The following is a 72,089-nucleotide window of genomic DNA, read 5'->3' on the forward strand; positions in this document are numbered from 1 at the left end:
GATTGGCTGACGTGTCCACCAACCAGAATGCGCCTGGCGGTCGGGACTAGGAACTAGCTCCTGATTGGCCCGCAGCGGGAAGCCCTACTTTTACATATATACCGGCTAGACGTGGTCCCACGTCACTTCGTCCCTGAAGAAGATGGCAGAGCTAGCCGTCGAAAGCTTGGAAGCTAATCTCCAACTCACCTGGCTGAGAACCCGAGAAGAGTTATTCTACATCAAACGCCGGGAAAGCCTCAAGTCATACTCGAAGTAGATGTTGAACAAGGTAGGTGATAAACGGCATCCTTGTTGTACTGCTCTGATTATTCGACTTCCCTCAGATATTCATGTATACTATTACATTTTTCTGGATATCAAATACCCTCTGACTTCCTTCATTTCCATAAGAGTTTTTAAATTGCTAATAGTTGAGCCTAGTTTTTGTAATACAATAAAACTTATATTTCAGTTAGTATAATTTTTTTTATAAACAATACCGCTTCTAAGACAATGGTGGTTTCGATTTACTGCCTTTAATTTGAAACTACACAAGGTGAAATATATGAATGAAACAGCCAAAACCGAATCCTGCTGGTGAGACAGTGTTCATAGATCAAGGAATTCTTAAGATTAATAATAGCAATAGTGATATTACTTACTTACAAATGGTTTTTAGAGAAGTTTTAAGTTTTTAAAATTGTTTTATTCAACCACGTTCGCAACTGCAGAGCTTTTATCAGCGTCGTTGGTGCGCCAAATTTTGTCCGCAATCTCGGGCACAGAAGGCCAGCGCTATACCGACTGCGCCACACAGGGCGACAGTTTTTAGAGAACTTGGAGGTTCACTGCTGTCCTCACATAAGCCCGCCATTGATCCCTATCCTGAGCAAGATTAATCTAGTTCTTACCATCATATTCCACCTCTCTCAAATACATTTTAATAATGAGGCGAAGCTTCAGGGTAGGTAGGGTAAGCTGAAGAAGGGACGAAATTAAGTTAGAATTTAATTAATTAAAAATAGGAGTGTTTCCGCGTTTCGTTTACGTTTTAGTGACGTAAAGCACGGCCTAGATCACCATGCCTTCAGCCTAGCTTAACCAAAAATTTTGTCACACTTCGCTACTGAATTTATCTTCCCATCTAAGTCTCGACCTCCCCAAAGGTCTTTTTCCCTCTGCCTCCCAACTAACTCTATATGCATTTCTGGATTCGCCCGTACGTGCTACATGGCCTGCCCATCTCAAACGTCTGGATTTAATTTTCCTAATTATGTCAGGTGAAGAATACAATGCGTGCAGTTCTATGTTGTGTAACTTTCTCCATTCTCCTGTAACTTCATCCCTCTTAGCCCCAAATATTTTCCTAAGCACCTTATTCTCAAACACCCTTAGCCTCTGTTCCTCTCTCAAAGTGAGAACAATAGTAATATAATATAAATAATGCTAATAAACTAAGAAATATAATATAAATAATATTAATAAACTGAGAAGTGGAAATCTAAAAGGCAAACGTGGTAAAACCAACAGGAAGGATGGATATGAATATGCTGACGCAGTGATGTAAAATTGTAGTTGGCTGTTAAGAAAGAAAAGGAACAGGAATATGAGTATGTTAAGATGATAAATTCAAGGAAAGATAGGACAAGAGGCACTATTGCATTCACCAGATTACAGTAAGTCCACAAACAGTGTGTTTATCACATAATTAATGAATTGCAAGATGTTTTATTGTTGGACATAAAATTAAATCAAGACCGTCATTTTTTACAACTTCTTCAGAATACATTAATTTGACTCGAGACAATTTTGTAAATTACACGGTACATTAATTTTTTCACATTCTAGCAATCTTCATGATTTACATATCTGTAACATATTTATAATCACCTCTGTTGCGTACCTGCAACATTAACAGAAACATAATTCTTTCTAGCAGCTTATTACTCCCATTCACTTCGTCCTGGCCAGTATGACAATTTTTTTTTTTTTAAATTTTAGTAGGTGATAATGCTGGTGAAATGAGTCTGGGGTCCAGCACCGAAAGTTACCCAGCATTTGGTCATATTGGGTTGAGGAAAAACCCCGGAAAAAACCTCAACCAGATAACTTGCCCCGACTGGGAATCGAACCCGGGCCACCTGATTTCGCGGCCAGACGCGCTAACCATTACTCCACAGGTGTGGACGTATGGCAATTAAATATTTAGAAATGTTATTCAGTATCACACAATGAAACACGTCTACACGTAAATTGATTTATTCCATTTTTGTGACAGTAAAAAATGGAAGACTTTCTTTAAACTAACCAAACTAAAGTAGATAAGCTTTCAGCTCTTATGCAATCTTCCTCAGGGTAATTCTTTTGGTCTGTATAGTCTTATAGAGAAATAAAAATAACAGTTCGTAATAATGCAATATTTTATTGAAGACGAAATCAACTGCAAAGGTTATTCATAATCGAAATATGACGAAAATGGTAATTACTACTGTAGCACTGTGTTTAACATTATAGTTTTACATTTTGCTACAGGGTGAGTCGAAAATGACTACACATTTAAATGCTTCATGTGATGCCAGTATTATGGCTACGGAAAATGAGACTTTATCGTTGGAGAGGCAATTTATCAAATTAAAGAGCACTACACAACACCAAGCAGAGCCACTTGTGGGTTGTCATCTGCATGCGTACGTAAATGGCCTTTAAGATGTCCCGACTGATGGAAAAATCTTCCACAGATATCACATTTGAATGATTTTTCGCCTGTGTGCGTATACTTTATTTTTTTTCATGGAGTGCAGTTTCATAGAAAGGACTTTGCCGACAGACCTTCTACTGCCCCCTACTAATTGATTGTCATAAATAAATGTCTTCCTTCCTGTGACGGAAATCCTGTCTTCTCTTGTTAGTAACCAATCACAACCCTCGTTCAGAAGAATTGACAGGTGCCCGTCAAATCCACGTGGAGGCAGAGTTGCCGCATCTTTTCCGAATTTCAAGAATCCCGTCAGTTTCACTGCATAATTTCGAAGGTCACCAGGATTGTGGCAAGTGTGCAATGTTGGGACGAGGGGACAGGATGGAATTGTCAGAGTTGTTTGTGTAGGAAGTCATAAATCTGTAAGTGGGTGTTCAAAGGAGCCACCGAACTGCACTCCTTGAAATAAAATAAGGTATACGTAGATGGTCATTTAAATGTCCTAATTGGAAATAACATTTGCCACAGACATCGCACTTAACGGTTTTTTGCTCGTGTGGGAACGTGAATGGATTTTGAGTATCCCCATTCGTGAGAAGAATTTTCCACAGGTATCACATTTAAACGGTTTCTCGCCTGTGTGTGTACGTAAATGGTCGATTAGATGTCCTGATTGGAAGTAACATTCGCCACAGACATCGCACTTAAACGGTTTTTTGGATGTGTGAGAACGTGAATGGATTTTGAGTGTTCCCATTCGAGAGAAATATTTTCCACAGACATCGCATTTAAACGGTTTCTCGCCCGTGTGCGTACGTGCATGGATATTGAACGTTCCAGACTTTGAGAAACTTTTTTCACAGACATCGCATTTGAATGGCTTCTCGGTCGTGTGTGTACTAACATGGTCTCTAAGATGACATAACTTATAGAAATGTGTCCCACATAAATGACAGTTGAATGGCTTGTCCCCTGTGTGCGTCCGTAAATGATCTTTAAGATGTCCTGACTGATAGAAACATTTCTCACAGTTATCACATTTGAATGGTTTGTCGCCAGTGTGCGTACGTACGTGGTAAATTAGATGTCCTGAATGTACGAAACATTTGCCACAGACATCACATTCAAACGGTTTTTCGGACGTGTGCGTACGTGAATGCATTTTCAGTATTCCCTTTCGTGAGAAGGATCTCCCACAGGTATCACATTTAAATGGCCTCTCGCCCGTATGAGTGCGTAAGTGTGTATTGAGTGTTCCCGATTGTGAGAAACATCTCCCACAGATATCGCATTTGAATGGCTTTTCGCCGGTGTGCGTACGTAAATGGTATTTAAGATCTCCTGATTGTATGAAAAATTTCCCACATATATTGCATTTGAATCTCCTTTCTCCGGCGTGGGTGCGAAAATGCATTTTGTGACTGTGTAGAGTCTGTAATAACATGCCACATAAACTGCACTCAAATGAACCGTTGTTGGTAAGTGACTGAAAACTGTTCTGTCTTTCATGCAACTGAGCGTAAATCTTGGGATCGTCGGCACTTTCACTTACAGCATTCTCTGAGGAGACACGATTTTCAGGTGTTATGCACTTCACATGTGACACATTACTCCCATCAGTTTTCCAAGAGCTGTAATAAAAATACTTCATTATTGAATATTAAGATGATCATGACAAAAGAATTTAACCTCATCTTAATAAAGTGCACTGTCATAATATGAAAGCATAGCTAGTTAAGAATTTTGAACTTATACCACGTGTTGACATTCCACAGGTTTCATGATAAACATCTGAATGGCGAATTAAAGAAAATTCAGCCAGTAGAATGTTATTAGAGAAGCCATATCAAACAACTTGTAGTCACAATGAAACAAGATGCAAATGGTGACACTAATACATGATACTTACTGGCTTTTAAGGAACCTGGAGGTTCATTGCCACCCTCACATAAGCCCGCCATTGGTCCCTATCCTGAGCAAGATTAATCCAGTCTCTATCATCATATACCACCTCCCTCAAATCCATTTTAATATTATCTTCTCATCTACGTCTCGGCCTCCCTACAGGTCTTTTTCCCTCCGGCCTCCCAACTAACACTCTATATGCATTTCTGGATTCGCCCATACGTGCTACATGCCCTGCCCATCTCAAACGTCTGGATTTAATGTTCCTAATTATGTCAGGTGAAGAATACAATGCGTGCAGTTCTGTGTTGTGTAACTTTCTCCATTCTCCTGTAACTCCATCCCTCTTAGTCCCAAATATTTTCCTAAGCACCTTATTCTCAAACACCCTTAACCTATGTTCCTCTCTCAAAGTGAGAGTCCAAGTTTCACAACCATAAAGAACAACCAGTAATATCTTTTATAAATTCTAACTTTCAGATTTTTTGACAGCAGACTGGATGATAAAAGCTTGTCAACCGAATAATAACACGAATTTCCCATATTTATTCTGTGTTTAATTTCCTCCCGAGTGTCATTTATATTTGTTACTGTTGCTCCAAGATATTTGAGCTTCTCCACCTCTTCAAAAGATAAATTTCCAATTTTTATATTTCCATTTCGTACAATATTCCCGTCACGAGTCATAATCACATACTTTGTCTTTTCGGGATTTACTTTCAAACCTATCTCTTTACTTGCTTCTAGTAAAATTCCCGTGTTTTCCCTAATTGTTTGTGGATTTTCTCCTAACATATTCACGTCATCCGCATAGACAAGAAGCTGATGTAACCCGTTCAATTCCAAACCCTGCCTGTTATCCTGAACTTTCCTAATGGCATATTCTAGAGCGAAGTTAAAAAGTAAAGGTGATAGTGCATCTCCCTGCTTTAGCCCGCAGTGAATTGGAAAAGCATCAGATAGAAACTGACCTATACGGACTCTGCTGTACATTTCACTGAGACACATTTTAATTAATCGAACTAGTTTCTTGGGAATACCAAATTCAATAAGAATATCATATAAAACTTCTCTCTTAACCGAGTCATATGCCTTTTTGAAATCTATGAATAACTGATGCACTGTACCCTTGTACTCCCATTTTTTCTTCATTATCTGTCGAATACAAAATATCTGGTCTATAGTTGATCTATTATGCCTAAAACCACATTGATGATCCCCAATAATTTCATCTACATATTGAGTTAATCTTCTCAAAAGAATATTGGACAAAATTTTGTACGACGTCAACAAAAGTGATATTCCTCGAAAGTTACTACAGTTAGTCTTGTCCCCCTTCTTAAAGATAGGTACGATTATGAACTCCTTCCATTGTTCTGGTACAATTTCCTTTTCCCAAATAGCAAGTACAAGTTTATAAATTTCATTTGATAATGCGCTTCCACCCTCTTGTATTAATTCTGCTGGAATTTGATCGATACCTGGAGACTTATAATTTTTCAGATTTTCTATCACAATTTCGACTTCAGAAAGTGTGGGTTCGGGTACAAATGGCTCAGCAGTTTGTATTTCAATTTCGTCTCGATCATTTCTATTTGGCCTATGTATATTTAGGAGTTGTCCAAAATAGTTTTTCCATCTGTTCAGGATTGAATGAGCGTCTGCAAGCAAGTCACCATTCTCATCCTTGATCACGTTTACCCTTGCCTGATATCCATTCTTGAATTCCTTTATGCCCTTATATAAATCTCTAATGTTTTTATTTTTACTATTTGTTTCTACTATATGATAGCTTTTTTTTTTATTAGAATTCTATCAAATGTCACATACAGAATACTGACTCTATTGAAATCATAATTTGTAGCATCTGCCTTGAAGCACTATGAATTATGTATCTTCCTTTCTTTTTGAGTTCAAAAGTAAGAATTAGTAGAGAAAGCACAAGAAAAACTTTCCACAGATAGCTGCACAGACTGTCGGATGTACTTGGTTCTGCTTCGTTAGACTTCCCGCTGACAGTTCTCAACTGTCTGGATTCAGGACTATTACGTTTCCAGTGAGATTTATCGAATTATCTCAGACTTTCATGGTTCATTACTTATATGCTATAAATCTATGTTTCTGTAGGTGATGATAGGAGGAAAGTTTTCGAAAATCTAAAGCAGGTTAAGTACAAAGAAATCTCAAAGAATCTACCAACAGGAAATCTAGCATAATTGTAAACCTTGAAAGGAGATAACGCATTAACATCGAATTTATTACAATCCTTTTTGAAAATTACATGCCACCACTGATAGACCTTTGATGGCCAGAGAATGTAAACAACTCTACGCGGAAGTCGATCATCCCCAATAGAAGTGGAGGCTGACGTCGTATTTCCCCTACTTACGAATTCTGCAGGCCTGATCTAGAGGTTTAATAGCCACTACAGGATTGCTTTCTGATGCTCAAGGTAGATTAGTACATGCAGGGTTCTAACTATAACAGCAATGCAGATACTTATATTACTTAATACAACCCTATAGAGGGGTGATATTAAAAACAAATTGGCCATGTTGCAGTATGAAAAATTGTTAACGATACCTCATTAAGATTACTGGTGAAGATATGAAACAACACAAAGAAATCTCAAAACTTACACGCCTTTTTCTAAAATATAATAAAGATGAGACCAATTTTATTCAAAACACACACAGACTGAATGAATATATTAACCAATTACCACTTGAATATAAATATATTGACTTCAGAGAAACCCTGTTAAATAATATTAAGAAAAATGAAGCCACATTCGAAGAATTGAAAGCCAGTAACACTTGAAACTATTTACATTTTATATCAAGAAAATGACTGGCTATACATATATGTACATATATGATAAAGAAGCATAAAATGTTAGAAATCCAAAAACCTATCGAAAAAAAAAATACAATTACTGTGGTCTGTAAAGGAACAGGCAGATGTAACTTGTTTGATTCATTACACATAAATAAATCAGGAGTAAAGCAAACTGATCAATCTACGTAATGTACCTTCGAAATTTAAAATGTGAATTACTTGTTAACATTCTACTCTGCTGTACTGTAGGTTACATTTTTTTTACAATTCTGAGAAAATCATAACATCAAACATTATATCATTCCATTTAAAATTCTAAAGTTTACTTCCATGCCTCAGAATGGAGACAAACTGAAAATTTATTGTCATTTTCTAGAAGGGCTCTTTCTATCAAAATTTGGAAATATCATCACTTTTTTTTTTGTCCATTTAAGAGATATTGGTTTCTAACAGTTTATGTTCATGTATGTATCAAATATGAATGAGGTCTCGCCCACCTCATTATATTTTGCTCGACTAGTATGACTAGTCAGTTTGTTTTTATACCATTAAGTACGAGAAAAATTCGTACCGGCACCGGGAATCGAACCCAGGACCTCTCAGCTGTGCGCGCTGAGTGCTCTCTAACCAACTGAGCTATGCCGGGACCCGATTCACGACGCCGGCCGAACTCCTCTCGTAGTATCGTGTTACGGCCTTACTGCCTGCACTTGAGACGATACACGTCATATATGTACAGGAGCGCATATTACATGGCTTTATGGCCAAAATATAATGAGGTGGGCGAGACCTCATTCATATTTGATACATATATGATGTTAACAGTTTAAAGAAACTGTTGTTGAATATGGCCATAAAGTCATGTAATATGCGCTCCTGTACATATATGACGTGTATCGTCTCAAGTGCAGGCAGTAAGGCCGTAACACGATACTACGAGAGGAGTTCGGCCGGTGTCGTGAATCGGGTCCCGGCATAGCTCAGTTGGTTAGAGAGCACTCAGCGCGCACAGCTGAGAGGTTCTGGGTTCGATTCCCGGTGCCGGTACGAATTTTTCTCGTACTTAATGGTATAAAAACAAACTGACTAGTCATACTAGTCGAGCAAAATATAATGAGGTGGGCGAGACCTCATTCATATTTGATACATATATGATGTTAACAGTTTAAAGAAACTGTTGTTGAATATGGCCATAAAGTCATGTAATATGCGCTCCTGTACATATATGACGTGTATCGTCTCAAGTGCAGGCAGTAAGGCCGTAACACGATACTACGAGAGGAGTTCGGCTGGCGTCGTGAATCGGGTCCTGGCATAGCTCAGTTGGTTAGAGAGCACTCAGCGCACACAGCTGAGAGGTCCTGGGTTCGATTCCCGGTGCCGGTACGAATTTTTCTCGTACTTAATGGTATAAAAAGTTTATGTTCAGCCATCTTAAAAACGTGCATAAAATCCATACATGCTGATGTCAATAAAAGTCCTTAATAAACTGATGACATAGAACGAAGTGTTAAAAATCATTGTTTTCATTTAAGATGTCAATGAATTTAATACAAACAAATGTGGAAAAGTTTCAAAATACTGACACTTTTCTTTGTATGTGTAACAGTAACACGCAACAATTTATATGCTCTGTCATAATTTGCTTAAACTAGGAAAACCAATTACTAACTGACACTTACATAATACACTCACCTCTCAGTAAAGACTTCAGATTCATCTCTTGTTACATCCAGAATAATCTCCTCTTTTACTATATCAACATCAAATGTTTCTTCCTGAAAATAATAAATATACCTAAGGGATATAAACATGTATATATACAATATACTGACCTATACTGATTAGTGCAGTGAGTAACAAACGTGCTGTGAACAGTGTAAGCTAGAGTATCACTGGGTTTCCGATGTTAACCATTTGAGTGGGACTATCTGTTCCTGCATACTAGACACCACACTGCACACGTACAGCAAAGAGTGCTTTCGCACAAAAAGCACGAGTTGGTCATCACTGATCTAAATAATGTTTCTTGACTCATAAGATATTTCTTCACAGGAAAACTCGTGCATGAATTACAGTAGTGCTAATAATTACATCAAAGTTATGAACGTTTATAACTACAGAAAATAAATATCAAATCACATTCCATCTAACAGTAAAAGAAATTAATTATGTGCTGACAATGTTCAAAGTTCAATTACGCACTATAAAGCAATGTGACGGAAGTTCTACGGAGATGTAGTTTGCGACAAAGCAAAAGACAAACTCAACATGAAAAGCACTGACATTATAAAAATCAATACACTTCACTTACCTCTGTCTCACATTTCATCACAACAAATGTAGAAGGCAGTGTAGGTTCTTCCTTTTTCATTTGACATTTAAGATCATATATGTCTGTGGTTGTCAATGTTTCCTCTTCCTGTGGAATACAAAAAAAATAATGAATTTGTAACTCTCTATTGTTTGTTGGAAGATGAATTCATTTATTGCAGTCTTTAACTCTGGGTCTGCATGCTAATACTTGGTGGCTAATTCTCTTAATAGTAAGCACAGCCCAGATTTGCATGCAAATGCACACTGCATCCAAATTAATTTAACATTTGGAAAAGTTTTCTTCGATTGGCATGACAATAGTAATCACTTAATACATATTTGTTAGTGCATATGTTGCACATTTTAAGATTTATTTACATTGCATGCATATTTTCCTAATTTATTATAAAAATATATATATTCTGATGTATATTTTCTTATATAATACAAAAAATTACATAATCAGCAATTCTCCGAAGCTTAATAAATGAGGAATAATTCAAGCTCTATGGAAATGTAGCATTTTGCTTAGCTCATTTGTTTTAGTATCACCACAGTCTAGTACATACAGTCACGAAGCTTGAAGTGCTTTTTTGCATGTCTCGCAATACAATGCTCCAACTGATTAGCAACTGAGAGTTCTAGGAACAATAGACTGTGCGATAGTAATGATCCTAATAGCTAGCAACTAAATTTCAACTGTCATTGGATGCATATTCCCTTCGTATTGAGCTAGACTGTGGTATCAAGTGAGTCTATCTGAAACAATAACAATGGAAGCAGTGTTCTCCACTGCAAAAGTCTTTGTCCTTAATTAAAAATGTTATTGATGCCCTGACCTCTGAAACACATGGAATTGCAAAAACTTCAATCAGTGTTTGCAAAAAATTCTGGATCCAATTTGTTTGTAAGACATTAAAATTGTAACAAGGTGAAGCAGCAGTATTAAGGTACATTCACAATGAAAATTAAACATAACTGTAACATAAACACAGAAGTTTGCGCCCAGGCTACCAAATGGGATCATTCACAATGATTTACTTAAGCACAGACAGCTGCAAAAGGGTATCTGTCGGATACAGGGGGGAGAACCATTAATCCTTCCCATTGAAGGCTTTAAGGAGCCAACCTGGACAAATACCCAATGTCCCATCCCTACCTTCCCGTGGTGCAGCTGTTAGTAAGCATAATTTTACAAGCTGAACTAAAGGGAGGGGCTACTCATCAATTAGCACTGGTCAGATTGATGAGTTAATGACTGAATTTGGTATAATTTTCCTCTAACCAATACCTAATTCCCTCTTTACCCTTTCCTATCCAGTCCTCTGACTGAACTCTTACTTTCTTCGATCCCGACGGCATTAGAGCATTCGAGGCCTAGGGGTTCATTTCCCTTTCCTTCCTCCTTTTTCTACTTTTCTGTTCCTAGTGCTGACCTGCTATGACACTAAAATCGTCCTCCAGTGGCTTAAGGAGGGAAAGCTGGTGATCAACAAGATCTCCCAGCTAGGTCCAATGGACCCGTCGACCAACAGCAGGTGTAGTCCTCCAGACATTCTGGGGGTTGTGTGTGAATGAAGTAGCCACCAAAACGTTAAAATATGGTGTTCACTTAAATCGGCTACAACTTGCCATTTTTCACCGAGAAATGGATTCGGAACATCTCAAAATCTGTGCTTCAGTGGCTGGTCATGATAATATCTTTGAAAAATATTGGAGTGCAAGAGGTCAAATGACTTCATTGTCAAATGCCTGGCATTAGAAAACAACAACAACAACATAAGCACAGAGACAAATATTACCGTAAGATGTTAACATGAAAGTTTGCAAACTCCAAACTTTCATGCTTTTGCTTACGTGATTTGCAAACAGAACACAATCGTGGAGCGCTGAAGTATACGACAGAATCTAAGAAAATGGCGTCGTTGTTATGTTTCCATGGTTACCAAGTATGTTTGCGGTTATGTTTATGTTCCCATCGTGAATGATGGTATGACTTCTTGATTTTAATGTAACGTTTATATTATTAAGTTAACGCTTACGTTATGTTTAATTTTCATTGTGAATGAGCCTTTAGAGGAGGAGTTGACAAAATAAGAAAATTTGGACTTTTATCCCAAGCACCTTTGACTTCTTGTAATATGAAGAGATTGTTGTCAATGTACAAAAATCTGTTTTCTGATAGGCAAAGGAGCTTCAGCATAGAAAACATGAAAATGACGTACATCGTTTCCTGCAATGGCTATATGCTAACCATACTCTCTAATCATGTCACTTAACTCGGGGCTAAGCTAAGCCAAGATAACCTAATCGTTTGTACAAGAGATAAACAGTGTGCACAAATGTAGGTCATTGCAAGCAATAAAAGCTCAATCTTATACAGATTCAAGACTACTGTTAGTGTCTGACAATTGTCTGCAGAAGATACGGCGACAAGAAAAAACAAAAAGACTACAGACTAGGGTGATTCAACAGATACCCTAGTATAGGATGAAAATTACATTTCTTACTTTACTGTATACAGTTCATATAAGATAGAGATCACATATGAATATTTCGTTTAAAATGACCGAACTATCATCTTCCAGAATACGGGCCTTTCCATGTGAGACAGCCTGTATTATTACTAGAATTTAAGACTGTTCAAAACTCAGTTTAACTATACTGAAGCACATGCACAAATATTCTGAACTGAGAATAGGCGATACCCATCAACAGCTGAAATGTAAACATCTTTTCTTCCCCTGTTCCCACATAGGTCAGACCCCTCTACAATGACTAGTGCTACCGGACACCAACAAACCCCGAAAGTGTGAATTACGCAATAAAAATAATTGTACACCTACATAAAAAAGTTCTAAACATGGAGATCTTCAAGGAAGTCTCTCTTCATACTTACATCTGGTAAATGATTTGCATCTTCTGTATCTGCGTCTTCATTTGATTGTAGAGCAATTGGGTCTAAATGGGGTTCTGTCTTGATCACATCCATTGCAACTGAAAGAACAATGTTACATAATCATTTATTATTTCTGAGGTGAGTAAAGGCTCGCAATACACCTGTACTGTGCCCTGCTTGAATAAAATAGCAAACGCGTACGGTATGTTTTCAAAAGATATAAAACACATAAATGTTAATCCTGCATTTCAGTATCACAAATTATCTAAATCACAACCTTGTGAAGCACAGCTGGTGATAATAAACAATCGAAAACGAGACAAATCCCCGGCTGTACGTCTGAAGAACATAATAGAAATCAAAACATGTACATGCCGTATGTCCAATGATGATACAATAAGCTTACAGTAAAGGTACAGCTTTGTTAGGATCATACATTAAATGTAAAATGTTTATTGAAGACGAAGTTACTTAAGTTATATCTTTTTGTAGTTGGCACTAGTTAACAAAGAAGTACTAACTTTGCACATTGAATTTTGTACTACTACCAAGTTGAAAAAATTGTAGACCTAGACATAAAGATGAAAGCTTACGTGAAACAAAATGTCTTCAATATACCCAACCAATATTTTAAAAGTAGCAGCAGTACTAATTTCTCGATGCTTTATATATAAATACTGCTATCAAGTATGCCGTGATAAGTTCTTTGGAATACGTCAAATAGTCTTCCTATACTGTTGTAACATATTATACACGTGTCATTTGATTTTGTGCTATCAATTGAAACGATAATCTTTGTTGAATTTCTGTAAAAGGAATGCAAATAGTTTGTTACCAACCTCCTCCTTTCATACAAGCCCGCTGTCAAAAATACGAGAATTTTTCCTGACCAAAAATAAAAAACTTACTGGCAGTTATATCACTATTTTATATTGCCGGCTTGTTATTTTACTTATCTCAACCTTTCGCATACGCAGTGTCGTATCAGAGGACAGAAAAATTCATGAGGGGCAAATGAGGAAGTTTATCCTATGGGAGGGGGAGTATTGACCTAGAACAGTGGTCATCGGCACAGAGCACCCTGGGGCTAGCGTCTTTTACTCGCAGAGAACACATTGCACTATGGTGCATTCGTAGCTGCTAGAGAGTATGCTCTCTACCTCTTCCTGCTGCATGATGGGGCACACGGGACGGCTCCGTTTACCCTTTACCCATTTCAGCAAGTGCTGGCGACCACTGACCTAGAAAATCTATTATGCTTCTTTTTTTTGTACGAAGGAGGAGCCTGAAGGCTTGCACTGCAGTATGAGGCTGTTCTGTGAATGATTTTGTAACTGAATGGCTGTGCTTTTGTACATACTGGGTATACAGCAAGCTGCACTTAAACTTACCTCGGGAGTCGGGTTATAGAAATCATGACAATGACATTTGAATTAATAATGGCAAAATGAGACCGAAGTCCAACGCCGAAAGTTGCCCAGCAATTATTCTCTTTCACTTGGCTGAGGGGAAACATCGGAAAAAGCTCCAGCTAGGATTTGAACCTGGACCCATTGTTTCATGGTGAGACATGCCAACCGTTACTTCACAGCGTTGAACTTCTATTAAGCTTATCCTCAAGCTAGGCATGTTCCCAACCCACACCATCTAACTACACTTAGGTTCGCTGCATATAAAATAAAAACGTTTTATGCTCGACCATGCCGAAATGTAGTAATTATACACCTGGTAGCAGTCCTTTTAATGCATGTCATTAAAGTACACCTATTCATTAAAGTTCAGGTTTTCGATTATTCTTGGATATGCAATCGAAAGACGAGGGAAACGTCACGGAGGCTGGAAATCCAATACTGTCGCGAAGGTTATGTTCTATTACTATAATAATTAGCGTTAATTGTAAATCATATTCAAATAAATTCAATTTGTCATCTCGTTTTTCAATTCTAAATCAATTTCCAGGTTATATCAAAATTAGTTCATGTTATTCTCTACATTACATCGAGGTCAATAACATTATTGTTCCTCGGAAAAAATCAATACTTTCGCGTCTGCGCACATCTCACAATTCACGAGCTATGCACAAGGTCACTTCCGATCTTCAGTCAGATACAAATAAAATGAATACTTCTGAATAATTTCAAATTAGAAATATGGTCGAGCATAAAAAGTCGCATGAAACTTGACTATAATGGTAATTAAGACGCTCGTATGAAAATTATGAAACTCGCTTGCGCTCATTTCATAAACAAACATACTCGCGTCTTAATTACTATCATTATAGGCTCGTTGCATAATGTACTATTATTTAACGACCCTTGTAACTGCCGAGGTTATATCAGCATCGCTGGTGTGCCGGAATTTTGTTCCGCTTGAGTTCTTTTATATGCTAGTACATCTACTGACATGAGCCTGTCGCATTTAAAGCTGCATATACAGATTTCAAGGAGGCAACCTCACTCATCCCTAGTCCAGCCCCCCTGCATGTGTCGCAAGTTTGCATTACTGTTCTGTATGGTTGTGAAACTTGCCATAAGTATTTATCTAATCATAATATTGCTGGCTGTAATATACGGAATGTCTCTTAACATTGAAATTATTTCAGTAATTTAAAGTCTTTGTATATATTAAAATATTTTACACTTCCTTCAAATTGAATAAAGAACATTTCTTTCCAACCACACTTAAAAATAGGTGTAGTAGACCTCCGCTTATCATTGGGTTTGGTTCAGACAAGTTATTCCTCTGTACACTTGTAGGCTACTGATACAGAGGTTATTGCTGTAACTCCACTGGTCTTATGGGCGCTGACATCACACGAAGCAGCCCGGCAGCTTGCCACAAGGGCTTTCTTGCTGCTCTTTGCCAGTAGAACACTAATATGCATAGGTCTGTTCTAGACCAACTTTTCGAGATGCTGCAACTATTCAATATAAACCAGCGAATAGGGATTATAAAGAATGGACACTGAGCGAATTTTTCTGTGTTTTGTTTCTCTGTGCACCAGCGTTTAGTTCTACTTTCAAGTGCTAGAGGTTAGTGTAATCGAGCATAGGCTAAGATAATAATTGACAATAGAGTTGAGACACAGGATTCAAACATCACCTACATTATTGCATAATCCAGTAGCGCTTTGCTTCAATATATTCAAGTTAACAGCTTTTCCTTATTTCTCAGCGACGGACTAGTTGTAATAATAATTTTTTATATTTCAGATATAATAAATTATATTATAAAATAATATAATGCATTATAAAATTAAGTATCAAATTCGTTTAATATTTGTATATAATATAATATAGGTATATGTTTTACTTCTCATAAGAGTTTTGTTTTTCCATTTTCAGTGCTATCAAATCATTACATATTTTAATTGTTGTTGGGGTCAACGTCTCAACTCTCATTATAAAGGAACTCTAGAGTCTAGACATCACAGTTAATGACGGATTTATTATTTTATGGATACAATTAATTTTATTTGAGTACATAATGTACCTAGATGTATTAATTATATGTTATATTTCCGCTGTGTCGACTGCTAGCTGGTGTGATGTCAACGCCAACTCTAGGGAGAAAGCAGAATCTCACGCTCTAGCTGGCTTGAAGGTCAATGAAATCAGTCCAGCTACATCAAAGGTACCGACGCGAAGTGTCCATTCTTTATAATCCCTATTCGCTATATAAACCATATCATAGTTGAGAAACATATGCAACAGATATATAATCTAACTTATTTCTCTCTTTGCTCTAGAGAGCAAGTTCAAGATTGTAAATGTAAATGTATGAACATTTAATAGTCTAATTCTAAACGTTTATCTATATGTTGTAATGTGGATGGTTGTGCAAATGAAATAATAGTAAGATGTTACATTTGAATACCTTTTATTCTGTATTATCCCTTCTTCTTTCAGGTGTTACTAAAACCAACAAACAGATGTACTCGAAGTGCCTTCCACATATGTGGAAGAACAGTAGTTTCAAATACTGAGAAACATTCTTCACAGATATAGTTTTTAATGGATTCTTGCCGTGTGCTTACGTACATGGCTTTTGAAATTTCCTAATTGGGAAAAACAATTTCCACAGGTATGGCACTTGAAAGGCTTCTCCCCCGTGTGTGTACGTACATGGATTTTCAGAGTTCCCAATTTTGAAAAACATTTTCCACACATGTCACACTTAAAAGGTTTCTCACCCGTATGCATTCGTATATGGACTCTCAGAGCATCAGAATTTGAGAACGATTTCCCACAGGTAACACATTCGAACGGTTTCTCGCCTGTATGTGTACGTATATGAACAGTCAAATTTCCTGAACGAGAAAAAAATTTTCCACAGAGGTCGCATTTATATGGCTTTTCTCCAGTATGCATACGTGTGTGGATTCTGAGGTAGCTTGAATCCGAAAAACCTTTTCTGCAGATATGGCATTTAAATGGTTTTTCGCCAGTATGAGTACGTAAATGGAGTCTGAGTGATCCAGACTGAGAAAAACATTTTCCACAGCTTTCGCATTTCAGTGGCTTTTCTCCTGTGTGCGTACGGATATGTTCTCTCAGAAACCATGGTCTCGAGAAACATTTTTCACAAATATCACATTTGAATGGTTTGTGTCCGTTGTGCTCTCGTGTGTGAACTTTCAAGTGTCGCTTTCCTATGAAACACATTCCACATACATCGCATTTAAATACACTCCCTTCTGTTTTTGTACGTGATTGAGTTCTGCAATTGTGAAGAGTTTGTGACAACTTGTGACTAATATTATATGCGCTTGGAACTTTTTCTGCACGTCTGGAAAACTCTGACTCAAAGTTGTTCTTTCTTGTGAACAATTGGTCGTGTATCAGGGGGCCAAGTGTACTTTCATATGTAGGAATATCTGGCGTCACATAATTTTCAGCACATGAATGCTTCACCTGCGATGTTTCATTCTCGTCAGTATTATAAATGCTGCAATCAAAAGATTCCATTATTTTAAATTGCGACTCTTCAGCAAAAAGAGTCAACACCACGGAATGGTACAATATAGTTATTTCTAACATATGGAAAAGTAAACAAAGAATTTTACATACAATATCAATAAAGAGTTTGAAGCACCTACAATGCACTGGCATTATATATCTCCGATATTGTAAATGATATGAGCATACGAAATAAAAATCAACAATTTGGATATAATAATCAGAGAGATCAGTTTATATCACATGATGTAAAGCTGAAAAACGGGAAGTGTTTTATATACACGAGTCATGGAAGGTGCATTAGCAGACAGGATTAAACATCGAAAAGCAAATGACTAGACACATCGCAAAATGTCCAACACAGGAAACATATTAATAAACAAATATATAGCATTTGCTTTCTATACCTACACCAAAAACTGGGTTCTATGACACGATAGGTTTGCAACATGATCAGTAAGGTGACTAAATAAGTAAGAGACATCTGAATCATTGGCGATGCTAAACTTCAAGAAGCAGAAAATAATAAAAGTTCATTCAAATCGAGAATTTGCCATATGAAAATCTGTTTAGCATAACGACTAACCTATTGCATTCAAATATGAAAGAGTACTGGGTAAAACTGTTAAAACCAAGGCCATACATACGTCACTTTTGCTTCAAAGTAACTGTGGAAACAAGACCTGCAAAAAAAAAAAAACGAAGAAGAAAAGGAAGAATTTACGAACTTATGTCTTACATGTCTCTTCAATTTCCTATTCTTTCTTCTCTCTTTGCTCTGTTCTCCTTCACTCATCTTATTCATATCACTTTAACCATACATTCATCCATATTTAATTACTTTAATACATTTACATTTGCTGATGGATAGACTTGAAGCGCTGATGTTGACCTTTGTAACACAATGCCTTAATGTTCTTATCCAAAGAGGCACTTGTTGGAATATGAGATCTTCCTAACATCTGAACAACGGTATATATGTGACATAAATTAAGCATAAAATGAGAGTAATTATTTTATTTTAACTGTAATTAAATAAAAAGCTTGAAAATGAAAATTTTTAATCGTAAAACATATCTTCATGATAAGATATGATAAAGTAGTAAATTAAAAATGTTTAGACATTTATAACAGTCAAAATAGGCATGCAAAAAAAGGCAATAAAAACGTAAAAAAGGCACAATAATCTTTGAAAAAGGCATTATAAATTAAAAAAAAGAAATATATTTTATCAATAAATTTAAATTATATCAACCTAACTCACATATTTACTTCGTAGGTGACACACTTGACTTATAAAATACTACCCCCCCCCCCCTGTGATTAACTGTCTTTTCACAAACCTTACATAACGAAACTGTTCCATCGGTTGAAAACACATGGGCACCAAATTCACTAACATAAGCATGAAGTTTACTTTTCAATGGTTTACTGAATTTAAGCATTCTACCTAAGCGATCTTATACCTTCAGGCACCCGACAATAAATGACTGTTCCTGACTCAAATTCCTTTCTCCTACAATAATAAACACGTGTAGCACAAAAATGTAACAGTAAGATTTGAAAATATGAACGCAAACAATTGAAAATGTTACGTGACAACTTCTACAGGGACATAATTTTCTTTTTACTTCAATTTTTATTGTACCTGAGTTTTGGAATGTACTTCACTCCCACCCCTTCTACTAGTAAACTTCCAAGCGTTCACGACACAGAGCCGAGTGCGCGTAAGCAGTACTGAGTTACTGAATATAGTACGTTTCAGAAATATGTCCGCGTTTTCCAGTGACGAAAGAGCTTTCAATATTGAATCATATTTTCGTACGAGTACTGTCGTCCGTTTCCCTATGTCGCATCCCGGTTTTCCCCACCTGCTTCTGTTCGCCCCTTTGTAAAGTCTAGTAGCTGGGCTATCTTAGCTCTTTTCTGAAAACATTAATTTCTGTTAGGAATTGGACGTCTACGTAATATTATTCAAGTGTTTAAAATAACTTAAATAAAAGGGCCTCCTTAAGTAATTAACTGTCACGTGATTTCCCCCCCCCCTTTCTACAACCCTGCGACAAAACCACTTGAACGGACAGTAGATAGCATTTCTGAGTGATTTTATCTTTTCGGATCAGGCAGAAGTGAAGATTGAATTTACAGTACGTAAGGTACTCTTTTATAGAGTAGGTACAAAATTATTTCAACATGAGTTACTCGTACGAAGGACGAAACTGGTAATTGGAATTAGGTACAATAGTCTATAGTGCGATAATATGCACAAAAGAACTGAAGCCTGTATCGAAATGAACGGCCACCATTTTCTAAAATGTGTTTAAATATCCATATTATAATTATTTTTCAATTTAATTTCATTCTCTATATAGTACGCTAATGTGCTGTAACAGTACAATATACACTGCATAATTAATACTTCCGAATGGATAGCTCAATTCGTGTGTAAAACACTAAGTGTTAATACAGCACTGTATTTTGATTAAACAAAAACCTAATGAAAATTATCAAACTCAAAATTGCGATATTTCCTAGTTTACATAAATGGATGAACCACTTTTCTTCCCTCCTATACTTAGTAAAGTGATTTGTATTTTACGCCAGTATCATCGAACTCCGTCGTGGAAAGGGTAGCAAACGGTGTTTCCTGTTTCAATCGTTAATAGAAAGGTATAGCCAGGTTAATATTAAAAATGTTAGTAAAAATAAAATGATGTCCCTTTATGTAAACGAGCTTAGTATTTAAAATTATAAAGCTGATTTTTGGTATCGTGAAGACATGACAATATTATATTTGTAACTGTGGATTGTCGATCATTATTCATGTTACACCAATAGTATTAAAGCAGATTAAGCACCGAAATAAATTACTTTTATTTACTATTGTTAGTAAAGTTAGTCATTGTTCCAAATATTTAAATTTCATACACATTACATTACAATTAGAAAATTGCAAATATACAAGAAATATTAATTTAAAATTACAAAAAAAGGCACTTATTAGTAAGAAACACCTTAAAAAGGTAAAATAGGCAAAATAAAAATTGGCCCTACCACTTTGATTTACTCCAAATCATATTTATATCTATGCAAATAATGATTTACTTTCCACCCAGTAAACAAGGCATTTTGCCAAACATCACACTGTTACCTGCATGACAGCCTCCAGAATCATACATGCTGCTAATTATATCGAGGGATGATACTCCTTTTCATTATTACAGTGGATGGCAAAATAGTGATTTTTACTTCATTTGTACTGTACTTTTTATTATGGGAAACACTTTTTTATTCACTGATTTGAAGTACCATTTTTTGACCTGGGGAAAGTACGTACTCTCCTTTTATTTGCTGATTTCTCATCGGGAGGGGGGGGGATTTTTTCAGATGTTTGTAGCTATGTTCCAAGGAAACATTAAAGCAAAGAAGTCCCAAGTATTGCCTAGATCAGACGTGGGCATTTAAAGAGATGCGCCGTACTACTCTGATTGCTGCAACACGCATCACCTGTTAACGTAATACTCAGCGGTGGATCGCGTGAAGTATTGAAACACGAAACGTTAAGTAATTACGCAGCACAAGAAGATGCAGTTTTCTGCAAATGTTATTTTTATAAATAATGACAATGAAAGAAAACAAATTTTCCAAAACAAGTACAAACTATTTTACAAAAAGCTGAAACATAACTTTACTTCTAATTTAAACAATTACTGTAAAAACCTTATAAAATGATAAAACGTACAATTCCACAACAGTTAAAAAGTAATGCCATAATCTGAACCTATTTGTTTTGAAAGGGCATCAGTCACTAATTTGCATCCTTTGAAAATAAAATTAAGAAACTAAGGAAAAATAGATTCTTAACAAAATATCAAGCAGATTACCAAGAAACAGAAAAGCAACAATTAGGCTATTTTTTAAACTTCTTACTGTAGTTCTTTGTTGTTTTTGTCAACTTACGTCAATTGACTCATGTCCTTAAAAGAAAGGATTCGTTTATTCTTCTTCGTCACGTAAATCAGCAAGTGTTTCAAAATTTGGAGTTATGTCAGACATTGCAATTGTGAGCTGATAGAATAAATTTTCGTCCGAAATGCGTGATCTTGATTTGGATTTTACAATGGCCAATTGAGAAAGAAACTGTTCACAAATAAAGGTTGAGCCAAACATAGAAGCAATTTTGATAACAAAACTCCGAAGGTGTGAATATTTTACTTTGCAAAGTTGTTTAAGCTTATATACATCTAAACCAGCCATATTTGTGCACTTGCACTTGGGGTTTAGCGGCCAGACGCGCTAACCGTTACTCCACAGGTGTGGACTACTATTATTATAAAAATAAAATAAAAAAAAAATTTGTTCCATTAAAACGAGTCTTTTCATAATGTCGCTCAACGTGCCTATAAAATTTTGTAGCATAATAAGCACCTAACGCTTTCCCCTTCTTTGCAACAAAAGAATTCATTTTCCCATTCTTTGTAGAAATTATATTTTTGGACTTTTTTACTTCAGGAGCTTCCTTAGAGAGCGACTTTTTTTTTAGTGAAATCCACCGCTGACTGCCAGTATAGTGCTTCAACCGGTCGGACAGGTACCCCAGCTAGGGGTGTGGAGGGAGGGAGATCACGTCCTTGCGTTCGACTCCGTTCGACATGTACTACTGATGCCCACGTCTGGCCTAGATAGTGTTTTCCAAAGTTTTTTAACATGTGACACATTAAAGTTGTAATTAAAACCCTGCAGCACACTCATATAATCTAAACCAGCGATTCCTAAGTAGGCGGGAATTTTTTTCATAAAAACAAGTAAAATACGATATTTTTTAAGAGTGGTCCATAGTGACACTTGTGACAGAAAAGGTTGCAGTTGGAGTTTTTTTCCATTTCCCCATATTAGGCATGAAGATTATTTTGTCAAAATTTCTCCATTCCATCATATTTCCATAACATTCCCCGAATGCTGAATGGCGACACACAGAGGGAGCTGGCCTAGTGACGACTGGGGTTGCCTGCTAGGAACTTGGGTACACAGCAAACCTTAGTGTGGTCAGCCGGTGTAGGTTGGGAATGTGCCAAGCTTGAGAGTGAGCGCAATAGATCTACCGTATTGGCCCGAGTGTAAGCTGCACCCGAGTATAAGCCGCACCCTTAATTTTAGGGGGAAAGGAGAGAAAAAAAAAAAAAAAAAGAAAAATTGAGTGCAGAATGAGAAAAAAAGGAAAATTGAGTGCAATGAAATTTACCTGTCACATTATCCAGTTACAAAACTGTTTACACTATTTAAACACTTCTTCTTCAATTACGGTATTACGTGGGTAAATCACCAAAAATACCGGTACAACTAATCACCGTCTTCTCCAATGTCACTGCTGACTTCACTACTACTGGTACCGGTATTTGTTTCATCACTGTCACTTTGTTCATCACTCTCCGCCCAAAGTACGTCATCCTCACTGCCATCCAGAGCATTAGACACGCAGCATTTCTTGAAGCCTTTGATGATTGAATCTGGTGATATCGTGTGCCATGAAGAGAGAATCCACTCACACATAAGGCTGACAGATGGCTTCTTGATCTTCCCAGATGGAGTGAATGCATGACCCCCTTCTAGAAGCTAATCCGAATACTGTTTTCGGAGATGGTCTTTAAAAGGCTTGTTCACGACGACATCAAGCACCTGCAATTTTGATGTCATACCTCCAGGTATGACGACTAGGTCTGTCTTCAATGCAGTAATTTTCTTCTTTACTTCGGGTGTAAGGTGACCTTTAAAGGCATCCAATACTAACATAGCCCTCTTACAGAGCAGCGCACCTGGTCTGCGATTCCAAACCGTAGCTAGCCAGTCCACCATTAGTTCGGTTGTCATCCATCCTTTCTCTTGGCAACGAATCACTAATCCCTTAGGTAAATTCTCCTTGGGCATAGTTTTACGCTTCAGAATAACGTACGGAGGCAGTTTTCCTCCATCTGCCGTAACCGCCAGCATCACAGTGATTCTTTGTTTTTCATTTCCAGTTGTCCTCAATGATATGCTTTTCGCCCCTTTATTGTCAACTGTCATATTGCTCGGCATGTCCCAAAATACGGGCGTCTCGTCAGCATTGCTGATCTGGTGTAATGGGTAAGAGTGGCGCTGACGCAATTCAATGACATGCCTCTGGAAGTTGATGAGTTTCTCAGTAAAATCCTCTGGCAGTCTCTGTGCTAATGAAGTGCTTCGTCGGAGAACAAGGCCACTTCTACGCATAAACCTGCAGCACCAACCTATACTCCCATGGAATTCTGTCTGTGGAATGTTTAGGGTCTTCGCTATTTCCAACGATTTTACCTGGATTACTTGTCGAGAGATAGGCATCCCTTCTTTCCTTTTGTCTTGTACAAAGGAAAGGACCCTACGTTCTAGTTCAGGGTATTTCCCAGCCTTGGGTCCTCTGAAAGATTTTCTGGTTGTATTGGCATTTTTCAGTTTATCCTCCGAGGCGATCCAGCGCCGCACATTAGACTCATCCACACTAAACTTTTTGCCGGCTTCTCTATTAGACGTACTCCTAGCATGACGAATAACTGCAAGTTTGAAACTAGCGTCATAACTGCGCCGAATTCCCAAGCTTGTTGAAGCTTTTCTTTGTACGTTTCCGCTCATGGCTGAACCCGTAGCTACGTACAAACCGTTTTAATCTGTCCTATCATACAAAAGAGTACGATCACTGTAATATGAAGACTGGTACATTGTTGCGTCATATACCATACGACTGCTGACAATTTCAACCACTAGCGCGTGGCATTGTTGCTCCATTTCAAAATGATAAAATTACCGGTAGCAACATGCGCCACATTTCAAGTTTAAATTTATCGGCCGCGCAAATAAGCCGCACCCCAACTTTTCGAGTTTGAAATTTGAATAAAAAGTGCAGCTTATATTCGGACCAATACGGTAATATGGTTGGATTCAAATTCAATTCAAGGTTGGTACAATATTTTAAATTTACTTATTTGACAACCCTGGCTGCGCATCAGTCATTCTCTTCTTTGCCAATCACACATATACACAATGTTTACTAAATGAGCCATTCAGAGCAGAAGTGGTGTAAGTCAAAAATGGGTAATGAGGGTTACAGTAAATATTCTGTAAAATACAGTGCAAAGTAGCAATTAATATTCAATTTATTTAAACTATTAATAGTCAGTGGATAGCAAGAAGGACATATTAATTGCTACTTTGCACTGTATTTTACAGAATTTTTACTTTAAACCTCATTACCTAATTTTGACTTTGACTACTTTTGCTCTGAATGACTCAAATGTTGATTTGTGCCGCTTTTGCTGAAAGATGACTCTTGTGAACTCATTTTTTAACTACTCTTTTCACTTTTATTTTTCCAATTCTTGCTACAACAACCTTCATTTTCTCGCGACACACTAGCGAATCACTGACTGCACACTGGTTGAAAATGGTTGGTCTAGAGTCTACACTTAACCGAGTACTGAAAACCTTTAGTATGCTTTTCAAGGAAAAAGTAAGTACTGTAAGGTGTTATGATACAGAGACAAACTGTACCCTCTCATATTTTCTCCAATAAGGTGATAGAATAAAGCAGAGTATGATTTTGAATTCAATCGTACTTAACAATGCCGAATCAACTGCAAGGTTATCTAGCATAAGTAGAATTGGTGACAACAAAAAGATACTTTAGTGAAACGAGTCTGAGGATATGTTACCACACATTCACTTTAAAATTGGTGAAAACTCAGGAAAAACCCAATCAGAGAATCAGGCAAAGCAGGATTTCAACTCAAGCCCTAATCCACTTTAAAAAGTGTTAGTTAGCAATTCATTACAATTTTGTGTGAAATAACAATGTTCCTAGTTCATCAATATAGAAAGAAAGAGGTCGCATACTTCCTACACCCTTAAACTGGCAATATCTGCAAACGTCGTTATTTTAAGCATTTATTATAAATTATAACATATATTTTAAAATCTGTAGTGCTCGGGAAAAGTGGCACAAATCAAAAATGTAAATTTTACAGAAGGAAAAAACTGTCTTCACACTGGTTTATGTCGATTTGATTTACTTATGTATGAATTATTCTAATGGGAGAAATACTAGTCTCTTTTCCCAAGTGAACAGATGTTCTGTAAATTGTCAATAAAACAATTTTTTTTTTGTGGAAATTGACTTATGCCATTTTTCCCAAGCATTGCAGAAATGTTGTAAAGGCGAATATCCATTCATAAAATGACAAGAATCCTGTTTTATAGTTGTTATTATACAGTAGATTACTGATTCTAACTAGTGAACAAAATTAACAGTAGGGCAATCCAGGGTAATTTTGCAGTATTAAGTTTTTTTTTTCTCAAAATGTTCAGAAGTGGTTATAGAAATAATTTTTTGTTGTTAAAAGTTTTATTTGTTACCTTTATAACATCAACATAGTCATTATTTTTCCTTGCACCGTTCATTCACAACAGAAATTTAAAAATCTATTTTTAACACTATACATTTTGAGAACTCGGCCAAATTTTGTAGTAAAACAGAGTTAATTTCGCAATAATATTTAGAAATAAATATTTGTACAAAATAATTACAAAAAACTCTTATTTTATTGAAATATAAATAAATTTGTAAATTAGAAATTACATTTTGAACATTCTTCTAATCATAATCTTCCTCAGTGCAAGACTGGTATATGAAGTTCTTACAGTATGATAAAAGCCCTCGACACTTCTCATGGTACCACTGTTTGACCTCAAACACTGAATCCATGTCTCTCCATTAACATCATTCTCATTGCGTTTTGAGGCATCCGGCACAAAGTGTTTTCACCAGTTCTGATCACTTTATTTCTTTTTTTCCTCTTTCCTTCTTGTCTGGGAACAATGTGATGTTCCAGAAGTCAATGGTCTATCCTCTTTATTCTTTAAGTCTCCTGTCGGCACATTTTCTCTTCATGAGCTAGCACTGGGTGTATCTTCAGAATCATAAAAAACTCTGACAGAACTAGAGGCATGCTTCCGTTTCCTCCTTGTCATTGTTGGGATTGGGAGAGGTAGAAGAGTCTGATTTAGGGATGGTTCTGAACTCTGGTTGGGATTGGTTGAATTTTGAAGGACAGTTGTGGCTGGAGTTTCAGAGATCTGATTTGAAGTTTCTTGGACACTGTTGGACGTTCCATCTGATGCTTCATGCAATGAAGAAACCTTCAGGACGTTGTCAGGAACAGGATTTCTATTGAGAGGGTAGATCCCAGATTTAAAAAATCCACTAACAATGTTTCTTTCCGTCACTGATTCTTTCATTGCAGACTGGAAAACCTCAAAGAAGTCTTTCCTAGTAGGCTTGTATTCACAAGTTTTGAGATGACCTCTAAGTATCCGCTTCCAACTCTCTTTAAGGGGGCCAAAGATGGAAACATCCAGATGTTGAAGGAGATGTGTGCAATGGGATGGAAAAGGAACAAATATAAGATCATTTTCCTTCCTGAATTGTAAGGCCTCTGGGGAAATGTGACTACTGTGCAAATCCATAAGAATCAACACGGGCCTAACTGGAGGTATGGTCTCGACAAAGTGCCTCAAGAAGTCCAAGAAGATGTCAGAATTGATCCACCCATCCTTTGAGACAGACACTTTGCTCTGAAGTGGTGCATTTTCACGAAGGTTATCCGTCATCCTCACTCCTTTAAAGATAAAAAATGGGGGAACATGCTGGCCTGAAGCACTTACAGCCAGTAACACTGTCGTAGTTTCGTCTTTTTCTGCTGCAGTCTGTGTCTGCACTCTTTTGGAGCCTTTGAACAAAACAATTTTATTTGGTTTCGTCACCATGGTAAACCTTGACTCGTCGAGATTCCAGATTCTATTCGGCTTGTTTTTCAGTCCCGATTTCTCCAAAATGTTTTCTAGAGCATCGTAAAATGCATCCAGATTGGGATGTGTAGCTACTTGATTAAATGACAAATTCTCAGGCTGACGCAGACTTATGCCGTATCTTCTCTTGAAAGAACTCCACCAGTCCCAGCCAGCTTTCTCATGTCCATTTCTGAAAGGATTTTCACCTTTTTCTGATGCTATCTGAAAAGCATATCTCCGTATTTCATTGGCACTAAGTCCAAAATCTAATTCCTGCATTTCTATGACGTAGGATAGCAACCTTAATTCTTGCTCGGTTGACAAAAAAAAAGGCCGACCTTTCTTGACCAGGGGCATATTACATGGATCAGGAGTGACTTTTAAACGGGCTTTCAATGTGTTGTAGGGGATGTTAAATTTCTTGCTGCTCTGATAGACTGTCCACCCACAATTGGAAATTTTCTCCAGAGCTCCCTTTAAATCACTTTCATTATATTTTTTCCCGTATTTCCCCCTTGGTTGTGACATTCTGAAACATACGAAATATTTAAACTGAGTTACATTAAGTATCCTTGTACTTCAATATTTTTATTTCTGCAAAACTAAACTTTTTGCAAAAGTAAAACTAAAAAAAAAAAAAATATAGTAACTTCTTTATAGCAGACGAGGCTCGAACCCGGGATATTTTAATTATTTGTTCAATAATTCTAATATTTTTTCAACTTTAGTGTCGCATTTAATATTTATTTTCTTTCCACTAACGCAACTATGTAACAGGAAAATTTATTCTGACGCAGAGAATTTCAAACCCAGCAGTCTTCAATTTGATCTTGGTAATGTTATTTACCATAATGCTACTAGTAATTAAATTTGTATTGATAATAATTTACTGTTATATTGTAACTTACACTGATTAAACTATTTTTTATTTTCACACTTGTACTCCTTGCGGGAGAATGCTAAAGCTCTGTGCCATTAAAGTTGCTAAAATAGGTAAGAAAACCTAGATGGCAAAAGCAGATTTTAAAGCAAAAAATGGTCAGAATTTAATAAACTAACATTCAAACTGTTCAATACAATAGGATGCGTATTTTCTGGGCTAGAGGGCCGTGGTCTGTCGGTGTTACAACCAAACGTTTCGTCCACTGCTCTGGTGGACATCTTCAGTGGCGTGGTACACGTGTGCGGAGAGATCTGCTGTGTGTATCAGGAACTGGCATTGAGACTGGTAGCACGTCAATATTTAAAGTGTGGGACTGTTGTTGCTTGTCGTTGTCGCCGCAGTCCGTACTAGTGGCTTCGGTGTTCTGATTGTTTGTCGTAGTGTCTAATTGTTGGAGAAAGGGTTTGATGTGTGTGCTTCTGAGGGCCGGATACCAAGCTTTGTTGACCTTGAGTCCTTCCTCCTTACGGTTAAAGATGTTTTTGTGTTTATGAATCTCAATAGCTTCCCGATGTAACCTGGCATAGAAGTGTGGCGTACTGCTTAGGATGTCTGTGTCCTGGAACCTGATGTTGTGATCCCCATCATTATAAGCATGCTTGGCTACGGCCGACTAGCCTGGAAAATACGCATCCTATCAACGCCAGCCGTGAAAGCCTACATTCTAAGATTGTTCAATGCAATGTTAAGAATAACATTATCATGCAGTAGTACTTACATTGTTACACTTTTCAGCAATATTACAAGAACAATTTAATCACTGCTTCACAAGCACTCACTATGCACAAATTTTCTCCAACATCTAACAAATATAGTTGTAAATCTTGCCATAGTGTGTTGTGGTCGCAAACAATGGTGAAAGAGGGTTGCAGGTAGTGCTGCCATCCACGACAAAAATGTAGACTTCCTTATTAACTCGGATAATTTCGCAATATGAATTTATTTGAAGTACTGCGAAATAAGCCGTGCTGCAAAATTACCCTGGTTTAGCTTACATGCAGATCGACTTGTGATGGATGAAAAAAAAAAAAAGAGACGAAGATTCGTGCAAGGACAGTTTCTCATATTTTTCTAAACATTCCCAAATATCTTACAACAACACAATATCTTGAAAATCTCCTTCATTAAGACAGAACGAACTACTCAAAGAAAGAGAAGGAAAGAGAGAGAGAGAGAATACAAGGAATGTTCAAAACTCTATGCAAACACTGGATCTCAAAGACATAGAAATGAACAAAAATTCTGCTGTTGTACAAATATGGAAAATGCTTCTGTTGTTAATGGTAAGAACTTAAGAAGATAACTGTTCCTTCAAGGGAAAAGAAGAGAATGAAAAATGCAGTGTCATTGCGCAACAAATTCAACGAGATCAAAAATGGACTAAATCTACTTGAATATTATTTAACACAATATGTGAAAAAAAAAATTGCTACTTACACACTAACAGAATATGTTACAATTCTACGGGAAAATTAGATCACTGATTGATTACACAATTTTAGAAGAAATGTCAATTCAAATCGAGGAAATAATCCTGAATGTATTGTAGTTAGAGTAGTCAGACATATGTCATAAAAATGCAACCTACACTACAGTTCCGAACATTGGAAGTGGTACAGTTCTAGAGCAATGTGGAACACCCAAAGTTTCTTTCTAGTTATGAAATGTCTTTAATGTCTAAATTCTCATGTTGTCAATGCTATTAAGATCTTCTTATGAAGTGAAGGAATATGAACGAGTTGCAATGTTAATATTTGATAACATGTTTAGAGAAGTAGTTCAATTTAAAATCTAAAGAACTAATTGCACAAAAATATATACATTTTACTAATGCCGCATATATTGACATGTAGTCATCTGCGCCTCTGCCTACTTTTTGGCGATTATGATAAAGAATCTGATGCTGGGGCACCTAATAGGTCGGATTCTGTTAGCCTCGTATGATAGGATGATGTGAGTATGGAACTAGGCAGGATGGCTGGAGATCAAGGTGGTGATGATAATGACAGCGAAATGAACCCAGGGTTTGTTGCCGAAAGTTACACAGCATTTGTTTTTAATGGGTTGAGGGAAAGCCCCAGAAAAAAATCTCAACCAGGCAATTTGTTCCAACCAGAATTTGATCCTGGACCTGCTAGTTTCGAAGTCAGACATACTAACCACTATCCCAAAGCAGCAGATTTAATGAAAACGTATGACTTTGTAAATTTAGGTAACAATATAACAGAAGAGCAAGAATCATCTTGCAAATAAAGTTATGCTTCTTAGGCATCTTCTAGAGCAAATAACAAGATTCCACATATACAGAGGGAACCGTAAGTACAGCATTTCGTCTGCGGATGGACTGAGCACTTTTTGATTCGACGCTTCTCAATTATCCTATCATAATATCATCGAGGCAGCGTAACTCCGCCTTCCAGGCGCTCCAACCTCAGAAGTGGGTTACAAATAAGCCATTACCAGGAGATCAGAAATGTCAAATGTCAACCTGGTAACATTGGGCGGGGGGAGGGAATGTGTCATTCAGTCTTTGAAGTCCACACCTGTGGAGTAACGGTTAGCGCGTCTAGCTGCGAAACCAGGTGGCCCGGGTTCGATTCCCGGTCGGGGCAAGTTATCTGGTTGAGGTTTCTTCCTCAAGCCAATATGAGCAAATGCTGGAAACTTATCAATAAATTTAAAAATGCAGTTATATTGTCAGACTCCAAAGCAGCTATTCTATCAATAGTCTCTAAACACACACCTTCATATCAAACAGCAGAAATAACTAAAACGCTCTCTCAATTAATATCACTCAATAAAAGAATTGTATTCCAATGGATACCATCCCATTGTGGAATCCTGGGAAACGAGAATGCGGATGCTTTAGCAAAGAAGGGGCAGCACTGCTACTTACAGACCTGTTACTAAATCTATGTATTACTCTGTGAAGAGATTTATTAAATCTACATACTTAGACTTCAACAAACAAAATTTGATAACACAATCCCAAGGGAAAAAATGGAACTATCTGCATCAAAATCCACAGTTAATTCCCGATTTACCACGAAAATCGTCTGTAGCTGCATTTAGATTGGCAACAGGCCATGATTGTTTGGCCAAACACCTGCATAGAATTGGAATATATCAGTCCCCTAACTGCCCATTGTGCAACTCAAACCAAGAAATGGATTCGGAACACCTCGAAATCTGTGCTTCAGTGGCTGGCCATGATAATATCTTTGAAAAATATTGGAGTGCAAGAGGTCAAATGACTTTATTGTCAAATGCCTGGCATTAGAAAACAACAACAACAACTTTTGGTGTTGGGCCCCGGCATTATCACCTTCATCTCATTCAGATGCTAAATAACTTAAGATGTTGACAAAGCATCGTAAAATAACCCACTAAAATAAATAAAAAATCTATGAATTCTTGGTAAGTACATAAAGTACCGAAAAATAATTATTCTAATAATACAATAAACTATACTTACTTACCAGTACTTACAAATGGTTTTTAAGGAACCCGGAGGTTCATTGCCGCCCTCACATAAGCCCACCATTGGTCCCTATCCTGAGCAAGATTAATCCAGTCTCTACCGTCATATCCCACTTCCCTCAAATCCATTTTAATATTATCCTCCCATCTATGTATCAATGAAGTGAAGAAAACTGAATAATGCTGAAAATTTGAATTTTTGGACTTGTCCAGTTTTTGTTACCAACCCTTCAATTTTTATGTCGAAAAGGAAGCAAAAACGAGCAAAACTGTATTAAACTTTTTTGTTTCAAATATCTCAAAGAATAACTCCCTGAAATTAATGACATTACTTACGGTTCACCCTGTATACATACTTGTATGAATGTCACTGTCACAAGTAGTAATGTCAACAACAATACTAATTCGTCTAAAGATATAGGACAAAGTTTTAAAATAATTGCTTTGACTTTAATTAGGAAAACCAACCAAGCACAAATTGAAGACATGCATAATTCACTTACCTCTCAGTCAAGACTTCATAATCATCTTTGATTACTTCCAGCTTAATTTCCTCTTTTATTTTAACCACACCAAATGACTCTTCCTGAAAATAATAAAATATGTAATACAGAAAACTGATACAGACAGATTGAATAGCAAAGGGGCACTGAAAAACAATGAAACATAAAGGTAAGGTCACATGTCGCTACTTTTGCAGCGCTACTTTTATACTGCAGCTGCAAAAGTTGTGTGTCGTGTTCACACGTCAGCCAAAAGTAGTGCGCTGCATGCTACTTTTCGTGCTGCGCAACCCGAGTGCTGCAAAAGTTGCAACTGGAGGTTGCGAGTCTGTTCACACGCAAGGCGCTACTTTTGCAGCCACAGTCATGCTACAGGTTCCCATCTCCGTGTTGACTTCTCAATATACATTTTGTGGTTATGTTCGCATTATTAAGAAACTCATGCGAAAGCTTCCTTATCTATTATTTGCTTTTCTGTCGTATCTAGTATTCAGAAATTGACATTATTTTTACTATAAAGCTTTTAAAAACGCCTATATACTTAAATGATAACCAACAGTATATTCACGTAATCAATGTTGGCAACCCTCCTGTTTGGAACTACGCTATGGAAAATTGTAAAAATGAATTGCATCGTCACCAATTATGCTCAGACTGTGTTGTGTATTTAATAACTGTCACAAATAATTTATTTTCATCACATTTAACATTACAATATATCTAAACAATAAAAGTATCATTGGCACATTTGGGTGGTAACACTGGTTGCAACCGCAGCAAAAGTTTCAACAAAACTGATATCAAAAATGCTGCGGCTGCAACCCTGAGAACCCTGTTCACACATCGCTACTTTTAAGTTGCGCGCAGCATGGAAAAGTAGCGGGCAGCAGGTTCGGCAGCCGCTACTTTTCGGGTTGCACCGTTGTTCACACGTCGCAGTACAAGAGTTGCGCAGTTTTTTGTACTGCAGCACTGCAAAAGTAGCGACGTGTGATCGTACCTTAAGAAAACTTGAAAGCAACTAACATATATGAGGGCTTTTCAAAAAGTTTCTGCACTGTGAATCCTGCAGTGGAGACAGAAGAACCGAGAAGGGTGAGGGTGGCGGATGTGGTAGGGTATATTAAGACGAGTCAACATAGCAAGTCTGTTGCCATAGCAGTTAGTCTGACGGTTGCTATGTGAGGCTGAACATGGCAGCAAAATTTGAAAATTGCACCAAAGTCGAACAACGTTCAGTGATACATTTTTTATGGGCAAAAGGTGTACCAGGTTCACAGATCCATCAAAGAATGTGTGCTCAGTATGGTGACAATGCTCTCTTGCATAGAGTCGTATGTGAGTGGATAGAAAACTTTGAAAACAGCAAAACTAGTGTGACTGATTCCGAGCGCTCGGGTCATCTAGTGACAGCCTCAACTGTTGAAAATGAAGAACAAGATAGGGATATGATCCTGGAAGACCGAAGGGTGATGATAGAGGAAATTGCACAAAAACTGGATATCAGCATTGGATCTGCGTATCCTCTGATCTACGATAATCTTGGATTCCGATAAGTTTCTGCCAGGTGGATTCTAAAGCAACTGACAGATGTGCATATGCGCAACCGCATAGCCATGTGTTCCCACCATTTGACACGTTATCGTGAAGAAGGTGACAACTTTCTGCAGAGGACTGTAACAGGTGATCAATCAAATCAATCTTCTTAATGTATCCAGCTGTTTGCTGACAACATAAAGTCCGCTATAGTCCACTGTAGTCTATTCAGTTGTTGTTTTTCACGAGAAATGAGGGGTATTTTGATCGGTGTTCATTATAGATGCCTGTTGCTAGTAGCCAGAGTTGGGGTGTAGTCAATATATACTGCAGGGCTGTGTCTTCTGCAACCGGTATTGATGAGTTTAATTTAATTCTTTTGTGGTTTATGGATGGACAGTATAGAAGAATGTGTTCCAGACCTTCATCATGATTATTACACCACAGACAAGTAGGATTATCAGAAATTTGAAATCGGTGTAGGTACAATTGAGTGACAATGTGACCTGTTCTGGCTCTTGTTAAAAATGTTTGAACATGTCTGGGCAAGTTTTTATACATGTCCAGGTCATTTGGTTTCTTTTGTACAGACTAAAATTTTTCCTTTGTCAGAAGAGAGTCAATTGTTGATCCATAGGTTTGTAAAATGAGACTTTACTGAAGCAAAAGCACTGGATAGAGATATCACTTGAAGAGGTCTTGGTTGCAAATATGTTGCCAGTTTTGCAATATTATCGACTTTCTCGCTTCCAGGTATACCGCAATGACTAGGTATCCATTGAAATGTTATATCCTTTTTGAGTTCTTTTAGTTTACTTAGTTGTTTCTGAAGTGGAATAATTCTATGTGCATGTAGGTTTGGTACATATTTAATTATATTAAATATAGCCCCCTTGGAGTTGGTAAGTATGCAAATAGATTTTTCAGAAATTTGAGTAACACACTGAAGAGCAGCTTCAATAGCTAGCTATTCAGTGTCAAGACTGGAGGAGGATGAACATGGTATGAAATAACTTTCTTGATATTTTGGAATATAATACCCTGGTCCTGATGTCCCATTATTAGGATTTAGAGATCCAGCTGTATAAATTTGAAGATGATCCTTATATGTGCTGCAGAGTAGTTCCATGGCATCTAACTTAAGAATGTATGGAGGATCATTTTTGGAATGATTTCCTGGAATTTGTATGCTATGTTCTGGAATCACCCATTTCCATGGAGGAATTTCGTTCACAACTGGAGTTTTAGCAATGAGTGTGTCTGTGATATAGATTGGTAGGTGATGAAACGTGGGTTCACCATTATCAACCCGAGAGCAAGAGGAATAGCATGCAGTGGAAGCATCGAGGATCTCCTGTCTCCAAAAAATTCAAGACACAACCATTAGCATACAAGGTGATGTTGACTGCCTTCAGCGATTCTCTAGGCCTATTCTTGAGACATACCAGGAACGGGAAGTAACCATCACAAGTGCATCCTATTCTCACATGCTTAGGACGAAACTGAAACCTGCAGTTCGCTCTAAAAGAAGAGGGAGACTGTCAGATGGCGTTCTGTTGTTGCATGACAATGCAACTGGTTGAATTGTTTATGCCTTAAATTTAATTAAATTGTTTTGTATTATAATATAGCTCAACTTATGAATGATCGTTTGCGTTTGTAAATTTAATAATCTGATTGGCTATATATTGTATACTTTTAGTAGAGCCATCGATGTAGCTCAGTCGACAGACTCGCTGGGCTGCTGATCCGGAGCTGTGTTCGGGCTTGGGTTGGATCCGCCTTTGGACTTTGGTTTCTTCGGAGGTTTTCCCCAGCCGTGGGACTGAAGCCGGATGGTCTATGGCGAGTCCTTGGCATCAACCCCTTTGATTTGATTACCTGGTTGGGTTTTTCCGAGGTTTCCCCCACCGAAAAGGCAAATGCCGGGTAATATTTTGGCGAATCCTCGGACCTCATCTCATCTCACTACATCTCGCCAAAATGTAAAAAAATGTAAAAAAAATTGTACAAAATTGTAAAAATTGTAGAAAATTACTAAATTGTAAAACTATAAAAATTTGTAAAAATTGTAATTGTAATATTGTAAAATGTTGACATGTTCCACATCTTAAAGCTTCATTGCTCATGTAAGATCTATGGAATAAAATAAATGAATGAATGAATGCCTGTCTGCATTCTGCGGCCCACACATTACAAACTATAAGAAAACTGAAGTGAGAAATCATGGAGCATCCAGCCTATAGTCTAGATTTGGCGCCATCTGATTTTAATTTTTTTGGGCCACTTGCAGAGGCTCTAGGGGGGAGGAGATTTTCAAGTGACGAAAACGTAAAGTCAGCAGTGCATCAGTGGCTATGTGTGCAACCAAAGACTTTTTATTCTGATGGCATTAAGAAATAGGTAAGATGCTGGAAGAAATGTATTGAAAAACTGCGTGATTATGTGGAAAAATAATGTAGTTTATTTGTTTATGCTGCAAAGAAATGAAATAATATGACACAAGTACGGAAACTTTTTGAAAAGCCCTTGTACTACCACTACCACCACTACCACTACCACTACCATTACCACTACTACTACGGCATTACAGCCCAAAGTCAGATTATGTAACTGTACCACACATTTTGCTCCACCTTGTATATGGAGATTGTCTTTGTGGTGAAACACAACACGATCTTATTATCAGGAAGGTTCAGCATAGAGCAGTCATTTAATAATACTCACCTCGGTTTCACACTTCTCCACAGGAAACATAAATGCCTCTGCATTTTCCTCAACTTTCACTTTCCATTCTGGAGCAGAGCTGGAGTCTGCGCTTTCCGCTGCTGTGCAGGATGAAGACGAATTCTCTTCCTGTGTAAATCACAGACATAAAAGAGAATCGTTAATCAGTAAGGCTGAGACACTGTAGCAGTTTCTTAGTGCCGTTACGAGGTTCAGTACAGTTCAGACTTCAGTGTACAAGGCCTACATGACCTCTGTTTGACAGCAGTATGAAACATTGGAATACAGATACTAACTGCATAACCTACAATCTATACATATATTGGATGGTACATATAATAATTACCTGAAAGGTCTGATTATAGCACTTTTATTTCTTTGTGTTAACATGTTAATAATGTCAAAACAAGTGTTTATACAAATTTTGGCCATTCGAGCGCAATTATGAGGCCATGAAGAAAGTAAGTTTCCCTGGCGCCGTTTACAGAAAGTAAACACAATTTTATGGAAAGATTTATTGGAACAAATACAGCAACTGTTGATCTATTTTTCAACATATTTCACATCAGAATTGAGATATTTGTCATACCATGGGATCAGCTTTTGTATCCCTGTATCGTAGAAGTCTGCCGCCTAGGATCGGAACCAGTGTCTGACAGTCGTCTCCACCTCTGTTGATCCCACATAGTATACACTGGTTCATTTACTTCCACATAATTAAGCAATTCTAGATGGCACAGATCATATGCCATTATTCTCAACACACATTACTGCCAAAGGTAAAGGTACAGGTCGTCCCTATACGTGCCATAAAGGCACTTGGGGGACATGGAGGTAGAGCTCCATACTCTTATTTTTTTTTACTTCATTATTTGATGGTACTGTATCAACTACGAGGTTAGTTAGTGTCGATAGGATTGGTGATAGTGAGATGGTATTTGGCGAGATGAGGCCGAAAATTCGACACCGATTACCTGACATTCCCCTTACGGTTGGGGAAAACCTATATTTAAAAAAAAAAAAAAAACAACCAGGTAATCAATCCAAGCAAGACTCGAACCCATGCCCGGGGCAGCAACTCTGGATCAGCAGGCAAGCACGTCAGCCAACTGAGCCATGCCGATGGCTTATGCTTTCTTGACCCTGGCACTAGAATAAGGTGATGTGGTCGGCACCACGCTCTGATCACCTTTTTATCTCTGGGAAAGACTCGGGACTCAATTTGATAGGATGCTAGTGAACCTCGGGGCTGTTCTGAAAATATGGCAACAATAAAATCCTGTCACCACCAGGAATCGAATCCGAACCCTTCAGTCCGTAGCCAATTGCTCTACTGAGCCATCCACTATTTTTTTTATTACATCAACTTTACTGCCAATGTGCTACTGGTACCCATAATTCTATTTAATTAAGTCAATGATAACCTTATTCCTTCCATTGAATTCTCCCTGGACATTATGAGTTGACAACATAAGTCTCACTTTCAACATTGCCTGAATGTTTCCTATGATGGAATTTGGAGCGGTGGTTCACTTCTTCTGAAGAATTACCATCACAATCCCATATTATCCCACTTGTCTTGTTTGTGCTTTTGCTAGAGTGGATAGGCCTAGTGTTACATTATTATATTCATGTTTGTGAGGATATTACTGGTAGTTATATAGTGATACCAGCGAATAGGGATTATAAAGAATGGACACTTCGCGTCGGTACCTTTGATGTAGCCGGACTGATTTCAATGACCTTCAAGCCAGCTAAAGCGTGAGATTCTGCTTTCTCCCTAGAGTTGGCGCCGACATCACACCAACTAGCAGTCGACACAGCGGAAATATAGCACATACAATTAATACATCTAGGTACATTATGTACTCAAAATAAATTGGATCCATAAAATAATAAATCCGTCATTAACTGTAATGTCTAGACTCTAGAGTTCCTTTATAATGAGAGTTGAGACGTTGAGCCCAACAACAATTAAAATATGTAATGATTTGATAGCGCTGAAAATGGAAAAACAAAACTCTTACGAGAAGTAAAACCATATGCCTATATTATATTATACAAATATTAAACGAATTCGATACTTAATTTTATAATGTATTACATTATTTTATAATATAATTTATTATATCTGAAATATAAAATATTATTATTACAACTAGTTTGTCACTGAGAAATAAGGAAAAGCTGTTAACTTGAATTTATTTGAAGCAAAGCGTTACTGGATTATGCAATAAGGTAGGCGATGTTTGGATCCTGTGTCTCAACTCTATTCTCAATAATTATTATCTTAGCGTATGCTCGATTACACTACCTCTAGCGCTTGAAAGTGGAACTAACCGCTGGCGCACAGAGAAACAAAACACAAAAAAATTCGCTTAGTGTCCATTCTTTATAATCCCTACTCGCTGGTGATATCGTACAGTACAGTAAACCAACCTGATTAGCACAATAATTCTAATCATACCTCTTATTTATACTTAGTATATACCAGTAGGCCGATGGTAAACAATGAGAAATGTGTTTATATTTACATTTGATGAAGGATTCGTCCCTTCTACGTCTGCCTCATCACTTGATTGTACAGCCAATGGGTCCACCTCGGATTCCGTCTTGACCACATCCATCAGAGCTGAAATAAATGTCAGAAAACTATCAGTGTACTTCTGTAAGCTGTTAGAAATATTATTGCCACGTATGCTCTCGTTGATTTCGAAAGAAAATCTTGTAAATATCACCACCTTCGTAGGAATGCCATGTTCTATTTTTGGTCAAGAAAAAATGCTCGGCTATCCTACAGAACATGGGTCCCGTACTTACCGGCATACACAAGAACAGCAGTCTTGCCGTCCGTAATGCACACACGCCGGTTTGGAGGGATTGACACTTCACACGCTCGAGATGTAGGAAGAGTCCACTACACGTTTTAGGTGGGGTGTAATCTATTTAATCCTTTCTGTTCTTTGGTCTAGAGCAATGAATTTAGGCCTAAACACAAGTGCATCAAGGTCAAAACTGCAGTTATTGTAGGTGCAAGAGGTACGTAAGTATGGGACCCATGTTCTATTAGAATTGCTAAATACTATTCTTTTGCGAAAGATTCAGTCCTGCCACTTGCCTATTTTATACTCGGCTAATACAAAACACTATGATTTTTACGAGTATCTTCACTGAACCAAAAATACAATATGTCGTTGTTATGAAGTGGCGTTAATGTGCTGAATGTTTAATTAAAAACATAATGCAATAGCGGCAACCTTTGTTTATTATATAAATTGAACCAGAATTGTAATCGTAATCGGCAAATGCAATGAATTCAAAAACTTCCTACCGGTATGCCAGTAAAACTTTATATTCAATCAACTTTCATCCACAAACAAAAATATATTACCAGCGTGTCTTCCTGACAGCCGTGACCCCACTGCACCTACTCCAAATTGATGTATTCTTCAAATACTGGTAAATGAAGCAGAGGCAGCAAGTAACACTCAACGAAAACAAATCGAAGTACGCCATCGGTAAATTACATATATCAACCAGAGCTGCCAACACCGATTCATGGAAAGCCACCAAGAAACAATGCAACCAAGGAGCTGGATTTATATATTGTTAATGGAAAACTGAGAAACACGGACAAATCACGTCGCTTATTTCTATTGACTGACATACCAGCGTATATAGAATATACAGTGACAGAATTTCTATTTGCTGGACATACCATACGCACATAAAGATTATTCATAGGAAATGCTGTGATATTTCCGACCTAGTACAATAAGTACAAATATTACGTTGTACCGTATTATTGGGTGAATAATCTTTCGCGCGCCCGCGCTTTCACAGCTTATGGCTAGTCTGCGCAGAACCAGCTGCTAAACCTCCCACCTCCACAGTGCTGAAGGTCGCGTCAAGCGTCAGTGTGAGTTGTAGGCCCTACTCTTGCACGGTAAGCACGTGTTCTTTAGGCAACGTGATACAGTGTGTTAATTAAGTTAATATGGCTCAGTTGAAGTACCTATTCTATTCCCCAAAGAATATTCATGTACGATTGATATGTGTATATAGAATCAGCTCATGCTGTAAGAAGATTTCAAGAGAGATTTCGCAGGTGAGTAAATAATACGTTTACTTTACCAGTACTTTTTAAGTGTTTATTAGTAATAACTTACTAGACAAACTGTAGGTACATTTACTGCAGACTTTCCGACATCCATTTACCAGCAGTTATCAGTTTGGCTCACCTAAGATCCGCAAACAGTGAAAATGGGTGCATGGAGGATTGTTCACCAAGTATAATGAATTTTTACTGATTGTCCAAGAATCTATTATTTATTATTTTATTAAACTTAATGCCCAGACCCTTGGACTTGGTACAAGACCATTGTTCTGCTTACTTCCAGATTTAATTCATTCAGACTTGTACTAGTACCGATATTAAAAGTTTTTCATGTTGCTGCACTATTTAATATGGTTACAGTTCGTCATACTATTTATGTCTTTGTATGAAAACAAATGTTGGTGAAGGATGAAAGGAAAGGGAAACATGATCAGATTAGGAAAGAAATAAAATTAACAGTGCGCGCTTTATAAAATAATAATAATAATAATAATAATAATAATAATAATAATAACAATAATAACAACAACAACAATGCCATCAAACACAAACATACCTATAGGCTTACTTACATATTTCTATGAAACTAGTTAATGATGGTCCTATACCGTACCTACTTCATACTTTTAATACTGTACAAGTAAAATTGATGCTTGTTAAATCTAAATCGTTTTTCATTACCCTACAGTCATTGTTGTAACACGACGAGGCTTCTACATAATTATGTAAATTCTGAGCGTGCTTTATATTTATTTTTATAATGGTATGGACTTTTACAAACTGTAGCTATAATTTGGGGGTGTACAGTAGCTATATCACGTAAAATTGGCTAATATGGAACATTTCTAAGTAAATTGTAATATCAATATGATTTTAGAACAAAAAAGAAAAAGACGAAGATGAAGATGGTTGTGGTGAATGGTAGAAAGTACCCGTAATATTAAAAAAAAAAACACCCACACGCACACACACACACACACACACATACACATACACACCCACACATATGATGAACACCTCAAAAGGAGAAAAAACCAGACAATACTTTCCTACTGTGGCACAGAAAATTAAACCAAGGATAACACTGACACCAAACCTCACTACAATGTTAACAAGACATGGAAGACTAAGAGTATACTATCAAAGATTCCACATCAGTGAAGACTCAACCTGTCCCTTTAGAGGAGAAGAGCAAACAGTTAACCACATCCTATAGGAATGTAACAAACTCGACGAGGAGAGGAAGAAATTAAGAATGAATGTAATTCAAAAGTGAGGAAAGTGACCTGTAAATAAAACGCAACCATGATGAAAGATAAGTGGAACAGAGAAAAATTCTCTCCGGCACCGGGATTTGAACCTGGGTTTTCAGCTCTACGTGCTGATGCTCTATCCACTAAGCCACACCGGATTCCCATCCCGATGTTGGATCGAATCTGCATGGAATATCTAATTCGAAGAAGTGCATAAGTTGATGATATCATATGATAAGAGTCCCATAGTGTAGAGGTGGTGGTTATTTTTAACTTTCTTAAAACATTAACTATAATTATAGCATTGTAAATAATGAAAAAAATATTTATAAACAGCTAATAAGATTACCCAAGCATGTAGTATTACATTGTGTAATGGAACATGCTGTAAAGAAAACACACAAATAACACACATGCACACACACACAGTGTGCACATACATACATACAATCCGTCATTTGCCTTTGCTACTGAGGAAAAAAATGAAAACTCCCAGTCAGATTGACCGGTCCTGAATAAAATGTTTTGGTGGTTAATTAATATACCAGCCTGATCAGATATAGTGATCAGGGTATACCAGTAGTTTTCATTACGATACTGACACTGATTTTGTATTTTTTGTTTATCAGTGTTATCTCTTTAAAACATGCATTTCAGTGTACTTACTAGCTGAAGTCCTCTTAACAGATTTTCGCAAAGAAACTTTCCGCGTCAAATGCTTTGAGAAATAAAAAATAGTAGGCACAGCATCAGCTTTCAGCCACACACCTCCAAACTTTTCTCGGTCGAAACATTCTTCGGTGAAGTGCTTCGAACAAACTTTCGAGTATTTTGTGGGAACAAAATTCTCCCTTCGAATGTTCTCGGTCCATAATTTCTTTTTGGATTCATCTGCCGGGAAACTAAAAATGAAGAATATAATGATGATAAATCACTTAAGTTATGCGAGAACTAGAAACTAATCCTTCAAGTGAGGTTAGGTGTGTTCAATACTTACGAATGAAACGATATGTTTCCTCCTTTCACGTATTTTTCTTTGCATCCAAAGCAACAGCAGTAGTTTACCATAATCTGGCTATAATCAGTAATTCTCCTACACTGTAATATCTTATTACCGGTACCCTACTTTGAATATATTTCATTAATGAATTCTAAGCAAGAATCAACACTATCCTGCATACCGAAGTCACGTGACTTGTGCGCAGTAAACAAAAAGCTCTGATACCCAAGATTTGGTGGAAAACTGCTGACGTTGGCAGCACTTGTATCAACTATTACATAAATATCCGAGGCTATGGTAAGTATACAAATACAATAAATCCGTGGCGCTACAGCCCATGAAGGTCGAAGACTGATCAGCCGGCTGCTGACCTCACGTCCACATGCCGAAGCAGAGGTGGACGATCATCCAGCTAGAATGGAGGTATAATGTTGTTAGCACGATGATCGCCGCAGCCGTTATAGCTGGCTTTCGCAACCGGATTTCACTAGGTATCATAGTTTCTCAAGTGCATCACGATGTTGGGTAGGCACCAGTCCCATACACTGGCCGAAATTTCATGAAAAAATTTCTTCTCCCATGAGGACTTGAATCAGCGCGCATTCCGTAACGTGAGTCCTAAGCAGAATGCCACAGACCACAATGCCATGGCACGGGACACTTAAATGAATAGAGAACCTAGGCTATATTACGTTTTGTGATTAAATGCACGGTTAATTAGAAAATGAAGTTGGAAGTTTGCGCAGTCTGGCAACATCGCCGCTAACACACTCTTTTCGTAATACATATGTATGAGGTCAACAAACTCGATCTGTCTCACTAGGTGAGCTGCTCTCTGACTCGACATTGCAATCTGCTCACATCGTGCAATGGCTTGAATACCGTAATGAGTGTTTTTAAAATTAAATTTACACGAAAACTGTCCACGCTATTGAAATACGCCAGAGGGATAAATTATTCTTTATTAGATTTCCTACCGATATGAACAAAATTCACGATCCTACTCGCAATAGTTACCGTAAAGTGGGGTGAATCTGATCAAAAATTTCAGTCTTTTCTAGATATATACCATGTAAAATTGTTACAGCATAACATTTATTTTAATTTCGTTTTTAATTATAATTTAATATAATTTTAAAAAGTTAATTGTTGATTGGTTTCATCTCACAAGTTGGGGTGAATCCGATCACATATTTATTTTCCCTATTCTATCGGATTGAGACTACCAATGGGTGGAACCGATCTCTGTTTTAAAAAATATGTGTAAGTAAAATACATCAAATTTTAGTACAGTTTAACTTTTAATCTCATACAATATGCATTAAAAATGTATGAAAGTATCTCCTCATTGATTCACTTAACATATATTCTGTACAAAATCCCTCAGATACACAAGTGAGTCGACCTGGTTGGCGAATTGGTATAGTGCTGGCCTTCTATGCCCAAGGTTGCGAGTTCGATCCCGGACCAGGTCGATGGCATTTAAGTGTGCTTAAATGCGACAGGCTCATGTAAGTAGATTTACTGGCATGTAAAAGAACTCCTGTGGGACAAAATTCCAGCACATCCGGCAACGTGATATAACCTCTGCAGTTGCGAGCATCGTTAAATAAAACATAACATTTAACATTTACACAAGTGACAACACATGTATAATTTCTGCCTTAAACTAGCTCCAGTGATATAAATTTTCAAATGGTGTGACTTACTACTCAATGTCATGATCATTAATGTTGTTGAAAACATAATATGTACCTACCACGCCTTCCATGCTCTGGCACAACTGAATCCTGAGAGATTGCAGATTCTCTGTCATCATCACTTCCATTATGTTGTTGTTTTCTAATGCCAGGCGTTTGACAATAAAGTCATTTGACCTCTTGTACTCCAATATTTTTCAAAGATATTATCATGACCAGCCACTGAAGCACAGATTTTGAGGTGTTCCGAATCCATTTCTTGGTTTGAGTTGCACAATGGACAGTTAGGGGACTGATATATTCCAATTCTATGCAGGTGTTTGGCCAAACAATCATGGCCTGTTGCCAATCTAAATGCAGCTACAGACGATTTTCGTGGTAAATCGGGAATTAACTGTGGATTTTGATGCAGGGAGTTCCATTTTTTCCCTTGGGATTGAGTTATCAAATTTTGTTTGTTGAAGTCTAAGTATGTATCACTTTCAATATGTCTCTTACTAAACACTTCCTTTGCCTGTAGTAAGGGGTAAGCGTTTTGCTTGACGAGTTGTTATATTTGTCGATTCATTAAAACGAGCCTTTTCAGTTGCATTTCAAATTATGCTGTCCAAGATCCTTCTTCTGAATTATTGTCACCTGTGAAGACACAGGTATCTGGACAATGATTTTATTGGGACAGAAGGGAACAATTACTGCCTTCCTGAAACCAGACAAGGCATTAGATTGGGAATTCATGCCTGTTTTCAAAGATTCCTCTTTGTTATATACCGCATGATCGGATTCACCCCACAAAATTCTAATATCGAGTTTAGTGAAATGTAGCATCAAAATGACATACTGTAGGCTATGCACATGCAAATTAAAACTAGTATTTAAGAACCTTATTAGAAAGTAAATATATCCTGATATACGGTACCAATGTGACAACAATGATAAAGTTGCATAAGGAGAAGTTGTCAAGCACCACCTTCTTCGACAAATGCAGCACATATTAGAAACTTATCTTGAAAAGAAAATCTGTTGACTTAGCGCTCTGTAGCTGACCATTGTTGTACACCAATTACTAAAGAACAAAAAAACAAAAATCAGCTGCGCGATTATTGTTATAGTGAAATGCGTACACTCATCATTATTGAAAAATGTGCAACTGATCGGATTCACCCCATTTTACGGTACCGGGGGAAGAAACTATTAACTTTCCATCAATATATTACAGTTTTTGTTACTTACAACATGAGCAATTCGCTCAGAAAATCTGCAAAGGTACTTCACTTCCACTCTGTGTAATAAATTAGAAATGATGACGTAGTAAGGAATGCGTACTGGTAAGTTATAGTCATGTCAGCTAGGGGTATCAGAAAATGAGAGATTGATCTAAAAATTATCTGAAATAACAACGAAACTTAGGAGCAAGAAAGAAGAAGAAGACTCTATTTAAATATTGATTATTCAATTTTCTGTCTTCGTTTCGATTACATTTCCGTATTCTGATATTTATGTTGAGGGAGCAACATTTATTAATGCCCTGAGGTGGCAAAAATGTTAAATACAGTTCGCTGTAGTAGGTTGTTAAGCTCACAAAACCTAATAAATAGGCCTACTGAAGATTGCAGATCATTTGTCGGCATAACCAGCAAATTCTACTCCTTATAGAGATGGTTGAGCGCAAATGCTTGGCTCCTTGAAATTAACAATGGAAATTCAATTTCAATTTTGATATGGATAAACGATACAATTACCCAGACATGGTTATACATAGGCCTACTAGGCTATACTGTAGAATGAAATGAAATGAATATGTAATGCATTTCAATGATGAACGAAAAACTAAGAATACTGGTATTTATTGCCAGACCAACAGCAAATGGGATGTGGGAAGACCCTAGACAAGATGGAGGGATGGTATAAGTTAGAATGCTGAAATTTATAGGGAAAGAAATTGCAGGACACTACTGCGAACATTTTTTAGGAAGCTCGAGAGTCACATAGGACTATGGACTCATTTCGAGCCAATAACAACAATGAAGATGATGTTAAATTTCATAAGAATATGAGGAATAGATGGATTATAGTCTATTTGATAGCATCTCAATGTAATCGATAATCAAATTATTCTGTTTGTATTGCCCACTCTTTTCTTTGCTTGGATAATGTTACTATAGACATATATTTCCCTGGACTAACAAATTTATTATCCTTGACCCTTCTGCTAAAGCATTTAGGCACAAATGGCCCATTGTGAACTGGAATTCAACCCAGAAGACAGCAGTGTGTGACCACTTCGCGATGCTGCTGGATTTTATTTCCTGAAATTCTTTGGGAGACAGCATGAGTTTCTCGAGACATCAATCCCTGATGTGGCTTAGACCTATCTATTCGTCCTATTTATACGACTGTAAAAATATAATTAAAAAAAAGGAGCAATGAGAAATCGGGAGAAATGAAATTCTTAAGATATGTGGCAGGTACCAATAAATAAATAAAGAAATGGAAGAATTTTAAATTAACTTAAAAACAAATTTAAACAGTGAAATAGTATTAAAGAAAAGATAAACAAATTATATAGTAAACCCTCTCTAACCTGGAGATGTATAGTTCAATAAAAAAATTGGCCAACCTAATGAGATGTCCAAGGTAGAGCAAAGTAGAAATTTTTTTAGTATGCAATGAAAAGGAAATTATTGTACATAGTATTAAGGAACTATAGTATTCAAACACTTTGTCATTTAGTTCGTCATTAACAGTTTTGCGAACTCTTTTTCTTTCCCCATTGCAATTTTGTTCCTATGCATTTAATATTGAGGTCCTATTGTCGCTAATGTTTGAAACTGTCGATTTAGAAATTACAAACTCTTCTGCAATTTTCCTACAACTAACACCATAACATAAACAATCAGTAATTTCTTTCTTCCTTTCAATGGTTAATTCCACTAACTTACACTTACTCATATTGAGGCACTATACAAACTGCACAAACTGACGCTCACAGGTAAAAACCTCAATGGAGACTGATTTCTACATGCAGGCCCCCTGAAAAATTTCGCATAATAAAGTTTACTCTTCTGAAAAATAATGCCCCTTCACTCCATACTCAAATTTAGCCACAGTACAGTTACAAAAAGGACAAAGTGGATAATTCCAGGAAAGTAGAGAGGTTCACAGTTGCTGTACTGCACAAGGAAAATCCCCTCTCATTCCACTGTGCTTATGGTCCTTATAAAATACAAGGGTTCAAAAAAACTCAGCTCTAAACAGGTACCTAGCAGAAATACATAATAGAACAAGAGAATCGTCCAAGATAGAACTATAAGGGATGTCCAGCAGTGGCGTATGCTGAACCTGGAGTTTGGGTATTCTGTTGAAAATATATAGTTGATCTATCTCGCACAATTATTATAGGCCTAAGTGAAATATCGTGTCAACATTAACTGCCATTTTTAATATATAATTTATTATTTATAGATAATAACTATGGGGCGGATGTTAATGACCTAAAAATCTACTTAAAATGCCCTTAAACTAATGGAAAAATTACATAAAATTAAAAGAAAATGACATTTAAATATTATTTCTAAGTACTCGCACCACAACTTCTTAAAAATTAATCACCTTGTTTCAATGACTGCCCTGCAAATGCCGGAGAAAGGAGGCAACTGAAATAACGTTATTCAAAATTGCATTATTTATGATCAAACAACCATGGCCAGCAAAATAACCTGTTTGAAGTTCCACAACTCGCTAACTATTCTACAATTTCATATTGTGAAATAGAAAACTGTCTAGTGTATTGTTCGCTTTTTGTTTTATAAGGTTGCACTAAATTCGGAAGTGGTGGGGTAGGTCTACCCGCTACATGTAATTTCCTAGTGGGCGAGAAGAGAATGGCTTTTGCAAAAGATCTTTTACAGTGTACATTTGCAAGTGCTATTATCATTAAATAAGTAATTTAAATTGTTCACTGCGCTGGCACTCAACTATGAACCCTAGTAAAACCTAAACACAGTAAATTCACGTAAACACACACGTCAAACACAATATTTTGTAACACTATTGACAAGTTGAGCTGCCTGTATACAGGATGACCTGCGAGCTTGAGAGAAGCGAGTATCCCCACCATGCCACCTTGCGCACGCAGAGAATTATAGCAGTAACTCTCAGCAGGGGATGTTCTTTTGTACTGACAGGACAACCAGACCAGAACTCATCCCACTTCGTCAGGCAGAGCGTACGTTATAAAACGAAAGCCGTTCTGGGGATTGTGTGCACATTCAACCAGCAGGCATTTAAAATATTTAAATGGTAACAAATTTAAATTAGTCTTGAACTATATACGTCAACTGCCAATGAGATTACCGAATTTACAGGGTGTCCAGCGCACACCTTGAACACCTGCAATATACGCCCCTGGTGTCCAGCTTCCAAGATTGAAGGGTGTCCAATATAGAAGATATGTTAGACATGTAAAAGCATAAGAATTTGTCCAGTTCCAAAAAAATATGTCCAATATAATGTGTCCAAATACAGAGGTTTTACTGTATATAATTACATGATAGAAGTTCAGAAACCAGTTGGAATAACCAAAAGAAATTAAACAAATAAAAAGGTCTAACTCTTGAAATTGACAATAACGGAATTTTAGGTCGCACAATGAAACTAAATTAGGATACTGGTATAGACTTTTTACAGCAGCAAATCAGCGGCAGAAAAAGAGCAACATGAGCTACAGACTTTCCCTATGTCGTCATTCCATTCATTCTACACTGTTATCTCATTGTTGCCTACTAAAGATCTTCCCAGCCAACAGAAAAAATGTATGGACATCTTATCTGATCAGCCAGTTGGAGCTGAATAGAGACATGAGGGAAATAATGATATTTGTGAAAATAGATAGCACATGCATAATTGATACAGTATTGTCTCAATATAACAGACTTCAGTTCAGTGTACTTTTCAGTTATATGTACACATTTTAAATCCCCTACTAAAATCCCATACATTACAATGCAAAGAAACTTCATTTTTACGTTATCATTACTTCTGATGACTTCATTATAACGTACGAAAATTTTTTGAAGTTATATATATATATATATATATATTAACTTCTGTAACTTTATTTTATCTATTGTTAATTGCAGAGTTTATACCTATATACCTATGTATCTTATGCAGGCCTATCTATTTTATTATTATTATTATTATTATTATTATTATTATTATTATTATTTTAAATATGATGGCTGGGAACTTTATCCATGTTGAATCTTTCGTACACTACTTTTAACACTTGAATATAAATAATTGATTAAATGGCGATCTTACTCATGTTAATTATGTAAGCTGCACATGCTTACATAACAAGAGTAAGATTGCCATTTAATCAATTATTTATAGGGAACTTTATATTGTATGTAAAGTACAGTATACCATCTTGCGAGCAATTATGAATTTTGCCCTAAATTGTTTCTAGCTGGAATGATTGATTTTCAAATCTTGAGTGAACCACTTCAACAGTTTGTAGAAGATAAAGTAAGTATTAGAAAAAAAAAACGAAATTAAAATTAAGAACTTCTTCAAATTTTATTGATTGTACTATTACTGTGTACCATGTATATATAATTGTAGATATTAACATCTTTTTTAACTTCAATCATTTATTTGTGTTGTAATTTTAAAACTGAGCAATAAGTACATTATTTATACTTTTGTATAGGTTCAGAGGATTTCTTTAGTTTCTTGAATATAAACAGAGCTGCAGTACGTACATAAGATATGTTGTGGTATAACTCTGGATTTTGTAATGTAGAATCAGAACAACTATGTTTGGATAAAACTTCCTCTTTTCGTTATAACATACTTTTCAAAATAAAGTATAAATATTATTTTCTGATGTACGTTATACTGAGATTTCACTGTATGACATTATAATATAGTTACATACTTACTGGTAATTAGCTGAGAATTTCAGATATGTTTATTCTATAACAAGAAGCCACGATCCTCTTGCATCCCAATACTGCAACCCTTTATCATCACACAACTCCATTATGTCATCCACCAATGTTTCGTGACAGATCTGACATTTGTGTGAGAAGTAACGCAACTGGGTGAGTTGTAACATCCAATTAGTATTCCTGTTCACCTTTGCTGACCCTCATTTCATTCTCTGGCACTAGAATATCATATTGTGCCTTGACCTAAGTTCATATCTGTATTTTTTTTTATAGATGTGTCATATTTTTAGATATAGATAGACGTATGATGAAACTCAGAGATGTGGTGTCAAGATAACATAGAACGTCACAATGACTATGCCCCAGGCGGGATTCGAACTCGCGGCCATGGCTTACACGCTATGCTTGAGTCGTTGCACACACCGCTCTAAAGCTGCGAATAAAGTGACGATGATGATTACAGTACTAATTAGAATGATGATGAAACAATGGAATATTTTATTGTAATAATCATTTATTTTATCATTACACAAAAATTACCCCATTCGTTTTTTGTCATATAAAAATCTAGGTTGGGGAGGAAAAATCACAATTACATGTTTTATTTCAATGTCATTAATATACTAAATGTTTTATCTTTGTGAACACTACCGGAAATACAAAAGCTGATTACATCAGTGCTTTCATATCCACTGCGGAACATTATGTTTCAAATCATTTGCTTGGTTCTCCATATATATATTTTTTAATTTTCAGTCTTTGGGCGCCGTATCAGCGATGAACAACTCAACGCCAATTAGGGTCATTGCCCTTAACAGTTTCGTTATGTTTAATTATGCTGGATTCATGTTGGCTTCAACTGTTCTTTTTTCCAATCTTTGAAGTATATAAAATTTTAAGATGTAATCTAATTTGAATAAATTATTAGGTACATAGATTGTATGTCTAAATAATAACTAAATTACACTTAAAATGTTGATATGATAACATATGGAGCAATATCAATCTAAACATTTTTCAGTCTTCAGTAACTCATTTACGAAATTAAAATTATAATGTAATACTAATTTCAAATTTAATCTGAACTAATTTTTTTTAAATAAAACGTTTGGTGAAATTAAAGATCTTATTCTGATCATTCGAATAATTATTAGGCCAATAATGATACTTCAATGAATTCTATTCCAAAAATCTCTGTTTAGTGTTCTGTAGCTCTTAGCTTGTGATGACACAGATGTCCATACTTTAAAATAATTAATCCTATCATGCACCCCAACAATATATCCAAGAAATCCTAAAACAAATGTGGTCAGGGAAGTCGTAACTTAATGTTTATACGTGTCCTACATACGACCATATCAAGTTACCACCCACTTAAAATATTTACTATGCGATATAACATATGGTCGTTCGCAGTGTTTCTGTTTGGCACATGTTCATCATTTCTACATTTCAAACAAAACTCAATTGAGACGTGGAAGTACAAAAGAATTACCAGATTGTTTCACGATTTAATATTAACGTTCAATGTGCATAGTAAAAAAAATCTTCCCCTTAGGGTAATACAAATAACTTTATCTTGAATATATATTTAGAAGGACATCAGGATTTTTGTATGTGATCACCTTATCACTGTATTTTATTTTAAACTTAAAATGTAGGCAATAGAATGTAGTATCACAGTAACAATACTTCAAGTGTACTGGAGGCCATTTATCCTTTGCCGTATCAAATTAAATTAAATATTACATGCACACATACAACAGAAAATCATAATAATTCAAATAAATCCATACATATGAGCCTCTTTATAGATGCTATATATTATTTCAGATAAATCAAAGCCTTTGTTAAAGGAATTTTAAAAATATGACTTGCTCCCAGAATTCTCGTGGGCTGCAAATGATTTGTACAATTCACAATGTTGGTAACGAGAAACCAGACTAGCCAAGTGTGCATGGTTGCAAAAGACTCCGACTACATAATGCCTTTAGTGCAGATATGATTCTGCAGTTAATTTCAAGCACGGAAGCCAACTTCTCAAGTAGAAGTTCATCTATTATTTACCTCATACATGGATAGAAGGAAGATGCTAGCAAGACTTTCTTGTTCACTGTCACAAAATAGAAACTTATTCCTCTTACAAATTTTCTCCAGACTTGTAAAAAAATATAAAAAAAGATATGAAACTGTTTTACCTCATTGGTTTTGTCTTTACGTCTCTCTTTATTTCCAGGAACAATGTTCTATGGTTTTCTAAAAACTGATTTGTAATGTGTAGATCATTGAATGGATAGAATTATTTCAGTTTATAAAAGTCATTCACAATGTAGGAATAATGGATGGAAATAGTTTCATTAAGGTGAATAATTATGTCATAGAAAAATGGCAAGCTAACTCAATACAAATCTTTCTTGGAAAAAAAGGCATCTCTTCATTGGTCGATTGAATACATATATGAAATAAACAGAATTATAAACCATTTCAATTCATTATAAACTATTAGAGTTTTAAGAGGTCGTAATTTGAAATTTATTGTTTTGATATCTATGTAAGTACAGTCTGACCTCGATTTCTCGAACCTCTATAACTCGAATATTCTATTTCTCGATGAATTTTCTAAGTCCCGACCGCATTATATGTACTTTATGTGTTAATAATAATCATCGATAAGTCAAAATTCGATATTTAGAATTTTCGATATCTAAAAGCAAAATTTTGATTTCAAAAGAGAAAAAATACTCTATCTAGAATTCTATTGTACAGAAAATTGATTGTAAATTGCCATTAACAGACATCAGCCTTCTTGATTCTATAATGTTGCTGCAGAAGTTGTGGGCTGACGTCAAAACGGAAATAATTTCAAATTGCTTTTGGAAAGCAGAATTTTCGTCTGGTGATTCAAGGCCCAATGACCGTGAAGAAGAAGAGGAGCTAACAACCTCCGCTCCTGATGAATAGTTACAGTACCAACAGATTGCCAGACTGATACCTTCGTTCATGTGGACTCTCAAGTTATCGTGGCCGAGTATCCAACAGATGCAGGCGTACTTAGTGCAAGAATCGACCAGAGTAATCCAATAGTGGATCCGGGGGAATCAGAAGAAGATGAGTTAGTCGAGGTTGGGCAGGTCGATCAAATGTTATCCAACACCATCTGCGAACCAGGCATTAGGTGCTATAGCAACAATTCGATCTTACATCCAGGGACAGTCATATTTTCAGTGCTGTTAATGTGTTGGAAAATTACATGGAAGAAAACAATATGAAAAACAAGAAACAGAAGAAAATTACAGATTATTTGCAGCAGTACAGTACTTCTCCTGTAAAACATAATCCTGCATGTACAGATTATCTTTTAAAGAAATAGACTACAGTACGTTATTTTATCATTTTCGAATGAAATTTCGATAACTCGAAATTTCTATAAGTCGAACTATTTTTTGGTCCCGTTGCGATTCGAGAAATCGGGGTCAGACTATATTGTAAATCTTTAGCATACCAATGCAGATAAAATTAGGAAATTATGCAATTCATTCCTATACTTATTAAAATGAAACCAGTGAATACTTAACAACAAAACTTGTATGTAATAATATGGTCTTTATAGACATAACAACTTTCTACAATGCTTTACAGAAAGAAGAGTAGCTGGAGAAGTCTCCATTGGGTGAGCAGTGAATTACTGTCCTGGATATTCCACACTTTAAGTTATTTATGAATTATGAATTTATGTTTTTAGTATTAATTTTGAGTTTCAAGCCTAAAATAAATTTATCTATGAATGTAAGGATGATTTTTTGTGCTTTCCTTGTGTCCTCAAATTAAAGAAAATCAATTAATAGCAGCTTTATTAAGGGGACGTGTTACTGAGTTTTGGTCATTTTCTTCAATGTTTAAATATGATGCTAAAAATTCTTCGGTTTCTTGACGAATACTGTAGTGAAGATTTCATCGCGATATCTTTAGTCTATGTTAGAAATTCAGTTTGTCCCATATAAGTGATTACTATATTCAGAATGCATATTGATCAGTTTAAACTGATTTTTACCACAAATCCGGGTTCTTAACATTTTAACTTACTAGAAATGAGATATCTCCTGAATGGTTGTATCTAGAGTAATGAAACTTTGCACACATATTCACAACAGGTCTGTGCATGTACGCTTGTGGTTATTAAGAAAGCTGTGATTTTTTTTATGTCGAGCAGTGACATTAAAAAAAAAAATCAAATGTTCAAAGTAATTTTTTTTTTTAATTAATGAAGAATATTGACTAGAAAAAAACTAATGCACCATTTCATTATAGGGAGTCTTAGCTTCTTTTAAACTTTTAGTAAATTGATTATCCTTGTTTGAGGCCCAAATAAGTGTTTACTAAAAATATAAATATTTTTTTAATAAAAAAGTATAAACAAATTTTTTTGGGTACATTTTTCAACATAAAAATTGAGAAAAATTGTGCACATATAATTTAGCAAAATCTAACGGATGTAAAATTTTCAAGAAGATACAATGACATTTGTAGAAATCACAAAAACTTAGTAGCACATTGCCTTAAGAGAAGTGTCAAATGCTTGCTGTAGATTAAATTTTGTTGCTAAAAAAAAAAAAAAAACATCTTGGGCTTCACATCACCAAATGTAACTTTCCCATAAAAATGCTTTAAAGCAATGACTATTTCTAACTCTATTATCTAAATATTTAGTAACGGTAATTAAAAGAAGTGGAAATAGTACATGTCATAAAAGAAGAATAGTGTTCTCCAATATTAGCAAGGCAAACCAGCAATCAAAAACACATGGCTAGAGTTTCTGTTATCTACAAATAAATCCATTCAGTTCACCCAAACCTACGTCTCCTTATGACATGATACAAATGCTCATATAAATTCATGAAATCCAGTCTTAGATCTTGTGATAATAGCCCAGATATGTTTTTTTACCAATAGAAATTCTTATCATTTTAACCTGAATAATATACTCAATAATACAGACTTGTAAATAATTGCTCAATCTCATTCTAACTGGAGAAATTTATGTAATCTCATTTTCCTGTGACATGCACATTCTGTGTAATGAAAATAATACTATTAATAAATGCTACTGAATGTACTTGACATAGTAATTATACATAATAAGAACAAAAATTAAATACATAGATGAAACATAGAATAGCAATTAGGATTATCAATATGGTGCTTCCAATTTTACACTTAACACGACATTAATTGTATTCCATAGCATGTTTCAGGTTATAAAATGCAAATGACATTCCATCACGAACATCTTTGCTCGCCAATACAAGAAGTTGACAAATACATGTAACAAATGATTGAGCAGTTAATATTTAAAGTTGTATACGCATAGAAGTACACAAATTATATATTAAAGTGAAGAATAATTCAGAATAAGTAATTTGTAAACTGTTGAGTAATTATATTTTACAGAATCTAATTAATTTATTTACGCTACTTATGCTTCAAAAGCTTTCATGTGCAATAGCTGGAATAATAAAAATTATGGGCAAGTGTTGACGGAAAGATAATAAAGTAGGTAGAGGTTAATACAGATTTACTTGATGGGGATGTTAAATAATGCAGAAGAGATGTACAACGTTATTTTCATTTTTGTAATAGGCCTATATACTTATATTATGTTTGAAAGAGAAGGCAAACAGAAATAACTATGTAAGCTTATCTAATCTGACGGGCTAAAAAATCTTGAAATTTTCTCCAGACATAAAATCTTGAGAAAGAATGTATCGGTATGATACTCGTAGATGAGCTGTTACGTTTAATACAATTATTATTATTAAATGTAAAATAATTTCGTTTCTTTATTAATTAGATTTTTACGCAGCAACTTTATGTCAATAAATGGTTTAATTAACTTTAATTTTTTAGTTTTACGTACATTATTGCTATATGATCTCTCATTATTTAAAAATAATCATATTATTTTCAATTCCATATAGAATGTTTGAATAAGATTAAAAGCATGCATTACTTATATCATGCTCTGATCTCTATACTCATGCCAGTAGATTGAGTTGTTTTAGATGTGGCAAAGAAACAAATATCTGCGATTGAGGCAATGCCCATCCATTAAAAGTTCCTAGTTTCGATATGTGGTAAATAAAATTCTTAACCACATACTCAAAAGATTCTGTACAAATAATACAGTATGACCTATATATTGTATCTAATTAATTTCACACTTCTTTTATGTATATGTTTGCTTTTGTTATTTCATTATTATTCATCTCGCTATTATTCTTTTAAAGTTCTACTTATATTTTTCTATGTTTAAAATATTTTGTTTTAATTTCTGGATTCCCTTGGTCAACATCATTTAAGGGCAGAGGATTTCAATAAAGTAGTAGAGGAGAAGGTGGAAATATGGGCTAGGAGTAGTAATATGGGCTACCTCTATTTGTCAAATATGGGATAGGTAGCCCATATTACCAGCACATTGACACGTCCCGTATTTTCACTATCATTATTTGCGTTATTTGTTACAAAATATTGCCATTGATGTGACACAGGTTTCCTACTTATGTTTCTTTGTTTTTTCGAATTTTATTTTCAAATTTTTTGTGGTAGCCCATATTTAGACCCCACTACCTATACAGGAGCAGTTCTTCTTCCGTTCAAAAATTAATTATATGCAAATATCTATTGCAACTATTGATCTTTAAGACTGGAAAAATTGTATATGAATAATTACTTTGTATGTCAATAAAGATGTCCAAGTAATATGCCACACCATTTCCCATTATTATGAGGAAAACAAAATGGTAGCCCATATTTCCACCTTCTCCTCTACTGGTATAATTATTATACTAGTATATCCAGGGTGAGTTAAAGGCAGTTAATAAGATATTCTACGAAGCTAAAGGAGTTACGCAAGTCATTGTGCAAAATGTGCGTGTCACAGATTCAATTTCGTAAAATCATTGCACAGCTGTAACAAATGGCTGTAGGGAGAGGTCAAGGCACAATTTCTCAATACCGTATCTAACGTCCTTACTATAGCTCTTTGAACCATTCTATAACATAAATTTTCCATTCAAAGTCTACTTCCTGAGGACTTTGCCTACTTCGCCCCTCTAACACTGCAATAAATATTCCTTTCAACTATTGGTCTATCTCTTGTATACTCTTAAGAAGAACCTCTTGTGCTGCAACGATGCTTCAAGTAAAAGCCTGAGTTAAAGTTAACGAGCATTTGAAACAAAAGGAAAACATTCATAGCCTTGTATAATGTCATAAGAGGCAAGTAACATACAAAACATATTTGCAGTTCGTGATGTTATAACTCGAACCAAAACATTTCATATACCAACAGCTTCTCTCTTGATTGCAGTAAGCTTAATCTTCTTCATACATAGTAATAGAGAAAGGAATATCTTACGTTCTTCTTAGTATTTCCTTGTTGAATAGGACAGCAGACAGACAATATGGTACTTTATAATTTCCCCTCGTGTGGTAGAGAAGGGCGGGGGGAAATTTGTTGAAGATTAACGGACACACATGGTACACATCAGTATTTTTATATTTGTAATTATTTCAAAGTTCCTTTCATGTGTTAGTTTTATTTCTCTGATAGTTTTAAAGTTCTTTTGCACTCATCTGCCATTAACACAATATGAGTACAAAAAGTTCTTTATGATGAATGATAAAAAGAATTATATCACATGCTCAAAAAAGCACTATGGATGATGATTTTCACGATGAAAAAATTATCACAAACTGTACACGATCATTTCATTTCTATATTTTATATATATATATATTTCTTATATAGACACTTGTGTGTATAGGTTTTTATATTCATTTTTATTTTTAAATAATTTTTATAGAAAAAGGGCACATTGCAAAACGTTGCAAAGTTTTTCGAAATGTGACATAGGTCTGTTTTCCACCCCATCCTAGAGGTTTGACATTCAGATATCATTCAACAAGGGGGTGGCGGGGTAGGGGTAAGGATCGACGGTGGTGTTAGTGGAAGGTTTAATGGACAGGAAGTGTTCAGAGGGATGAATAGAGAATTAATTATAATATGTAACATTTGTTTGCAAGCAAATACGGTAGCAACAACGACAGAAATAATTTTGAGGAGCAGAAAAGAGATGATTCCCTTATGACTGTTATATTAGTGAGAAGGAGGGGTGGCTGATGATTCTTTTGTGCTTCTATTCGAGCTGGTTCCTGTTTCAAACCCCGTTCTTTTTCCATAGTTCAATTCACTTTCTTGTAAGATGTTACGAGTACACAGACACCTAGCAAGCACAATTACGTTGTCATTCTATACATTTCTGGAATCAAGACAAGGGATGGGCAGCTATACGTACAGCACCGGCAACAAATTAAATAGATTTTCATTCTCTACTTTCCTGAGAACAATCAGTTTCTTCGTAATGACAAACTAGTCCGAGAACAAACATATGTATTCGTATGTGTATTCCTTACATAATTTCATCTTGAATATGATTTGTTTTAGATTTTTTAATCGTCAACCCATTGCAGCCAAATATTTTAAACAACATTTTCACATACTTCGGATGAATTGCTTTTGAGAAATATTTTCAAGAATCCATTCCTGTGACTAATATACAAAGAAAAGTTCAATTGATTTTTATTATAGTGAAATGTTGTGAGTGTTAAAATGAAAAGGACGGTAAATATGCCATCGAGATCGATAGTCCATGTATGTATGTGTATGTGAATGTACAGAGAAACAGTCCTACTAGACGTATGTTTTTTTGTTTTGATTCAAGAATCTGACAATTGGCATAGCTTACATAGCTTTTGTTGATAACACACACGACAGGTATTTTATTATGTTAATATTGAAAGTTTGCTTTTTTATGAATGATAAAGAATTTTATAATATTGAACTTATTTTTAAGAATGATAAAGGATTTTATAACATTGAACTAATTTTTAACATTTAATTTCTGAGTCTTATTTAAGTCTTTTTTTTTTCTCTCTTTCTTGAAAATAGAGCCAAACTCTGTGCTGTCACATATTCCATTTCCTTCAATATTCGTTATAATTTTCAAGGTACTGGTAGCATAATATATCCTGACAAAATTAGCTATTTTATTATATTAAATTTTAAAAGTTATTTTCAACACAAACAAACGAAAAATTAATTCATAACCAAATCAATAGGTATGTATAGATAGCAGACCACTGTAGCTCAGATGATAGAAGGATTTTGCCTACTCGTCTAGAGCTACGATCAGGCGTGGGTTCGATTCCCGCTTGGGCTGATTGTCCAGTTTGGTTTTTTCTGAGGTTTTCCTGAACTGTGAGGCAAATGCCAGATAATTACATGGCGAATCTGGGACTCATCTCGTCAAATACCACATCACTATAATTAATTCCAGTGTCGCTAAATAACTCTGTATATTTGAAACAGCGTCATTAAATAAACTATGCAAATGTATGTTTTTATATAAGCTTGCTACACTTCCCAAACGTTGTAAATATCCATTTAATGGCTTAGTGAGTCGAAATAAGTGCCCTGTACCCTATACTGTACTTTTCCCGTGTTCCGGCCTTCTAAGGATAAATTCATGCATAATGATAATAATAATAATAATAATAATAATAATAATAATATTTGTCAGAACCCAGTACTATACAAAGCCTGGATAATGATGTCGTCTGGTTAGACTGACATCGTCAAGTTAGATAATTTATGTTTTCAAGTTTTTAGATTTAATAAGCATATTTAGAGGTTTATCTTTCATATTACGTCCATATTTTAGTTAGGTACTTTATGCTAAATCGCATAATACTGCATTTTATAATGTTGCCTCTTAGAGTTCGGTATTTCTGAGCTTGTGGTATTTTAATGTAGTCTATGAACTGAAAAATGTAAGTGAAAGGAGTAATGGTTTGCAGGACTTCTACCTGAGAACTCCTAGATCTTATCACAGCTAATTCCCTCATTGAACTGACACATTGAAATTCGAACCCCCAACTCTTGTTCAACCCTGAGGTTAAAATTATTATTAGAAAGATGTCTCTCATGTATCTTCCCATACTCAGTAGGTCTACCAGTAGTTTGTCGAAAATAGCGCTAACATGCTTCCCTTACATGCCTTTAATTTGGACAGATAGTAGGTCTGTAGTACATGTACAGTTTGTTTCGTGAATTGCTATATTTGTGATCTGTTTTGAACTGTGAAGTGTAAAGTGTTCCAATGCCTCCGATTAAATGTTTGGGAAGAAATCTTATGGCACAGTGGACAAACTTGGCAAAATTGCCTACCGCAATACACTTGGAAACTTTCAAAAAGCTTTTTAATTGGTTTATTTTATGACGCTTTATCAACTGTTATGGTTATATAGCGTCTGAGTGAGATGAAGATGATAATGCCAGCAAAATGAGTCCAGGGTCCAACGCCCAAAGTTACCCAGATCTTGCTTTTAATGGGTTGAGGGAAAACCCCGGAAAAAACCTCAACCAGAGAGCTTGTCCCAACTAGAAGTTGAACCTGGGCCTGCTCGTTTCACAGTCAGACATGCTGTTACTCCACAGCAGTGGACTCAAAAGTATTTAGGATCTGCCTATGTGGATGAGGGTATGTCAGCTAAAGACAAACTGGACAAAATCATTAATGAAAATTCTGATTATAAACTTATGTGTTTAGTATAACTACTAATTTCTGTTGAAAATGTTGAAGATTCAGAATTTGGTTTCACTTTGTATCAAATTTCATCTTTTAAATGTGCACTTATCAATTCTTGTGACGTGGAAAGTTCATTTTCTATATACAAAAACATCTTGACAGATGAAAATTTGGAAAGACTGTTGGCAGTTCATTGTACTATTAGAAAATAAAATGTAAGTTTCAGTTTTGATAGTGCATATTTTTAGCATCTTTTTCTTCATTGTGCATATTTGGTCACTTCATAGTGCATGAAAATCCTGTCTCTACTTATAAATAATGATTGAAGTAGGTCATGACACAGAAAATCATATGGTAGCGCCAGCGTATAGGGAGTTATAAGTATGGACACTGCATGTAGGTACCTCTGATGTAGTAGTGACTGATTTGAATGACCTTCAAACCAGCTGAACCTCCTTGAGCTTGAGATTCTACTTTTTCCTTAGAGTTGGCGCTGACACCACATCAGCTAGCAGTTGACACAGCGGAAATATAACAGACATACAATTAATACATCTATTAGGTACATTATGTACTCCGCCATTATCTGTAATGTCTTGACTCTAGAGTTCCTTTATAATGAGAGTTGAGACGTTGACTCCATCAACAATTAAATATGTAATGCTTTGATACCACTGAAAATAGAAAAACAAAACTCTTATGAGAAGTAAAACCATACACCTATAAATATTGTATACAAATATTAAACGAATTTGATACATAATTTTATAATGTATTATATTATTTTATAATATAATTTATTATATATAAAACATAAAAATTATTATTATTATTATTATTATTATTATTATTATTATTATTATTATTATTATTATTATTATTATTATTATTATAGCTAGTTTATCACTGAGAAATAAGGAACAATTGTTAACTTGAATTTGTTGGAAGCAAAGCTGTTGCTGGATTATGCATCAAGGTACCGGTAAGCAATGTTTGGAAAAATTAAAAAAATTAAATTATGGTTTATTTAACGACGCTTGCAACTGCAGAGGTTATATCAGCGTCGCCAGTGTGCCGGAATTTTGCCCCACAAGAGTTCTTTCACATGCCACTAAATCTACTGACATGAGCCTGTAGCATTTAAGCACACTTAAATGCCATCGACCTGGGCCGGGATCGAACCTGCAACCTCGAGCACAGAAGGCCAGCGCTATACCGACTACGCTACTGAGGCCGAATGATGTTTGGATCCTGTGTCTCAACTCTTATATTCAATAAAATTGTTATCGAGGAACTCTAGCATGTGCTCTAACCTCTAGCACTTGAAAGTGGAACTAAATGCCGACAGAGCGCATGTGCACAGAAAAACATAATAGGAAAATTCGCTCAGTGTCCATTCTATATAAACCCTATTTGCTGGTAGCAAGGGATTCATAATGATGCATTCATTTTTACCAAATAAATTGCTATAACTCCTTAACCGTTCAAAATCTGATCCATCATCATATGAACTTTCTACCCAAAAGGGTTTCAAGAACCACATCCTAAAGTTATGACCTTTATTCGTGAATTACCCTCTGTATATATATCTCTCTCTTTCTATAGTTGTTTGTTTCTTTACACAATACATTGAAGAAGAATGAAACATTGTGAAAACAACTTGAGTACTGGCACAATTTGTTACTTTCAAACACTAGATTAGTTTTGTTTGCCTTTATGAAGGACTGGTAACTCTGAAACCTTGAAATATCTAATTTTTCTCTAATGTCGAAGAAATGCCGATATACATATGTATATATCTGTAAATTTCATTCCAATTATTAGGAGTTACTTGAGTATGTTAATAAGTTTTCTGTGAAAATAAAAACAAAGTATTAGATTGTCGTAATCGTATATGATATTGGTATATATAGAAATACCGGTATACTTAAATATGCTCTGTAGTAAACACAAGGTAAAGGTATCCCCGTAACATGCCATGAAGGCACTTGGGGGGGGGGGCATAAAGGTAGAGCCCCATGCTTTCCATGACCTCGGCACTAGAATGAGATGGTGTGGTCGGAGTTACATTTTTTTTACAAGGCATAATATCGGTAAAGAAGTTGTCTTATTTCGTTATATGAATTTTAATATTCCGAATTTATCTGAATGCGGTAGAATTTTGAGTTTAATTATTTTACTAGATTATGCCATATTATTTGTAAACATACATTTCCTTATGGACACTCATAAAAATGTGACTATAAACTGCCCATCCCCGTAAAGTGTAATGTGATTTTAATGTAAAAAGTACGGTATTCTAAAGAAATGTACTCTCGATTTGCAAATATCTTATTTGAGGTTGATTTTTTAAAATAACAATTCAAACTTACTTCGAGTACTTGAATCATCTTTACCTGTAAAAGTGCAGAATGCAGACACTTAAACATGGAATGCTATAAGAGTAACGTTGAACATATAATTTATTGCTTGAATATAATCTTTATACATAAAAGTAATTTTCTGACAAAATATATTCTGTATAACTACCTGAATCATAGCACATTATTTACGGCCAATGTTAGTGTATAGACAATTTTATAAAAGATAATATAAAATTATTTTTAAGGCGTATAGATGTAAGTAAATGTACTGTACAAAACAAATACAGAAAATACTTAAATTTTCCTAGAAATTACAATGAAATTTCGAACATTAAATCACTTGAAACATACATAAGATTAATTATATTTATATTGACACATATGTATGTTCCTTAAGTCAAAAGAAATTTCAAACATTATGAAAGAAATTAATATAAAATTTCACTAGGAATAAAATAATATAGGCTACCTTGGATTCTAGTATTATAATTTTATAAACTCTCTCTTCAGAGTCAAGTGTCAGCTGGAGTTCATGAATGCAAACAATTGAAATTAAAAAGTGAATCTTTTCTTAAACAAAGAAGAATCTAAAAAGTCTCACAGAAATTACAATATTCAGTGACAACAGTCACTTTTTTTATATTTTTCTAACATAATACGAAATAATAATCGTCCAATCCAATAACTATTTTAGTTATAAATAAAAATACAGGTTAGAATTTCAGTCATTGCATTTAATGGCGCTAAATTGTGTCATGGTCGACTTTTATAACTTCATGTCCACAACAGTTTTCTGCAATACCGGTATTAAAATGCGTAATAGATACTATCATAAAGGAGCACCAAATATCTTTATCCCAGAGTGTAGTACCTGAAAAGGATCCACGTCCTGGGTTACGTGCTCTATTTCTGGAGTAACAGAGCAAAATCCTCAACAGGTCTCAGGATGAATAAAACAGAATCGGTAACCCTTTAGTGGGGTTAATAGAGATTATGGCAGAGCTAATAGCCATAAAACAGCAGTCCTGTTAACATCTATTCGATAAGCTGTTGATACCATTTCTGGAGGAAAGTGAAATAATTTCCCACTGGACAGTCAATATTTTAATGACTTAGTTATGAAAAGGAATAAATGTTAGAATGTTATTAAGAGATGAAAATAATGTATGATCCTGTGAAATGAAACGTTAATGTGCTGTAAAGTGTTATTCACGAATATATACAGATCGAAGACATAAGAGAGGAACTAAAGTTGGAATCGAATAATGAAGGAATAAAATAAAAAATGAAGAGCAGTGAGCATCTTAAGAGAATGGACAATCGTCGCTTTCCAAAGACAGTGCTGGAGCAACAATGAGAAAAATAAGTACTGGTATGCCCAGTTCAAAAAGGCCAAGAAAATGATGAAATAGTACCGGTAATCTAGGAGAAGCTGTGTGACGTAAGCCATGACGAAAAAGAGAATAAGAATGAATTTATTAATATCTGAATTGACTATCATGCCACTTCAGTTATTAGTGCAATACAAAACCATTAACAATATTAGTTAAAACCGCTGTTTTAAGATTAATCTGTGCCAATTTTAATGTATGGTAATAAAATTATTAAAATTTTATTATGAGGTTAAGCTAATTTCATGGAACATATTTTTATATGCAAAACAGTTCTATCCCACCACACTTATCTCATGCAAGAATGTTTATAAGAATTTAAAATATATGATTTAATTTGGTTGAAGATAAAGATGGTAAAGGACTGCACATATTATTACTATTTGAATTTCATGAACGCCATCTTAAGAAGCTTCTTATAAAGAATTTAACTTAACGTGTCTTCAAGGAGAGACATGAATAATTTGAATTCATTTAAAGTGTTAACCAATAATATATTTTTATTTTGCTCATGATGTACCAACATAAAAATTATCTCTTCTCTGAAAGAAAAATACCGGTAACAAAAGAGTTACCGGTACTCCTACCAAAATATATGGAATATAATTATATTTTTTAGATACTGAATAAAGAACTAACAAATAATTAACTGATCTAACACTGCATTAGTTTAATATAATACAGACTTCCTTAAGTGCACTGATCGTCATAAGAAAATTTATTTTTAACATTGTCTGAAATAATGACCAATGACGTAAGTCATATGCTGCATTGTGCAGTGGCAACTCTGCATTCCATGCAAGTGTCTGCTTTTCTGGCGTCCTTATTCTTCCTAGATACATAACTCACAGACAAACTGTAAACCTGACATAGAGAATACTAACACAAGTGTAACGCTGCTTTACACACACGACCCAAGACTCAAAACCGGATATATTTAGCTGGCCAACATTCTATGTATGGTACGGCACCAGAAAAAAATTGGTACCTTGATGATTACGTTAAGTATCTTTGTTTGTGAATAATTTGTTTTGTTATATTATTTTGATGTAACTGTCCAAGCACTTCTGCGGATTGTTTTATGTCAGAAATATGTACAGTACCGGCTTTGTATTAATTACGAGGGAGTGAAGGGGGGGGGGTGGTTTTAAGGAAATAAAATGGGATCACATCTACAATATTCTTGTAGCAGTTAACAATGATAATTGTCCTCCCTTTCTTTTTTTCTTTTTTTGTGTTTTCAAAGGAAACTAAACATTAAATAAAAAACATTTGCATTTTACATGGTTAATGCTGACAAGTTTCCACTGACCATTCCTCTTATCGCACGATGAAATTCGAAGGAAAACAGACATGTATGTATTTACAGTATTTTTTTTTGTTTAAGTTTCAGCTGTCATTTATTTTTTTCTCGCATTCGAGTGGAGCTCAGTGATTATTGGTCCACAAAACAAATTTATATACAACTGTTGCAGAGAATACGATGACCATCCATTACGAATCTTGACGAAAAACTGACACATACGTAGTCTCTTTATTTAAAAAAATTACGTGTATTTAAATTTTCAGTTTGTGGTCCATATCCACAGTTGCGTGGTGTCCATACGAAGTACGAATGGTACGTGGGAGATCCTTTTAAACAGGTCCCATTTCCAGTGCAGCCAGAGCTTGACAGGGCTCACAGATCTTGCTCGAACCGGTTTCATCCGACCGACCATCACTGTTCGAGAGAGACTGCAGACATCCACCGTCGCTGCAAACGCATCAAAGTTTATCGCACATACGGTTCCAGCCAACCGTACCCACTTTCGTCATACCACGGGCTCTTCCCTCTTGAAATTGATATTTTGACTGGCACAGAAATCCCGCGTGAGTGGGAGGCAGTTGAAGATGTTGCAGACTTCGCAGTCGTACACGGGTATCACGTAGAAAAGAATGACCAAGGCTGCAAAGAGGAACAAGGACGAGAGGAGGCACACCCAGATGAGGGCAATCTTCTTGTGGCGGTCATACGGGCCGAAGGATACGTACGGCATCAGGGCATAGGACAGAAGGAAACCAAAAATGAAACCGAACAGATGGGCGTAGTTGTCCACCCACGGGAGCAGACCAAATAGGAGTAGCACCAGAGTGATGGCTATGAGCTTCAGTAACGCTTGGTTCGGGTGCTTCAGCATGGGCCACACGTTTAGCACCTCCACGATGAGGCAGGCTAGCAGCCCGAACTGCGCCCCAGCTGGACCCACCTGTCAACAACAACGTCACATTTTAAACACCAACATTTTCTCTCTGCAATCTTTATTTTGCATTAAAGTGTCTATTCATACAAGATTTTCGGCCTAATGCCTTATCTTATGTTCTTAAACGTTCATGTAGCAAATGTTTTCGTCTTACTCTAAGGTGTCTTTAGGTTAATCTTGCAGTGTAGGCTTTCACGGCTGGAGTCTATAGATCTAGATTCATTTTCCGGGCTAAGAGGCCGTGGTCTATTGGTTGGTTTTATACCAGACGTTTCGTCTGCAACTGCGGCAGACATCTTCAGTGGAGTGGTATCCGAGGTCACAAGACTCTTCTCGGCGTACCTGAGGCAACTGATCCTGTGGCTCGAAAATCGAAAAATCGAAAGAGAATTGGGAGGACAAATTTAAAAGGTACGCAAAACGCGTCCTTACAAGGGGTTGGGGGCTGTGCAAAACTAAATATGTGAGCTCCAAGCCTGTTGGCTACTAGTCTCACTCCGGGTTACGCTGTTCCACTGAAGGAACTCTAGAAAATTTTGAAGGGGAAGCCGAAATGGGACGTAACCTCTTAGGTACCACATACGCGAGGGGGACTGAGATTTGATCAAGTGATCACGGAACGGGAAGAGGAAGAGCCGGCTGGTGTTTGCCGTTAGGATGGCAAGACGCTGTCATCTGTTGTTCGATGACAAAGCATGTGAAGGCCGTCGGAAGAAGTGCCGTGAAATCTAAATCTGCAATTTGACAGGTGCGGGCGTATTTATAGTGTGACTCGCGGGCCGAGGCCTGTTGTCGCTGCGGTCCGCGCCGCTTTGTTCACTGCTCCCGTTCTGGGTTCCGTCCTTTTGTTCTAGTGGCTTCTTATCTGTTCTGTTTAGGACCGGGTACCAACACTTGTTTAGCTTTACGTCTTCTTCCTTGCGATTAAAGTTGTTGTTATGTTTATATATTTCGATCGCTTCTCTATGTAGACAGGGGAAGAAGTGCGTCGTCATGCCATGTATCGACAGCACTCATGGCCAATGGCTACTCAAGGCCGGAGATTAAAGAGAGCCATGCGCCCCAGAGTAACACCGTCGATGCGGTCACAGGAACGAGCGACTAAGAAGGGCACGGTCTTCCTACCGTATTTAAGGAATGTGACGGACCGTATCAGTAGGGTGCTGAAGCGTCATGAAGTGGAAACGACCTTCCTGCCGACCAAGCAAATCCGAAGCATGCTGAGGTCATCCAAGGACAAACGAGATAAGCTGCTGTCTGCCGGAGTTTACAGGATTCCGTGTTCATGTGGGAAGGTCTACATCGGTACTACACAGCGGAGCGTCAGGACGAGACTGACAGAACATAATAGGAATTGCCGCCTAGGTCAGATCGACAAATCGGCAGTGGCAGCACATGCCTATGAAGAGGGCGATCACAACATAAGATTCAAGGACATGGACATCTTGAGCATGACGAAGCACTTCTTCCCCCGTCTACATAGAGAAGCGATCGAAATATATAAACATAACAACAACTTTAATCGCAAGGAAGAAGGCGTAAAGCTAAACAAGTGTTGGTACCCGGTCCTAAACAGAACAGATAAGAAGCCACTACAACAAAAGGACGGAACCCAGAACGGGAGCAGCGAAGAAAGCGGCGCGGTCCGCAGCGACAACAGGCCTCGGCCCGCGAGTCGCACTATAAATACGCCCGCACAACCAGCCACAGGATCAGTTGCCTCAGGTACGCCGAGAAGAGTCTTGCGACCTCGGATACCACTCCACTGAAGATGTCTGCCGCAGTTGCAGACGAAACTTCTGGTATAAAACCAACCAATAGACCACGGCCTCTCAGCCTGGAAAATGAATCTAGATCTATCTTTAGGTTATAATAAAATATTACTATTCACATAATTAAAACATTTAAAAGAGTTAAAATGATCTAGAAGTTAAAAATATAAATTTACATTCCTATAATCAACATTTTACAATCAATATTACTAGTGGCTTGTGCAGCAAATGCTGCAAACTAAGTTCATTAGACGTTCAAATAAACATTTTTCAGATTTATTTTCAATGAAGAATATTAGACAGTCTGAAAGTTATTTACTTCCATAATAAGGAAACATACTCCCTCAGAATGTTTTTTTTTTATGCCAAATACTTTTTCTTGAACCTATAAACCTTCAGTTTTTTAGTTTGAACGCGAAAACGCAAGTAACAATGTCAGGACGATCAGTCGGTTTTTCATATGGGAGTAAAGCAGTAGCTATTTCAGATCATTGCGCATTGTAGGTGAAAGTTAAAAAAAAAAAAAAAAAAAGTCAGGTTTGCTATGCTTTCGAACAATAGACATAGCATCTTGGTACAGCTGCTGCATGTTTCGTAAACTACCTTGAAATGTAGAGGATAAAATCATTTTATCCTGCTACGAGATCTTGCTGAAATGATCGGGAGATTACAAAAATATCTTGTAGGCCTCATATTTTATCAGTAAGTAATACCTTTTGGTTTTTCCTTAGGAACTCTAATTTTTGCGCTCTCTCGAGCCAATACTGAAGAGAATCACGCATATAAATCGACACCACACCACCATTAAATATATGAAAAAGACCCAACCCCACTTGATTAATAACTACAAAAATATTTGATTTTTAATAACAATATTATCGTCTTATGTAAGTTTTATAGTTTTCAATAACATATACTATATCGCCGCCACTCAATAAATTATATAAATCAAGATCTAATTTAAGATATTCTCTACATCTACTTATATAACCCCAAAACGTTTCACTTTCATATCATCAATATAGCATTAATGTGTATAATTAATGAAAAATAGTCACATCATGGCATTAACTATAATAATATTTCACTTCTAATGGTAATAATGTCATCAAACCACCTCAAGTTTGTAGTTTTTAATATCCAATACACAGCTGTACTCAGAAAATTACACACCACAGAATCAGACCTGTAAATTAATTTTACAGTCTTGAAATTTTTAATAACCAATTTAATTTGAGCTCTAAATATGTCAGTATTCTTGGAGATCATGGCCTTCGTGTATACTGTAGTGTGTGTTTTGTTTTATTCTGAAATGCAATTAGTGACGACAGATGGATTTTAGAAAATAGGAAAATTATGTTGAAAAATTGACATTTCACTGAAAACTACTATTTTTCTGAAAAAATTTGGGTTCCAAGCTTCAAAATGAGGGGTCATTTATTAAAATCCGTTCAGTCGTTTTCCCGTAATTTCCATTACCAGTTCAAATTATATATATAGATTTTATAATAAATAGTTATTTATGAATAGGCAATCTCTTATTTATACGTGGTACAGTCATTAAGTTCTGACGCTGACGCCTGAAGGGTAGGCACCCACAAGAATCTGGATGTCTCAGAAGATGCCGCGTGATACGGCGTACACTTAAACAGATCGACATCCTCCCTCAATATAGTCGCCGTTGGCCGCTATGCACGTCTGCCAACGTAGGTGTAGCTGCTGGAAGCACCGCTGAAAAATGTTGGCAGGAAGATGCCGTACGGCTTCTCTTGTGGCAGTCATGACCTTTTCGGCCGCATAAAAATTACGCCTTCGTAGGATTGATTTCATGAGGGGAAAGAGAAAAAAAAATCGCATGGTGCGAGATCAGGTGAGTACGGAGGATGTTGCAAAACAGCGACCTGTTGCCTTGCAAGTTCCTCTTGGACAAGGATGGAGCAATGTGCAGGGGCGTTGTCGTGTAGCAACAGCCAATTCTTCCTATGCCAAAGCTCAGGACGCTTGCGACGAATTGAATTGCTTAAACGGCCAAGAATCTCTTTGTAGAGGATCTTGTCTACAGTTGCACCTTGTGGGATGAATTCTATGTGAACAATTCCATTTGAATAAAAAAAACTATTAAAGCATCACCTTGCCTTTTGACCTGTCTTGTTGCGGATTTTTCTGTCGTAGAAATAATGGCGTTTTCCAGGTGGCGGATTGTCGCTTCAGGTGCGGATCGTAAAGGAAACACCATGTTTCGTCTCCAGTTATGATCGGTTATAGCAGTTTCGCCTAATTTCTGACAGAACGTGACGTTTGCCCGTTGCTCAAACTGCAACATACTCGAGTTCCGACGCTCGCATTCAAATCACCGTCACAACAAAGACCGTAGTTCTGCTTACAGTGCATACACTCAACTGTCTCTTGTTGGGTCGAGAGACTAACTGACAAGGTATCATACCATGGCGCCACCTATGCGCTATAGTGCACCACAACGCCACTATGCGCTCAGTATTAGAACTTAATGACTGTACCACGTATTACTGTGATGTACCGAAGTACATATGATATTTCCGTGCAGGAATTCTGCATTACCATGTGATGAAGAATGGGTAGAATGGAGAAAAATTATCTCCGGCACCCAAATTGTAAGAGTCTTTACACTTCGAACCTGGCGAAATGTGGTGAAAAAAAAAGTGTGAGAAAACAGCTTGTAAAATGTGCATGGAATGAAAATTCAAGGGTGCAGCCATTTATATATTGCGCAAATTTTATGCTTTCGAATGCCACAGAGCATGAAACTTGCTCAACATATAAATAAGAACTAGAATCCGGTGTGGCTTAGTGAATAAAGCGTCAGCACATAGAGCTGAAAACCCAGGTTTGGAGTTTTCTCTCAATTCATTTCCCTGGGTACCTTTCGGTGCTGGAGTCCAGGTCTCATTTTGCTGACATTATAACCTTCAGCTCATTCAGACACTAGGTAACCATAGTGTCATTCAATAACCAATTAAGAAAAAATACTAATCCA

The 72,089-nt window shown here is 36.2% G+C and overlaps 2 protein-coding genes across 7 annotated transcripts in view; both read right to left on the reverse strand.

Annotated features, from left to right (window-relative positions):
* Positions 1-1,690: 1,690 nt before the first annotated feature.
* LOC138702038 (gastrula zinc finger protein XlCGF57.1-like) lies at positions 1,691-16,647 on the reverse strand. 5 transcript variants are annotated; one of them, XM_069829541.1, is made up of 5 exons: positions 16,515-16,647; positions 12,639-12,736; positions 9,738-9,845; positions 9,119-9,201; positions 1,691-4,311 (listed from the first exon to the last, which is right to left on the reverse strand). In XM_069829541.1, the coding sequence occupies exons 2-5, from the start codon at positions 12,729-12,731 to the stop codon at positions 3,183-3,185; spliced, it is 1,413 nt and encodes a 470-aa protein (XP_069685642.1). In that variant the 5' UTR covers positions 12,732-12,736; positions 16,515-16,647; the 3' UTR covers positions 1,691-3,182. The 5 variants fall into 5 exon arrangements, with proteins under 5 accessions (XP_069685642.1, XP_069685638.1, XP_069685639.1 ...); XM_069829537.1 differs by lacking the exon at positions 16,515-16,647 and adding an exon at positions 13,232-13,315; XM_069829538.1 differs by lacking the exon at positions 16,515-16,647 and adding an exon at positions 13,160-13,257.
* A 49,788-nt stretch (positions 16,648-66,435) lies between these two features.
* rho-5 (rhomboid-5) overlaps positions 66,436-72,089 on the reverse strand; it is a 579,824-nt gene continuing 574,170 nt past the window's right edge. For both annotated transcript variants that reach the window (XM_069829535.1, XM_069829536.1), the window contains one exon: positions 66,436-67,310. In XM_069829535.1, the coding sequence (XP_069685636.1) occupies positions 66,876-67,310 (435 nt within the window). In that variant the 3' untranslated portion in view covers positions 66,436-66,875. The remainder of the gene's footprint in view (positions 67,311-72,089) is intronic.

Source organism: Periplaneta americana, chromosome 6 (assembly GCF_040183065.1).
Source record: "Periplaneta americana isolate PAMFEO1 chromosome 6, P.americana_PAMFEO1_priV1, whole genome shotgun sequence".
NCBI lineage: Eukaryota > Metazoa > Arthropoda > Insecta > Blattodea > Blattidae > Periplaneta > Periplaneta americana.

Bases quoted from the DNA above. Each gene is read 5' to 3' on its own strand.
- LOC138702038 (XM_069829541.1), bottom strand. From the start codon at position 12,731: ATGGATGTGATCAAGACAGAACCCCATTTAGACCCAATTGCTCTACAA. The intron at 9,846-12,638 runs GTAAGTATGAAG...TGTATTCCACAG, and splicing joins ATGCAAATCATTTACCAGAT to GAAGAGGAAACATTGACAAC. The intron at 9,202-9,737 runs GTAAGTGAAGTG...TATTATTTTCAG, and splicing joins TGATGAAATGTGAGACAGAG to GAAGAAACATTTGATGTTGA.